At 42.5% G+C, this 72,089-nt stretch overlaps 2 protein-coding genes across 7 annotated transcripts; both read left to right on the top strand.

The window, feature by feature from the left end:
- Positions 1–11,223: 11,223 nt before the first annotated feature.
- On the top strand, positions 11,224–23,123 carry LOC135195532 (glyceraldehyde-3-phosphate dehydrogenase). Of its 3 annotated transcripts, none has more exons than XM_064221778.1 (3): positions 11,224–11,443; positions 20,226–20,362; positions 21,679–23,123. In XM_064221778.1, the coding sequence occupies exons 1-3, from the start codon at positions 11,239–11,241 to the stop codon at positions 22,600–22,602; spliced, it is 1,266 nt and encodes a 421-aa protein (XP_064077848.1). In that variant the 5' UTR covers positions 11,224–11,238; the 3' UTR covers positions 22,603–23,123. The 3 variants fall into 3 exon arrangements, with proteins under 3 accessions (XP_064077848.1, XP_064077850.1, XP_064077849.1); XM_064221780.1 differs by lacking the exon at positions 11,224–11,443 and adding an exon at positions 17,151–17,299; XM_064221779.1 differs by lacking the exon at positions 11,224–11,443 and adding an exon at positions 17,381–17,423.
- Positions 23,124–25,687: 2,564 nt separating this feature from the next.
- On the top strand, positions 25,688–39,855 carry LOC135195533 (acidic proline-rich protein PRP25-like). Of its 4 annotated transcripts, none has more exons than XM_064221782.1 (5): positions 25,688–26,435; positions 27,484–27,672; positions 33,364–33,455; positions 37,805–38,015; positions 38,693–39,855. In XM_064221782.1, exons 1-3 carry the CDS (start codon positions 25,842–25,844, stop codon positions 33,397–33,399), a joined length of 819 nt encoding a protein of 272 aa, XP_064077852.1. In that variant the 5' UTR covers positions 25,688–25,841; the 3' UTR covers positions 33,400–33,455; positions 37,805–38,015; positions 38,693–39,855. The 4 variants fall into 4 exon arrangements, with proteins under 4 accessions (XP_064077852.1, XP_064077853.1, XP_064077854.1 ...); XM_064221781.1 differs by lacking the exon at positions 33,364–33,455 and adding an exon at positions 35,953–37,483 and having other exon boundaries at positions 25,690–26,435; XM_064221783.1 differs by lacking the exons at positions 37,805–38,015; positions 38,693–39,855 and adding an exon at positions 34,524–36,008.
- The last annotated feature ends 32,234 nt before the right edge of the window (positions 39,856–72,089 follow it).

Here is a 72,089-nt window from a genome sequence, read left to right on the forward strand (position 1 = left end):
GATAGGAGAATAGTCCAGTCCTTGTGATTTCTACATATATCATCCAATTTTTCTATTGTTAAGTCAAACTCTTTAGTATTAGGAGGTCTATATATTACTATGTTCATTAATTTTTCAGATTCAAATTCTACCGCATATTAGTTCACATTCTGAGTTTACTATATTTCTCATATATTTTTCCTTGTTTTTTGTACTTTCCCATATATTGCGGTTCCCCTTGATTCCTATTTTTCTATCTGATCTATAAGTTTGGAACCCTTTTATTTGATCATCATTCCCAGTCTCTTGGGAATACCAGGTTTCACTTATATTCATTATATCTATTTTCTTTTCAATTTGGGTTAGTTCTTCTAAGTACTCTATTTTTCTTTTTGAGTTACTCGTAACTAAACACTGCGCATTCATCACTATGATGGTTTGCGTGTTTTCTCCTTCATTTAATATGGGTAATAATAAGGATTTTTCCGTGTCTCTTTCCTGTTCTGGTATGTTGTTCTTTTTTTCATTTCCAGAAATTCTGACATTATCCAACTTTTCCATAATATTTGATCTTCCTTCATCAATAATTATTCATGTCTGAATCTGCAATTTTCTCCGTATCTGTAATATCCTCTTGCATAATAAATACAGTTATTATCTCTTGAGTAGTATCTTGGAGCTGAGGCTTTGAAATTTTTTGCTGACATCTCTGCATATCTCGTTGATGGCTTGCTTTTTCTTTACCTGATATCCTTTGTTCCTCTCTTTATTTGTTTCTTTCTTATTTGGATTTATTACTTGATTGATTATTTATTGATTATGATTCATGACTACAGGGTGCATATATTTACATTTTTTGTCGAACTTACATCCTTTTCCTTCTTTTAGGTTTTTGCATATTTTTGGATGCAGATCTCTGCAAATCATCCTCATAGCCATCTAGGTATGCACATTTACCATATATTTCATAGTTGTGGACATACCTTAGGATGTTTGTAGTAAACATCTTTCTCCAAATCTGCAATTCCCTCTTTTCAAAAGGTTGCAGACTTTGTTTTTTTTTGTTTTTTTTTTGCTTATTTTTTTCCTCTTTCCCGTCATTGTGTAGATCTGGTAGAGCCTCTTCGGGATTTTCTTTGTGTTGTCATATCGTAATTTATTCTCGTAAGTATGCTGCTTTATTGCCTCATATTTAGTATCAATGAGTATCTCTGCATCCATACTTATATCTTGTTCTTTGTTTTCCTTATTTTTATCTGTCATTTCAGTTTTGTTTACTTCTCTTCCGTTTCCTCTTCTTCTTCTTCTTCCTCTTCTTCATCCTCAACTATTTGTACATTCAATCTTGATTTTAATAACATTGTCTATCCATGATAGACATGTTGAGACAAAATATTCTGGTATCTTTCTCATATCTTGCATTACTCAGCACATTGTGGATGTGTCGGAATGTTGCATGCAGCACATTTTCTGATTAGGTTTTGTGGATTAACTATGCTATACCACACCTTACACAGTTTGCATGCTTTTGGCATTCTTTTTCCTAATGCATCAATTAGGATATTCACAATGTTCACCTTATTCATTTTCTTTGTCGGAATATGTTGGTTTATGTATATTTTCTTTATGAGTCTCTTGACCACTTGGATTTTATTTGGAACTTCTTCAATTATTTTCAAGATGTGTTCTGTTGATTTGTTCCAGTTTGAAGGAATTATATCCTTCTTAATATATCTATGAATGCTTTTGTATCTTTTTGGTTAGGACTGTTGCTGATCTCATAGATGAGAAATGCCAGTTCCCTTCCTGCTACCTCATCGTATTGCGAATCTGCCAAACAAGCTAAATTTCGCCATTTTTTTCCACAGTTGGAACTTACTGCCATCTTGCTCTGATTTACAGTATTTCTCTTGATAAACTAACTTAGTAAACGCTTTATCCTACTATTTTCACACTAATCTTATCACCGATAGTTCACGAACACTTCTAGATATTTCTCAAATTCTAGGCGTAAGTTAAACTTGTGATATCTGTTGATTAATCTGACTGCACGCGGGAACGCCTCACCAAGCAAGAGAGAGAGAGAGAGAGAGAGAGAGAGAGAGAGAGAGAGAGAGAGAGAGAGCTAGAAAAGACAACAAAACAATATTTTAAGAATCCCTAAATCACAAAAAATAAATAAATAAATAAACAGTCGAAAGCAAAGAGGTAAAAGTGAGACACAACAAATTATCAAATGAAAATTTCCATTGCTGGTTTCTTACGATAACGAGAGAGAGAGAGAGAGAGAGAGAGAGATAAGAACTCACTCCCCAATGTTCCTGTGAGAGGAGAAGATAAAATATAAAGACAGATAAGATACCACGTCAGCGATACATTTCCTATCACAGACTTCAGAGATGAAAACCAAGTTCATGAAGATAAATATATTGTGTCTATGAATATTTTCTTAAATCATTTACGTTTCTATCTCTTTTTTTTTATTAATTCCTGTTATAATATCTAAGCTGTCTTCTTTCTGTGTTTTCTATTGCCCTCTGCGTTCCATATGAATAGAAGGTTTACCTTCTTGATAATAATAATAATAATAATAATAATAATAATAATAATAATAATAATAATAATAATAATAATAATAAACTTAATGGATGTGAGTTCAATGGTACAACATCAGCCTACAGATCGGTCAGCCACTTGTGTGAGATATCTAGGCTTGTGGGAAGGGGGTTGTTTTAGGGGGTTAAGGAGTGGAAGAGGGAGGAGGAAGTGCTAATAATAATAATAATAATAATAATAATACGATTTATCAATGAACTAAGTTGGCGCAAGTTATCCATGGTACTAGCATCAGTCTACAGATAGCCAGCCACTTATGTGAGATATCTAGGCTTATGGGAAGTGGGCAGGGGTGGTAGGTGTAGTTGGTGGGCAAGGGGGAGGGAAGGGGGGGGAGGGGGGGAAGGGGAGGGGTTATTGCCGGTAAGATATTTGGTCCCTAACCTTGACTCTCCAAAAAAGGAACGACAAAAGCAGGTTTTGGTGGCGGACTTGTCTAGTTACTGTCCGAACACGATGCAAAAGTTACTTGACTGGCTGCATTATATCTCTTATTCTTTCCATTTCTTTTTTATTTCTTTTATCTTTTAAATCTTTGGACGATAATAAAATCATTCACAGATCATAGAGTGGTTGATTGACTGATAGCAAACAGTAAGTTTCCTGGCGCCACAGGTCCTGTGACAACCTAGCTAAGCTTCGTGTTACTTCAAATGTTAGTACGATAAAGTTTATATATATATATATATATATATATATATATATATAATATATATAGAGAGAGAGAGAGAGAGAGAGAGAGAGAGAGAGAGAGAGAGAGAGAGAGAGAGAGAGAATCACTGATCACTGACACCGAAGTTTCTCTCTTATTTCGTGAGCTAGTACGGAAAAGTTTATATATATATTATATATATATATATATATATAATATATATAGAGAGAGAGAGAGAGAGAGAGAGAGAGAGAGAGAGAGAGAGAGAGAGAGAGAGAGAGAGAGAGAGAGAGGCCCTGAAGTCATAGAAAGGTTCTTTATATGTGATGTATAATAACCAATGATTGTATGCACAAACAGCAAATATAATTGTGCCTGTGCGTGTGCCTGTGTCTAAGAGAGAGAGAGAGAGAGTCGTCGCCATATGACTGAAGCAGTGCTCCTTGTAAGCAAAATAGATCGATAGGCTTGTCGAGGATTGACCTACAGTAGCTTTTAGCTTCACTTCCCCTCCCGGTTGGCGAGCCTTGTGTAGTCTAGACCAGGTGGAGACCAGGGGGGAGGAGGCCAAGGGGGTCCAGAAACCAGCGAGGGAGGGGACCGGTAGGAGACCAGGAATAGACTGCTGGTATTGGTAATACAACATGGGTGTTGGCTAATGACGTCACGACCGTAGGAGTTTGATTATTATAGGTCTAGGGATACCTACAACCTGACTGTCGTGTCGTGTGTGGTGTGTGTGTGTGTATGTGTGTTACTTTGCTTTGCTTCTAGAACAAGTTTCGTCAAACAACTTTCATTTCTTTAGGAAATAAGACACTTATTTTGGAATAAAACTCTCATTCTACTTGTATACTTTACTAGAAATTCAAGCTGCAACTATATAATGCGCAATAGTGTGCTCTGAAATTACGTATAACTAATAAATTTTAGTTTTTAGAAACTTTCTCGCGAACAGTTCAACTGAAACTACTTAATATTACCAATAAAGTGTGATTTAATTATTAAAAAGTACATAATTCTTTTATTACTTACAAGGTAAAGTTAACGTCGATTTACGAAAATATATTCATTTATATAATAAAAAGATATTTGTGATATGTAGTCTTTCAGTACTTATATAAGTAATAAATGAATATAGATTTCATTAGTCCTATAATTCCACATATTGTCCGCATGAATGAATAAAATGCTTATGGTAAAAAAATAGGCATTTGTATGTGTATGTTGATAATACATACCATACATAGACAACACTCATGCGAATGACAAGTGCATCTGTCCTATGGACAAACTATAAACCTATGAACACCTGTTTTCTAAGCAAGTGTCTGTGTCGTACCCAGAGACCGTTATCGCGCTTATATCCGCCACATGGCCTAAGCCTCCATAATCTTACCAGGACAATAGATACTTTTATCATTTATCTTATACTTCATCTCATACTTTTTATCTTATTGCGTAGTGCTCGTTACATCATGCAGTGAGAACTTTACTTTCGTTATCTGTGTTGACGGGAAAGTGGCAGAGATAGCGCACACCTGACGGAATTCACTACAATATGATCAGACGTAGTACAGTATGCAGCAAAACTCGTGCGACTTTTTTATTTTTGTACTGGACAAGCGTTGTTCTTAAGTTGCCAATTAGTATTAAATCTCATTATTTTATAAATGTGGTATGTATGAAGAAAAGTTGGTCACTTGTCATATAGAATCTTATCATTGAAATATATTGGAACCTGGAAAACAAAAATATTTCACGCTACAATATTTCTGAACGAAAACTAAATATGTTTACTGTAGCATGAAAAACCCTCTGCTCACCGTGACTTCCATGAGTCGTGGAATCGTCAGTCTGGACACAGTGGAAGAGGACATCGCGGTGGAGTGAAGAGAAGAGTTGAGCAGAGCATAGTCTAATGATAACATTTGATGCATTTGGGATATGAATTCATAGTTATTACTTTTCGCTTTTGTAGTTTTGTGTATAAAGCAAATGTTAGTCAGGATCATGATTTCGATACTTGCAATAAATTATGGCTTAGGCTTAGGTTATAGCCAGTGCTACATAAGTCTAGTCTCCGAGGGGTTTCTTCAGTTTGAAGAAAAGTAAATAATAAATAAGTGAATAAATAAGCAAGGTGAAGAGTAATCTTCGATATTAGAAATACAATTAATTTTTTATTATTTTGCTTTTAATTACGAATGGAAGACTAATCAGGTGTGATATTATCAGCTACAACTGTCGAGTGCAGATTCTACAGAAGGACAACTGTAACGTATTATAAACAATAATGTCGAGGCCAATGCTATTGACTTTATATTACAGACTGCAACAAGTTGCATCAAATCTTTGCAACTTATGAAGGGTGTCTAAAAGACCATAAAGCAGGATTTGTGAAATTCTTCCACAGTCTTGGTGGTGATATACTTCGTCATTTTTTTATTTTTTTTCTTAGGCCTATATGATATAATCGAGAAGCGCGAAGTGCACTTGGCCCTACGGATAAGGCGAAGCGAAGGCAGCACTAAGCCATTGGCGGGCACTATGCATTCCCTTCACCAGTTGGGGTCTAACAAACGAAATCCTAGGTAAATCTCAAGAAAGTAACTTAGTAAAGGCATCAATAAACCAAGTAGCAAATAATGAATATAATTGATAATAAAAACGGTATAGGTTAAGTAAATAGTATACCACTATAATTATTTAAAAAATACGTATAATTCTTGAAATACATAGGTCCCTGTGAAAAATAAAATACAAATTCCAGCAAAACAAATAGAGTAAACACAACTTCGTCTTTTAAAACACGTCATATATATATAGCTACACACACACACACACACACACACACACACACAGAGCGAGAGAGAGAATTGATTGATATTTAGTATGTGAGCGTTAGGTTAATACAAATTTTGTACAAAATTTTCCCCACAGCATAGACTCCCATACTGACAAGCAATGGCTTATGATGGCTTGTTTACTGTTCAGAACGGAGCCATCCCATTCCTTTGTCATAATGGCCCACAAATTTTTCCATGCGATTGAGATCCGGAGATTTTGCAGGCCAGTTGATCCGAATAACTTTGGATGCTGTTGTAACCATTTCTCACTGGCATGCTATTATAAACAGAGGAGTTGTCCATTGCAAGAACATGGGCAACGGTTCCGGAATCTGTTGCATCCTAACAGATGGAATCAGCACCTCGTCAAGAATGTCAACATATATACTGCCTGCCATTTAATCGCTCATGGATTGGCACTAAAGCACCTGGTCCGCAAGACGCCATCCAACCCAAAGGCCCGCGGTTATCCTCCCACCTCGTCGATTTGGTTCGATATATTTTATCCTCAAACCTGAAAAAATAGAGAGAAGGATTTAGAGAAAATATAAATTTACAGATATTCGGAGAGAAACAATGACAGTGGGCTTACTTTTAAATATAAAAGAAACTTTTAACTGCAGTTCTTCCTCTCATCAATAAATCTTATGGATTAAGAAAAAAAAGGACTGGCGCTTTTATTAAGCCATCCTTTCGATAATATTGCTATAACACAGAACTTTTAACTTTTAAGACTTGAAGTGCAATGTTAAGAAAATACTATAAGGTTATTCTATAAAACTATATTATATTATATATATATATATATATATATATATATATATATATATATTATATATATATAATATATATATATATTATATATATACTTGTGGAGCTTTATTATATATATATATATATATATATATATATATATATATATATATATATATCTATATATATATATATATATATATATAGATATATATATATATAGATATATATATATATATATATATATATATATATATATATATATATAAACTCCACAAGTATGTATAGGCCTATTTGAATTTTTTCTCCGAGAAACAGTTCTCTAATATGCATTTAATCAAAACTTATAAAGACACAAAATTATACTTTTTCGCCGCCTTTCCTCTATTAAATGATATACAATTACAAACCATTTTAAATAGAAACAGCTACGTCAGTTGTATTTTCTGCCAGACTAGTTTTACAGTAAAATAATTACAAGAAAACTTTGGTTATATAGGCCTAATAGTATATATTATGAATTCGGAAAAGAGGCATAAGAAAAGTTGTCATAGCATAGTAACCTTAAACGTCTTTTAAGTCAGTGCAATGTGTATTCAAACATTCACGAGACTCAGGAAAGCTAGCACGAACTTCCTCTGCAACTGGTTTTCCCGCCCAAGCAACACTGCGAAGCGAAGGCGGGATTTCACAGAAATTTAAACTGCTTCTTCAGTAATGACAATTCCCAACTCCCACCCTAGCTCAAATTAATTTATATCTTCTCTTGTATATTTCTCCGTGATTACATCCTAAAAACTTCCATTAAAGATATTTGTCAGCAGGTTTAAAAACCAGTGAAAGAGGAATATCATCATTAAAACTCTTTAGATATATACAGACAGGCCTATAACAAAGTATATCACACCTAGGCTACCACGTAAAAATATATAAAGCAAAATAAGTAAATGTTCATTACCTGGTTTTTCCTGGACGCCAGCAGTGCAGTCTTCTTCTTGTTGGTCGTTGCAAAATGTCTTCTCGTCACAAAATATAAGTTTCCCAAAACTGCTCGCTCTTGGACAGATATTCGAGCAAAAAACCCGAGACGATGGCGTCCATATGCGTCGTCTGTGTAAGTAGAGGCTTGAGCGCAGGTTCCTACATGAAAAAAATTGCTTCTCGAAAACTGACGTCTTACAATGTCAACTGATGTTTGTATTCTTGTTTCTCGTTTCACTGAAAATGATGACGAAAATGGGTGTTCGGTTATAAAGTTAATCAACACTTCGTCTTCTTCTGCGGTTGTGCCGCGGGGTCTCCCAAGATCGGATGCTATTCAATCCTTCCTCGTTGTATCGTTTTAGCTATCTAACACAGTTGTCTTGTGATATTAAGACTATTAGCTATGCCTTTTTTTTTGAAATCTGTCGAGATGGAGCTCAACTATAGCTCTCCTTGTTGTGTGGGTGACGTTTCCGGTCGCTGTCGGGTTGCTCCAACCATGTTTGGCAAATGACCACAGTTGACGTCTTGTTAGACCACGCCCACAACTGCATCTCCGATACGTTCATTACATTAAATAAACTACTATTGATGGCTTAAAAGTAAAATTCGTTAAGTATTTACGTCTTTTCATATTTACCATAATTAAGATTAAGGTGTTAATGTTTTTCTAATGATCTAGCTGATATTTGATACAAAAAATATAGCTTTTTACTATAAAACCATGTTAAGTGAACTGTATCTTTTTTTGAGCGAAGTTTTCAAAATGTTTCGCCGTTGCAATTTAGTGTCATTAGAAATGTGAAGAAGGTAAGAGTTGCCAGTTAGTCCCTTTTTGAACGAAAATCACTGAAATCAGGTCACTCGAGTTTTGCTGCATACTGTACTATAGTACTAGAATCTAAGGGCTCTTAAATATGATGAGACGTACGTAGTACTATAGGATTCTAAAATACGACTAGACGTAGTACTAAACTTAAAGCTTCTCTCTGAAAGATGAATTAGACGTAGTACTATAGCTCAAGGGAGCTTTCTAAAACAAGGTTAGATGTAGTACTACAGCCTAAGGGAACTCTCTCAATAGGGTTAGACGTGGTACTATAGTTTAAAGGAATTGTAAAATATCAGACGTAGTACTATAACCTAAGGGAGCTCATTGAAACATGATCCGACGTAGTACTATAGTTTATTGAGTTCTTAAACACGATTAGACGTTCTAATATAGCCTAAATGAGCTCCTTCTAAATATGATTAGACATAGAACCATAGGACTATAGTCTAAGGGAGCTCTGTAGAATATGATTAGACATAGAACTATAGCGCTATAGCCTAAGGGAACTCTCTCAAACACGATTAGACGTAGTACACTGAAGGATTACTTTAGTGATTCATTTTAAATTTCTAAGACTTCCTAATAGTAATAAAGCTTGACTGACACTACTATAGTCCTTTATTACAAGCAATATTGCGTTACTGAGTAAATGGAGAACAAAAAAAGCCAAAATGTTAGACTTATCCTGAAAGGTTTCTCATTCAAGGTCACACGATGCTGCTTTGAGCCACCAACACCAACGTGCAGAGGTTTACTTAGAAGTAACTGTAAACTTACTGATGTAATTCCTCTCGCTCTGATTACTCTGTAGTGATACACTTTAGTACTTCAACACCCTTTTCTTTAGTACTATAATTTCCGAATCGTCACGTCTTTGTAGGTTACTGGGAAAAGTATACTTACCTCTTAGACTCATATGTAGAATTTTCTGTGCTTAAGTATCGATATTGATAAATATCTCATGAACTATCGATACTTTACAATTTAAGTAGCAAACACTTTACGTTTTCCTACTTGTAATACTTAATATTAATGTTTTTATATATGCTTTCCTAGAAATGTAACCCTTTCGTCAGCTGGGTATTGCATGTTTCCTCTACGTCTAAACAACATGACTTACATCACGTAACTCTCTCTCTCTCTCTCTCTCTCTCTCTCTCTCTCTCTCTCTCTCTCTCTCTCTCCCCACGAGCTACTGTAAGATGACACACTTCAGACAATGCACTGTTATCAATTCATAATTCTTCAAACATAATATTACGTAATTTCAGTGTGATGTCCAAAGTAAAAGTGTATTGTAAGTTGGCTTGTCATGATAAGAACAGGTTTGCCTGAGCTGTTAAGCTATTATTATTATTATATTATTTGTTCCACAAAAACAGAATACCTAAGTTCTTTAAAAGTAAAATTGGTACATAATTCAATGCAAATGTATAGATATGACTACAGGTGTGGTATAGTACTAATGCCACCTGTCCTTACGATAAAGGTATACTCTTGATACATCAGCTCACAGTCGATGTTTCTTGTTATGCCTATGACGTAATTCCATTCTAAGCTAAATTTATATATAGATATCGTTTAAATAACGTTATTAGATAGTAAATAATTACATGAATTACGCTGGTCCTGTAAATAACGCTATTCGTGGCGTAGGTATACGGGAAAGGTGTGACCAAAAGTATTCGACAAATCTAGGCCTATCGGAGCTACAGTAAATATTATTTATTAGTTGCATGGTTTAATTCCATTCTAAAATATATTTATTTATGTATATATATATATATAAATTATATAAATAAAGGATTTAAACAACCTGGCCCAGTAAATAATAATGCTTTTGTGGCTTGCTTAGGTACGGGAAAGTTTATGTTACCAAGGCGTCCCCAAGAAAATACCTGACGGCTTAGGCCTATCAGAGGCCATGATCTAACAGCTTTCTCCGAGCTTACTGGATGCCTAAACCAGTTTTCCCGTCTCTCAGCTACTTCCCAGCTGTAGGCCTATGAATGTATATATCCTAGAGATGATAGTCATAGTCGTCCTTGTTCTGAATTGGTCTAAAATACCATATTCTTCAACTAGTGAATTTTGTCTCTGCCATCAATGGAGTTTTTAGTTTCTGTCAAAGATATTAGACTAAAATTAGCTACAGATTTAGGATAAAGTCCTAAAATCCTTTTGGAAAATAGTATGTGGAGGGTTTTCAACCATCCCCCTCCCACATAACCCCCCACCCCCCCTCCATTCCATCAAGGAGTTTTCAGTTTCTGGCAAAGATATTATACCCTAAAATTAGCTACAGATTTATGATAAGGGTCCAAAAACGTTTTAAAAATGTTATGTATACGATTTTCAACCATCCCCCTCCTACCTAACCCGCACCCCCCACCCATTATATACCGCTTAGAACCCGTTCCCGCCCCGTCTATATATCGACATTCATATCGAACCATATATACTACACACCAACCACCCTAGTACCATGTTTAAGTCGACAGCCCTTGCTGACGTGACAAACACTCCGGTTCGTGTGAGTATGTGGGTCACGCCGCCCTTCCTCTGACACGCCCATGGGAGTTATTGCTTCCAAGCTGAGGAAGGCTGACATTCCGAGTCCCAGTCCGCACTCCAGCTCCAAAACTCCCTCTCCATCGACGCCCAGGAGGGCTACTCCTAGTGACAACGCTTCGTCCTCGGGAAGGAATTCGGAGTCTTCGGACGAAGTTGAAGAAGAAGAAGAGGAGGAGCCTAGGCCTACTTCACCAGAATCTGACAGTAAACCTTTATTATTATTATCATTATTATTTTATTTTTGGGGGCTTTCCATATAACCAGATGTAATGTATTATGTTTTTTTATGTATCAGAACCAGTTTCCAATCACCAATGACGTTCAAAAAACTATATAACTCGAACTGAAAGTGTTGCCATATGGCTTGGCTCCAAGACGGGAGAGTTCTTCGCTAAAATCTATAATAAATTAAATAATTTTTGCATGCAGGAATTCTTTCCTATCGTTCAGTTTCCACATTAAAATTTTTTCCACATTAAAGATTTACTCGTGTTTGTGCGATAAATAACGTGAATTTTACTTATCACAAAAGTACTTTGGCCTTTACGTAAATAACAGAATAGTGGCGTGGGATAAAAGATTAGTAAAGTGTGTCAGTGTGTGTTTGTGTAGGCCTATAAGGAACAATTGCATAATTTTTATGATTTAATATTCATTTCTATTTATTTATCTACTTATTTATTTTTCAGGTTTTCTTTTCAACATTTTTACAATTCTAAGTGTCTTTTTTCATTATAATTTAAAATCGTTAACTGCTGAACTACTATAGCAAAAAAGTGACCGTTTATAGATGCAACTCATACCAAGGTCACCAGGTTTTAATAAGTAGTCTGAACCTGCTTAGCAGATACATGTCCGCACTTTTATAAGTAGTTAGCAATGCATTGCACACTTAATGAGTAGTTGTCAAATAAGCTACGTACAAAACTTAACTCTGTCTCTAAAGAGAAAGAAAGAAATTAAATTATCAGTTAGACTTATATACTACAGGGTGTCCATAAAGTCCCAGTACCATTAAAAGTATCTATTGCCTAGAAAATGGTACTGGGACTTTATGGACACCACCCTGTACATCACTGGGAAAATAGACCCATTCATTTGCAACGCCGTATACTTATGTCCTGTAAACTACATTAGGTTGATTTATTGGCCTAATGTTTTGACACTACGTACATGCATACTCATGTGTTTACAACATTACTTTGTACTTAAGAAAGTCAATAAAGTAAATGAAGAATTATTGAAGGTTTTGGCCAGTCCTTATGACCTGTACACAAACATTTTTATTTATCGGCCTAATGTTTTGACGCTACATACATAAATATTCAAGTGTTTGCAACATTACTTTATATGTCAGAAAGGCAGTAAAGTAAATAATAAAGTAAATGATGAATTACTGAATGTTTTGGTAAGATTTGCACATTCAACTGACCTTTATAATTAAATGAAAAAAATTGAAAACCAGGTTTTTGTACTTCCTCTGTGTTAACAGTTAGACCTATGTGACGTTTAGACATCTTAGCTGAAATAAAATCTCACAAGTAAAGTAAAGTAAAAAATAAATAAATAAATAAATAACTTATTTTTAAGTCCCGAGTGAATTATATAGATAAAGAACATGACAAAACTTACATAATACCAAGATAGGACTAATACGCTAGACAAAACTTACTTTAATATCAAGATAGTTCTAATAAGTTAGGATTCCGCCACTTTTTTGCAGTTCCTGTGTGCTAGCGTTAGACCTATAAGTGACATTTAGACAACTTAGCAGGAAGTAGACCTATAAGTGACATTTAGACAACTTAGCAGAAAGAAAATATTAAAAGAGGGTGAAATACTTAGTTCTAAGTCCCTGGTAAACTTGATTGATAACAAACACGAAATAACTTAGATTCCAATACTTATTTTTTGCAGTTCCTATGTATTACCGTTAGACCTACCGGTATGTATACACCGTTAGACCTACGTATGTGGCTTTTAGACAACTTTACAGGGAGAAAACATAACAGAGTGGAAAAAAAAATCTTCTAAGTCCGAAGTGTCGTAGAGTTTGACTATAAGCTACAGGTACTACCCACCTCATTGCAGTCTTACCTGTATGATAATTCCGATAATTCCTCAACATCATCTCCAGAACTGCGTATCGGCCTTGGGGTGGCGCCATGCCTTCCTTACGCAAGTAAACTCTCTCTCTCTCTCTCGTGTAAATAAATGTGTATTGGCCAATGGTATCTTTTAGGAATCTGTGACGTTTGTTGTGTTAACACCACTGAATAATCTCTCTCTCTCTCTCTCTCTCTCTCTCTCTCTCTCTCTCTCTCTCTCTCTCTCTCTCTCTCAAGATAGTTTTAACAAAAAGTCGTAATTATCAAAATAATGGATGTAAAATTCTAGAGTATTTTAGATGGATCATTGATAATATAAATTATACTTTTGACAAAATAATCATAATTATTATTAAAATAACGAAAGTAAAATTATAGATGATTCCAGATGGATGATTTATAATTTTAACAAAAACTCGTAATTATCAGAATAATAAATATAAAATTATCGATTATTCCAGATGGATAATTGATAATTTAAACAAAACATGATTATCTAAATAATCGATGTAAAATTGGAGTATTCCAGATGAATAATTGATAATTTCAACAAAACATCATAATTATCAAATTAATGAATGTAAAATTATTGAGTATTTCTGATGGATAATCGATAATTCTGACTAAATAACCATAAATGTCAAAATAACGGATGTAAAATCAGAGTATTCCAGATGAATAATTGATAATTTTAAAAAATCCCAATTATCAAAATAAATAATGCAAAATTATTGAGTATTCCAGATGGATAATTGACCATTTAAAAAATCAAAATTATCAAAATAGTTTATGTTAAATTATTGAGTATTTCAGATGAGTAATTGATGATTTTAACAAAAATTCACAATGATCAAATCATGAAAATAATGAATATATTAATTATATAATACTTCAAGTAAATAATTGATAATTATCGCAAAAATTCATAGTTACCAGGATAATTCAATTGGTAAGATTAAGTTGGCTTTGTACAATTATTCAAGTTACGTTTTGACGTAAAAATTAATTAATAATTTTTGTAAATCATTAAGTTGCAATGAATTATATCGACAAGTTGTGGGAATTCGACTAAGTTACATCAAGTTGCTTGGAACTTAAGTATTAAGTTACGTCAAGTTTTTTTTGGAGGAACTTAAGTAAAGTTACGTCCAGTTGCTCGGAAGAACTGTGAATAAGTTATGTCAAGTTGCTCTAAAAAAAACTTAAGTACAGTTACGTTAAGAACTTGAGGAAACTTACATCATGTTGCTCAGAAGAATTTAAGTTACGTCGAGAACTTAAGTAAAGTTACGTCAAAGTTGCTCAGAAGAAGATGAGTTACACCAAAAACTAAGTGAATTTGCTCATAACTTAAGTACAGTAACGCCAAGAACTTAAGTAAAGTTGCTCAGAACTTAATTACAGTTACGTCAAGAACTTAAGTAAAGATACGTCAAGAACATAAGTAAAGTTGCTCAGAACTTAAGTACAGCTACGTCAAGAACTTAAGTAAAGTTACATCTAGACGTCAAAATTAATATCAACTGTATTTACTAAATTCGTCAGGTCAAGAGGTCACGCAAATGTGACCTCCCTACCTACCCTTCTCCCGGTCCCATTCCCCCAGGGTGGCACTGATGGTCACCTTCTGTGACCTTGGCTCGCGTCCACGCATGGCACTTATCCATGGGGAGGATGGGGGGAGGGGAGGGCGGAGGAGCCAAGACGATAGGGAAGGGGGAGATGGGGTTTGGAAGGGTGAGGGAGGGGGCCACGCCCCCTATTTTCGGGACCTGCAGATCTGCAGTACCGCTGGCCTGTTACCAAAGTCAACTTTATTTATTTATTTATATATTTATTTTAGTCCTTTATTATCTAGTCTTCCCAGTGGCTGACAATTTATTCTAATATTTATGTTTAATTTCTTTCTTTTTATTTGTTTATTAAACTTTTGTCGTAATTCCTTTTTTTTCAAGAAAACAGATTCTCTGTAATTATCACAATGTTGTATGCTTACATAAATAAATCACTATGTTTAGAAAAAACTGAACCAATTCCCCTTGTATATTTTAATAATTTACATATATTTTTTATGAATTTACTTATGAATTTATTAATTTATTTTCACTTTTGTAATGACTGATCAATTATTTCTGTATTTCCTGTTATCGTCTGTAATTTCTTTCAAATGAACATTGTAATATTCTTAGAAAGTTTGAATATAAAGCCAGTGGCCCTTTTGCTGGGCTTGTTCAATATGAATAGGGTTCATCTTCTGAATAATAATAATAATAATAATAATAATAATAATAATAATAATAACCAGGGCCATTGACCTAAAATTCAAGCTTCCAAAGAATATGAGTTTTCATTTGAAAGAAATAAACAGAATATAACAAGAAATACAGAAAGAAGAGGATCACGTGTTAGAAACGAAATAAAAGGTTAAATTATTAAATTAGGAGTTAGATAAAAATATAAATAAACTATTAAAATACAGTGTAAATTGATATATAAATATTTACACAAATTGCAAAGAATATATCAAACTGGTCGACTCTCAAGTTCACAATCTCCCCACTGTTATGACCACAGTCTAGATATACCTATATAAAGATATATATATATAATATATATATATATATATATATATATATATATATATAATATATTATATATATATATATGTGTGTGTGTGTGTGTGTGTGTGTGTGTGTATGTATAAATGAAAACCAGGAGTTCCCAGTGTAGGCTAGCACGTAGCATTGGGTTGTGGATACCTTGGGAGAGGAAAAACTCTCCAAATATCAAATACATCTCCCCATTTACAGCTGAAAATTCATAAAAATAATAATACAAAAATTTGCATATAGAAGGCTACCAGTTTTCAAAATCAATCAAATATCTGCAAGCACATATTTGGCAGCTATTGAAGGATTGATTTGATGACGTAAATAAATTGGGGGGCGCCTCTCCCACGCCTTCCCCCTACCCCCTATAAAAGAGTCGAAGTCAATCTGTATAATTTTAAGAGGATATTTCCCTCTGCTTTCAGGATCGCGCACAACAATCAATCTTAATATTCAGATCATGAACCTTGCGCAATCTAGAAATCCTTAATCCACCTAGCAACACTTCGGCACAAGATGTCTGCGCACGATTAACCTATTCAATTGGTGGAATAATCGTGCATAAGTCTACATTGATTGATAGGTTTCCTCGTCAACCATCGCTACGGGAAATTAATTCCATAAGGACGAACAAAGGTGAAATTTGCCTTTTGCGCAGTTCCCATGTTCCGAGTTATGTCATTGCAGTAGGAGTTTTGTTGCTATGGTTATTTATTTAAATGATTCATTGACGAACACCTTTATTTTAACATTTGTTTTATAGTTAATTCAACCGATAAATTACATAATTATGTAACGAATATAAACAAATGTTACAAAGTTATCTTATGACATTTGTGTGTCCTCGGAGATATTCTGAAGGTCGAAGCAGAAGGTTACAACGAGAACCGACGTCTGGGCATGCGCACACCAACACCCCTGGCGACAGTTGCTAGTTCCTCATTAATGTTTTAAAAAAATATGAACGAAATTCGTCATTGATTCAGACGTTCGTTGTACTCATCGTAAAGATTGTTTAATGTTGATCGTTAAATTTAGTTAAAAGGTTCGTGGAATATCGTACATTTTCGTAATGGTCGCCGAAGCCGGTTGGAGATGTAGTTGCCATTTTGTGATTAAATAATTTGATATTAGAAGGTTAAAGACGTTGATTTATTGCGTGACATCTGTCGAATTTGCATTCGCTCTCTCACCTGTACCTGTAGGAATCGGTATCCCGGCATAACGGCGCCGTTTAACCGTAATTCCACCCTGATTGGTCTAGCGTGATCACGTGACAAGGAGCACTGAATAAAAAAGACCCAACGGCGCTGTGCCGGCGTCAGTCTAGTCAGACCAGAGTGGTGAGCGCTAGTTCCTTAAGTCTGCTATAGTATTATTTAATCGTGAATATATTAGTGGTTTTTGATATATTGAAAAATATGATATTTCTGTGCCCTATGTATCGTAGGTTACTAAGTGAACAGCGTAGGTCTAGTGTCGTCGAATTATTTTAAAATCCGCTAGCTTCTATCCAACCGGCTTCAGCGACAGTCACGTATCAATCTACATTTTCGCAATATTTCCTTATTTATTTTTTATACTTAGCGTCTGCGTCTTCTTTTGCACGTACCGCCTTTTCGTTAACGTGGTAGTTGACGGTATAACGAGGGAATGGAAGTATATTCAGCCGGTCGAGGAATGTTTACTTTTTACATAATATCGATTTGATCGACGGACCCGTAGGAGGGGTTGGTAACGCCGATAATGGTGTCTGCTGTGAGGCTGTGTTGCTCGCTTTATTTTGGGAGAAAGCGTTATTTACCATGAAAACACTTTATTTTAGCCTTGTTTACAATGTTACTCATTTAGATAAATGCTAGGTACCTTGACAACTCGTTTGTTCGTTAAAAGTTGTGCGAAGGTTGGTAGCACCGGTCAATTATGGTAGAGCCTGTAGATGTGGCAATGAATGTATAGTTTTTTTCTTTGGGGGGTGTAAATGGAAACCAACCTTGTTTGCATTCTATTTACTTTTACTTAAATAAATGCTAGCAACCTTAACAGCTAGTTTGTTCATTTAACATAGCTGTTCGAAGGTTGGTATCGCCGGTGAGTTATGGTCGAGCCTGTAGATGTGGCAAGCATTTTCTCCTGTTGTGGGGATTAAACTTATATATTTTAGCATGACAGTGGCCTTACAGTGTCTTTATATTTATTATGACACTTAGAGAATCGCTAGCTTTTGTGGCGGCTTGTTTATTCGGTTAAATAACCCTCGATCGAGTGTCTGCAGCTCTAGATGCCTGCTCGGACTCTGTGGAGTGATGCCATGTAATATCTCGCCATTTTTATTTTAAGAGTAACTATTTAGCACAAATGTATTTCACTATTGCACTATTTTATATCACTATTGCTCTATTTAATTGCAAGCAATTAGTATGAAAGCTAGTTTATTTAAAAAGCGCTGCAAATGCTGTTTTGTTTTTTATGCACTTGTCAATGCAAGAATGGTTGAGGTGCCAGTTTTCATTATTGGTTTATATTAATTCGACAAATCTTTACTTTCGTAATTATATTTCTAGATAATTATTATTAATATTAGCAATTATGACAGCTCGATTATCTTTTAAAATTACGCAGCAAATGCTTAGTTTATTTTTTACGCAATTTGCCAATGCAAGAATGGAAGTATTGACGTATGAATAGATTATGCAAAGCTGGTCATTTGATATTTCTATATATTTTGGTTATTTGAGACTATTCTCAAATTTGAAACTGAAATTGGTTGAAACTGGTTATATTGAACTACTTTTCCTTTAATGTTGGCTATTTTAGCCATAAAATTGTTATATACTATGAAAATTAACTTTTTGTTATTGAATAAATGAATTTGGTTAAATTTTAACCATTCCTGGTGTTAACGAAGAAGGTACTAGGTTGATAATGTGTATCTAAGTAGATTAATAATACGTATCTTTCCAAGTAGATAGTATGTCTATAACATACTATGTCAGTGTCGTGTAAACGTTAATATATTTATAGACGGCTTTGCGAAATAGCTGTAGGTTTAACACTTCTCGAGTAGGTGTAATATTAAACCGGCTGGTATTAAACCAATACATAGTCCGTGTTAAACTAGAGTAGCTTTTTTCTATATTAAAATATTGAATATTAAACCATTTTGAAGATCTGGCTGTTTAAATTTACGTACAGAAACTTTAATCGTATACATAGACCTAAGGGAAAATGGCTCCTGTCTAGAACCGGAGCAAGATGGTGGGGGGGCCGGCCAGGGGAACTCGCGCCCGCCGGAGGTTAATGAACCTAGCAAGGTCGAACAAGGTCATGAGGACATCTCGCTTTTGCCTTGATGCAAGGTTACGTAAACGCGTCGTTCGCCATCTTTGGTAGATGTTTGCTCCATATTAGTCGTTACTTTTAACCTTTTATTTTTTTAGATGTTTAAAAGCCTAACTGGCAACAATTTTGAAAGTCTGGCTACGGAGCAATCGATTCTTTCATGGTCTCTTGACAACAGCGGTTGAAGTTGAGTGTTGTCACTTTTATATATTTATAATGGCTGTTACCTGGTTAAATTTACATCGCTATATTGATTTTAACACTTCGTTCATTCAAGAATAATGTAACCGGTTGTTCTTTTACTCGGTTGAATTTAAACTTATTGATTTTAATTTATATTATTTTATCATTTCGTTACCGGGTTAAATTCGAAGATAAATTGACTTTTGCGTTAGTTGCAGTGTTAATATATTTAGAGAATCTGTTAAGGTTAAATTTAAACATTGGATTTTCATTTATATTCATTTAACACTTCGTTGTTTACAGTTCTTTAACCGGGTTAAATTCGAAGTTGAATTTAATAGAGCGAAAGTTGCAGAGATCTGTTAAATTATAAGACACTATAGTGAGACATGGAGCGTAATATTACTATAAATTAAGACCTGGAGTTCCTATATAATATATAGGAACAATTTGATAGTATGCACGTATACACAACCACATTCCATTTGGGCAAGTCTGTGTAAGGTCCTGAAAGCTCCGCCTACAGTCATTATACGGAAGACATCTGTCAGAAGAGATCGTAACACTCTCTCTCTCTCTCTCTCTCTCTCTCTCTCTCTCTCTCTCTCTCTCTCTCTCTCTCTCTCTCGTCTAGACTTATTTAATTCTCGAGATACTTTGTTTTTTCTCTAAGTCGCGATGCTCTCTCTCTCTCTCAATAATAAAAATGATAAACTAATTCCAGCGTTCCTTTGTTTTTTGCAGAAGTTCTCTCTCGACACCTCACCCCTACTAAATCTTCCACCACCAACTCAACCACCGCCATGTCTAAGATCGGAATCAACGGTTTTGGCCGCATCGGTCGCCTCGTACTCCGCGCTGCCCTCATGAAGGGCGCCGAGGTGAGTCGCCGCCCTTACTCCTTCGTCAGGTGGTACTTCTTCTCCCCCCCCCCCCCCCTTTCCAGGTTCTCTTCCCCCTTTAATCTTTGCACCTATATGCCCATATCAAGGTCTTGTATATAGTACTCCCACTCGGTACTACGTATATGGTCCCCCAACCATAGTACCGTAACCCCCCCCACCCCCCCCCACGAATTACTAGTACCCTACCGTAACCCCCCCCCCCACGAATTACTAGTACCCTAACCAACAAGGACCATATCCCCTCCCTCACAAAGTACCTTGTCCCCCCCTTGCTACTAATCCCCCCACCCACACCTAGGTACCGTTATCCACCAGCCTAGTACCTTGCCCTCCCACGTATTTCCGTATCCCTTCCCCCACCTAGTAGCATATCTCCCATCTTAGTACTATACACCCCCACCCCCCCACATACATTGGTCCATATCCTCCCAACTTGGACATAATCACTTCCCTCCCCACTACTGATCCCGTTACTTCGGATGTCAGCTGTTGAGAGTCCATACAACACTCTCTCTCTCTCTCTCTCTCTCTCTCTCTCTCTCTCTCTCTCTCTTTAAACCCGTTGCTTTTGAGTATTGTAAATATCGATACTTTTGGTTTTAAACATATTGGTTGTTAAGTTTAGCTTATTGATAGTTTTCAATAGTTTGCAAATATATTAAAAGATATATACTTCCTGTGGTTGAGTTTTGCCAGGCAGGTCAAGAAGACTTGAATTGGTAGTTTCTTTGATCAACATTTGTGTAATGGTTCTCATTTCATGTTTTCTGATTTTTGTTATTTCTATTTTTGTTTGCAATTACTTTGTGGATAATTAATAAATATTAAAAGATACTTCCTTGTGGTTGAGTTTTTGCCGGGCAGGTCAAGAAGACTTGAATTGGTTAGTTTCTTTGATCAACATTTGTGTACTGGTTCTCATTTCATGTTTTCTGATTTTTGTTATTTCTATTTTTTGTTTGCAATTACTTTGTGGATAATTATAAATATAAGTGGGATTAACTCAACTGGTTTAACTTGAATGACGTTCACATTACATTTAAAATATTGCTAAAACTGACTGGTTAAGCTAATGCAGTGTAGCATTTTTAGGCTAATGCAGTGTAGAATTTTTAGGCTAATGCTGTGTTACACAGCATAGCCTGTGTAGCATTTTTTTAGGCAAATGCCGTGTAACATTTTTAGACTAATGCAGTGTAGAATTGTTAGATAACTAGGCGGTACGACTTGCAAACGCAGTCATTCGTCTCTAATCGCATTTGTGCTAAATAATCCTCAATTTAAATCTGCAGGTCGTCGCTGTGAACGACCCCTTCATCGCTCTAGACTACATGGTCTACATGTTCAAGTACGACTCGACCCACGGTGTCTTCAAGGGTGAGGTGAAGGCCGAGGACGGCGCTCTGGTGGTCAACGGCCACAAGATCCAGGTCTTCAACGAAATGAAGCCCGAGAACATTCCATGGAGCAAGGCTGGCGCCGAGTACATCGTAGAGTCCACCGGCGTCTTCACCACCATCGAGAAGGCCTCCGCCCACTTCCAGGGCGGCGCCAAGAAGGTCGTCATCTCCGCCCCCTCCGCCGACGCTCCCATGTTCGTCTGCGGCGTCAACCTGGAGAAGTACTCCAAGGACATGAAGGTAGTCTCCAACGCCTCATGCACTACCAACTGCCTCGCCCCCGTGGCCAAGGTCCTCCACGAGAACTTCGAGATCGTCGAGGGCCTCATGACCACAGTCCACGCCGTCACCGCCACCCAGAAGACCGTCGACGGACCCTCCGCCAAGGACTGGCGCGGAGGCCGTGGCGCCGCCCAGAACATCATTCCCTCCTCCACCGGCGCCGCTAAGGCCGTCGGTAAGGTCATTCCAGAGCTGAACGGCAAGCTCACCGGTATGGCCTTCCGTGTCCCCACTCCCGACGTGTCCGTCGTCGATCTCACAGTCCGCCTCGGCAAGGAGTGCTCCTACGACGACATCAAGGCCGCCATGAAGGCTGCCTCCGAGGGGCCTCTGAGCGGCGTGCTTGGTTACACCGAGGATGACGTCGTCTCCTGCGACTTCACCGGCGACGAGAGGTCGTCCATCTTCGACGCTAAGGCCGGTATCCAGCTCAGCAAAACTTTCGTGAAGGTCGTGTCCTGGTACGACAACGAGTTCGGCTACTCCCACCGCGTCGTCGACTTGTTGAAGCACATGCAGAAAGTAGATGCCTAAGAAGGAGTCTTTGAGGAGGGGAGAATGATGACCTTTGCTTACAGTATTCCTTTGGTGGAAGTGGACGAAGGTTTATTTTTTTCGTTTAAGGGGGAGGGGTGGGAGAAGTTTGAAGTCGTTAGTAGAAGTCGTTCAGGCATCAAAGAGATGCTGATAACGACGAAGATGATGAAAGTACACACGAAGGAAGAAGTATATGTGAACCACTTGTAAATTTAGAAAAGAGTAAATTTTTATATTTTATTAGCAGTTATGACCAAGTTTCGTGTGATTTTCTTTTCCCAGTTCTAGCAGAAGTATGATGGAAAGCTTGCTAGCTAGGATTTAGTTTCTTTTATTTTATTTAAATGGTCAGAAAGGAAAGCGGAACAAACCTTGTCATTGTTATCACTTTATATATTTTCAAGGTACAGTAATGTTCTCTTTGTGCTAGTCCTACAAACCCTATTGTCTTTGTTGTCTTTAAGAAGTATGTAATGTATAAGTTGACCGACTGGATGGCCAATAAAAAGATTTATTTCGTTTGAGTTTTCTGTTGTCCCGCAAGGTTGGAGTTGTGCCTCTTAGACAAGTCCTGTACTGCAGGCTCTTAATCTCTGGATCTTTGGGTTTAGACTTTGAAGTTTCCTATTATACCGCAAGGCGCGAGTCTAGTGCCGCCTTAGAAAAAAGTAAAGTAAGAATTCTCATACCAGAGTTTGATCTGGAGCTTGATGTCTTATCAATCTTTTGGTTTAGACATTGAGTCACGGTTATGGTATCCCACAAGGCTGGTGTTGAGTGCCGCCTTTGAAATTGTAGGAAAGGCTACAAAATCAAATGTAAGAAGGGTTTATTTGAGGCTTGAAATGTCTATTGATCATGATTTAGTCCATTATGGTTGACGGTACTAACTGGAATTGCTCTACGTTACATTATTCCAAGACTCATAAATACCAGGTCTCGGAAGTGTTTTGCAAACATTTTCAATCTGAGTGAGTGAGTCGAGGATATTCAACCATCACGTCTGCCCATGAATAATGTGATCATGTTCCATGGTTTCAGCTAAAATCAATTCTGGAGTGTTCCCTTTACATACGAACTTACCTTAGCATATGCTGAATTTTGTTAAAGAGTTCTGAAAGTAACTTTGACTTTTTAAGATACCCTCAACCTGCAAACAAAAATAGAAACCCCTTCTCATATCCAACTGTATTCTTCAGTTGCAAGGGCAATTAATTGGTTACTAAGAACGGTTAACCAATAATTTGATAAACTTCTTGTAAAACAGAAAATGTTTGTAAGTTATATATGTAAGACTTGCACCACTACCGAAGCTCAAAATATGTATCTATAATAATTCCATTAAATGGTCATTTCACTATCTGTTTAGATACGTGAACCACTAATATATTTTTATATATAAACAAAATAAGTCTTAAGATAGTATTTCAATATGATAAGACTTTGAATGACAGGCTAATGAATAAATTTGCTTCTAAATCTTGAGTTACTGATATGAAAGCCATATCCTGACCATTCGCAACAAAAGTCATCCTGGGGAAGTGAGTCAAGGTTTTGACACAAGGCCACTACTCTTACCAAGCTTTTGAGAGCTAAGAGTGTCTTCCTGCCTTCAAGGACAAAGCCACTTGTACGAGGAATGAAAAAATCTTTGTTTTGACGAAACTTAGAACGATAAAGAGCCCACTTTTGACAGAGCGGTAGTGAAAACACTGTTTTTCTAACTTTTTCACAAGCAATACAAGTATCCAAGCAGGCAAGCACTAAGATGTGTGTAGACCGATTGACAGAATGGGGGGTACACCCTTCGTGATCTTGGCTGCTTGAAAAAGTCAACCAGTTATGTAAAGTACAACAAATAGTTGTTAATAATATAACATTTATTACAAATTACTAAAAATCAGTACATAGAGATGTACTACATCATCATAAAGAAATATAATCTTATATGACGTTAAAGGTGCCTTTATCAGCACAGGCTCTTGCTTCAAAAGATGACACCCAGGAGATAGACAGATGACAAACTGTGCTTTGATTGTTTTAATGGAGTCCACTGACCTTGTCACAAAAATAGCCGAAAAAAAGCTGTTGACCTTCATAAAGGTTAGGTGGAATTTGAGCCAAATGTGACCCTGACCAAGAGCACACTGTACACAAGTGAGAGGTCAGTGTTTAAACGAATTTTAGGTTGTGTGTGTGTGTGTGTAGAGAGAGAGAGAGAGAGAGAACTATTTGGAAGAAGATGAGATTTTGAGTTACTGTGATCAAGGATAAAGTTTTGAGGGCAATTGGAATTAAGGAAGATGAAGCAATGAATTTAAATATGGATATCGGGGAACTGCAAGATGTATATTTGCGTAAATATTTGACGGTGAACATAACAACCAATGGTAGGACGAGGAAAGGAAGTGTCTTAATATCCAGGAAGCGCGAGATTGCAAGCAAGATACGGGTGTTTGGTTGTGCAGGAGGGCTCAATACACTAATACTGTGCCTTCTGCGTAAGCCCTGAAGATACTAATGTCGTGGAATTTATGCTGCGCAAGGGATTATCCCCGACTCAGTATTTAAAGGACCTTGGTAGGGGTGACCATTGTGTTGTGTTTACTACTGGAGCCGTGTTTTTGGGAAACGACTCCATGATCAAAATAGATTTATATGAGATGATAGCCAATGTTTAGCATTAATATTTTAAGTTTATTTAATAAAAATGAATTACGTTCATTGTCCGTCATTAGGCGTTTTCTTTGCGACAACTTTAGGGTATGGACCTAAGCTTAGAAATGCAGACGCCAAGATATTTTCGGCTGCTCTGAGATTTTTATATTAGTAATCCCTTTTATGTAGAATTTCAGGATTTTATTAGATTATGGGAAGAAAATAATAATAATAAGATTTTAAGTATAGAGACCATTATTTGATAATATTTTATTGGTTTTATACTATTCTTTACAAATTAGGAAAATCACAAAACAATAACAAAAGGTTACACGAACGATCCCTCAAACGTCTCCTGTAGAAGACGTTTTTTGATTGGCTTGTGAGCGCCTAAGCCTTATGAGACCTCGCCTCCCATTGGCCGGATCGATCGGCTTGGTGTGCGAGAGCGAGGCCCGAAGAGGAGGAGGAAGAAGAAGAGAAGAGTGCGGTTTGGTTATGTGTACGACGGTGCCCTTTGGGTGAACTTCGTGGGTGGATTTTTTAGGCTGTACGTAGGAAATTAAGTTACCGTCGCGATGGGGAGACAGACGAACGGCCGGGGCGGCATCCGGGGCCGAGGGGCGTCGGGCAGAGGCCGTGGAATGATGGGAGGAGGCCCTGGCTCTCGAGGCGGCATTCAGAAACCTCCTCCTCTGATGTCGCGTCCGATGCCTCCTCCGCCGGGCATGCGTCGCCCTCCTCCGCCGCCGCTAGGTCATCCTCGAGGCCCCATGGGACCTCCTCCGCCTCGTATGATGCCTCCACAGATGGCTCCGGGCCGTCGACCTCCTCCTCCCCCTCCCCCTCCGATGGGCCCGCCAGGGCGAATGGGAGGGCGTCCGATGCCTCCTCCTCCGGGTAGACTCGGTCCTCCGGGTCCCCCCGGCGGCCCTATGGGCATGGGACGGGGGATGGGTCCCATGCCTCCCAGAGGAGGGTTAGGACCCAGAGGCAGGGGTGGGTTGATGCCCCCGCCGCCCATGGGTCCACCTTTTCGACCTGGGCCTCCTGGTCCTATGATGGGGCCTCCCATGAGGGGCAGAGGCCGTGGGCGGGGTATGCCGAGAGGTCGGGGCGCCGTAAGGGGACGTGGTGGAGGCATTTCAACCATAAAGCAAAAAGACAAGCAGGTGATGCCCCACTTCTCCAGGTTGTGTTTGGTATCCTAAACTACGTAGGGCACATAGGCTACTTTAGGTCAGGCTACGTAGGGCACATACTACTTTAGGTCAGGCTACATAGGGCACATAGGTACTTTAGGTCAGGTTACGTAGGGCACATAGACTTTAGGTCAGGCTTCGTAGGCCACATACTTTAGGTCGGCTACATAGGGCACATACTTTAGGTCAGGCTACGTAGGGCACATTCTTTAAGCCAGGGCACATACTTTTAAGTCAGGCTATGTAGGGTACATACTTCACTTCAGGTATGTTAGGTTATTTATGAAGGTTTAACCAGCATGCCCTACCCAAAATAGATATGACTTTGTAGCCTATATCCTGTTACTATCTGTCGAATGTAAGGTGGGCTGTAATCTACTATGGCCAATTTAGCCTATCAATTTGTTAAAAACTATAGATGCTACCGTGGCCTGTTTCCCGCCAGTTGGAGATATAACACTCCGTCTTCCTTATGTTTATGCTTTTTTTATTTATATGTGCTGTCTTTTGTTTTTACTTTCATCCTCAAAGGGCTGATACTAAACAATGCCCTTATTTTGCATATAAATTGATAATTACTGAACTAGGTAGGTGCTATAATAATCTTCAGTTTTACCATCAATTTTCTATTTAAATGAACATTAGATTTGTTTACAACATACCCTAGTCTTTTATACTTTTCTTGGGTGCAGCTGTTGCATAGGCCAAAGCCCCAGATGAATTATATAGCAACAGGTTACATGTATTTTTACATTTTAGTAGTTACCAAAATGGGCTTATCTAGGCTATACTAGGTAACACATCCTTGTCAGGAGAAAACTATTTCTGTTTTCTAATATAGCATTGAATTCTTAAAGCAATATAACCATTATGCTTAATATGGTATATTATATTTGATTTTTAATTCTTAGCATCTGTTTTATTTTTTATGAAAAAGTTTTTGAATTAGTTAACAGATAATTTTGTTCTGATTACAGAAGATTATCCTATATTCACAATATTGTATTTTCCTTTCCAGGGAGAAATGAACAAACCGTGGGTAACAGAAGCGATGAAGAATGAAATTATGAAGAAGCACAAGTTACACCAAAAGGCAAAGAAAACCAAAAATAAGGATGATTGGGATGCGTTTAAAGAACAAAGAAATAAAGTAACGACGATGCTTCGTGAAGCCAAACTAGAGTATATTGGAGCACATCCGGAGGAGGTAGGTGTTTCCGTTTTATCAAACCAGGTAGCTCTCACCAGTTAGGAAAGGAAAGAATGGTGTGACAGATCCTCCTTGCCCCCTCATAATACATGCAAAATATTAGATGTGGTTAGCTTCCTACAAGGTTAAAGACAGCAGTTGTGGAGTGTGCAATGTTGGATTAATCATTGTTCTTCTTTACTGAGCAATCTGACAACTTGTTGCTTATATTTTACCGGGACAACTAGTTTGCATATTGCTGTATCAGTTCTCAGAAGCCAAACCAATGTTTGTAATGAAGTACTGAAGTTAATTGAAATGGCTTGGCTTGATTTGGGATAGGTGTTTCGTATTATGGAATGATGATTCATTTTGATGTTTTAGGTAAAATTAGTGGAAAATGTTTGATAATTGTTTGATAATTGTTTAGCTTCATGTCCATAAAAAAATTTCCTATTAGCTCAGTTAGCTCAATGAATGTGGTCAGTAAAACTGTAAGCATAATTCATATTCATCATGAATGACAGACATTATTCCTGAATAACAATTAGATCATAAGCAGGTTGGATGGCAACATTGCATTCAAGTGGCCTTGGCCCTAGGTTCTATGTGAATAACCTCAATTCTCATCTGTATATCCTTTTGGCAACAAGGTTCCCATTAGATAATCTTAGCTGATTTTAGTCTACTTTTCCTTACCCCTTACTTCACTCTAGTCTCTTTGCAGTGTCAGATTCTCTTCTGGTCATGTGCTTTGCTAGCACTGATTTGTGTTTTTACAAATTCGTTTTGCTTGGTTACCATGTTGGGTGTCAGTAATATGGGTTATTATTGTGATTATTTTGATCTGTTGGATGTAAATTTATTTTATGCATCAGTATTTTAATTTTTAGATATTTTGTTATCAGTATTTTACAATTTTATGACACTACATTCTTAGCTATGAAATTACTAGTACTACTGAGTTACTGACATGTTATCAGTGTCAGCATTGTTTCCAGTGGTTGACAGTTTCTGTAGCCTGGAATTCTTTGAACAACACAGCTGGATGCTTGGAGGAATGGTGTAGTTTTACTTGCTTTAGGTCAGAAGAATCATGGCCTAGGTCTCATTTTAACAGGTAGCTATCAGGAGCTTTGCAGACTTGGATAGGTGCCAACACCCATTGGATTAACTGCCACAATACAGCACTGTAGGTGTCAACCACTTAGAATATGCTGGCACAACTGGTTGGATACAGCTACAAGAGCAAGATATTTCCCTAGCCACTGCTATAGTACTTGATACTTGATGAACTGTTTGAGCAAGATTGAAAGTTGTTTACTTCACATGCAGATAGATGAAAGGTCTGTCTGTGGTGTTAATAATTGACAAAGTATAGGTTTATGTGGACCACACTTCTGGTGGGGAGTGACTAACAAGTTCTTTTCACAAACCAGGCATCAGAAGCTTGTTGGAAGTCCCTTAATGTTTATTCATAGTCAAACTAATTAGAAGGTTGAATATTGCCGATAGCTTTGGTATCAGCTTTTGTTTATCTCGCAACTTAATGCCCTTTGAGGCCTGTATTTTTGTTGAGTGGCTTTGCCTCAGACTTACCCATTCCCACTTGAGAGGGTAAGATCTCTGGATGGAGTGGAATTGCTGGATTGTATCGATTCTTGCTACTGAGGACAGGTTTGTCAAGACATTGTGTTATTGACAATGGAGGAGATGTTATCGCGTTGGACGAGCAATGCTATCGCTGAACCTATTTGTCTTTTATCTTCGGTTTTGCTAATAACAGAACCAGCACTTGCCTTTAGCAGTTTCCTGCACAGAATGTGGTGCTACCAAGGTGATCAAGCATGTGGTACAAATTCCTGCAGGCTGCCTTGTGTCCGTGGAAGGATTCTATAATAATCCTTTTCAACAAAGCTGGTTTGACCCAGGTATGGCTGGTTGTCAATTGTCTTGGCCATTCTCAATCTCTAAAGTTTCAGGAACACAAGAACACAATGGGGATAGCATTCTGATTATCAGGATGCTGTGTAGGACCTGGAATATGGTCTGGTGAGTCTTTGCAGCACAAGGAAAGATTCTGATTGAGGAGTTTCCCAGCAAAATAAACATCCACTGCACAACAGCCATCTTGAAGGGTTATGTTGCTTGCTTTGCCCATATTAAATGTAGATTCAAAGCCTTAGAAGCCTTCATTCGTCTACTACGGGGTCCTCCACAATTAGTAACATCCCATTGACAAAGAAATAGCAATTCATGGGCCAGTTTACAACTGCAGTCCTAAGATACATAGATCATTGTTGGCTGCAGTAGTCAGTGGCATATGTTATCTGTAAGATTTTGTTCAGCTTGGCTGCTCCCAACACGCTGAAAGCATACTGCCCAGAAGTGCATTTAAATTCTCGAAGTATTTGCATAGAACAAAATGTTCACAATATCATACGTAGGACTGAGCATACATAGTACAACAGGCAGAATTTACATGCAAAAGCAAAATAATATTTTTTTTTTTTATTTCTGTACAGACATCATAGGCAGTGATATCCTGCTTCTAAGCCTCATTTTTATTATAACCATATCTTGACTATGTAAGAAATGAATTCTTACTAGGAAGCTACAGTTCAGTGGCTCACATGTGCAATGCTGCCTTGCAGACAGCAGGTGTTTTCTAATTGTTCTTCAGAAATAGAATAGGTAGGCTCCATGAGGACCACCAGTTAGCCATTGGTGTACGTGATGGGTTTGCCTACAATTTTTTTTTTAATTAAACAGTCCTTTGATTTTAATTTTTTATTGCTTTTCACAATAATAATTAATATTACACATTATTTATGAATATTTTGCAGTACTGACCTGTGTGGTGCTCAGTAGGTATCACATGAGGTTGTTTGTTGCATCCCTTTGGCCCGTAGCTGCAACCCCTTTCATTCTTATTACTGTACCTCTGTTAAAATTTTCTTTCTTCCAACTCACTTTTCACCCTCTCCTAGCAGTTGTTTCATAGTGCAACTGCAAGATTTCAGTTTCCCTTTCAGCACTTTACGAATTTCTGGTGATAGAAGTTCACTCTCGACGTGGTTCGGAAGTCACGTAAAGCCGTTGGTCCCGTTGCTGAATAACCACTGGTTCCATGCAATGTAAAACCACTATACAAACAGACAAGCACTTGATGAACTCGTGGGTTCCCGCACTTAGCCTTTGGCATAAATTTTATATTTCATCCATTCTTTTTCATTAAAACCAGAAACCTTTGCTCATCAATTTCACCAGAACATTAGAGTGCTTTTTACCTCAGCCTACACTAAACCGTAATCCAGCCAAGGTTACTTGTACAATTACGCTATCATATATTGTATCACTTTACAAAATATATCGTCTGGATTGTTTTTCTTTTTTATTTTTCATACAATGATTATTTTGAGAAAAAATTTTTATAATATGAAAATTGGAATCTATTATCACAAGTAAAAAATAAAACTATATGGAAAGACCTTGTTTTATGCAGGTTTTTAGGTATATTTTGTCCAAATCATCAGGAAATATTTCTTTATGTTTAGATAGGAACAGGCCTACCAACCATGTCAACAGAGTATCATCTTTATAAAGATTGTTATTTTATGCAAATAATACATGAGTGAGTGGAGTTTGGCTTATCTAATGTTATCAGGTTATCATTTGTTTGAAGATCTGTTAAAAGAAAAGAAAATGTTATTTAAAGATAGCACATGAAATATATAAAAAATATTATATAATTTATAACTTCCTTAAACTAATATAAATACATTTTGCTCGACTGTAGGATGGTGAAATGCATTTGAAGTGTGTGGTTCGGTTGGCACACTGGGAACACCGAATGTTGAAGACGCCAATTTTCTATTTAATACCATATAAAACAGCAAATTTACACAATATTTTTTATTATAAATATGAAGGAGAATTCAGATATACCAGAGAAGCAAATTGGAAATATTGTTTTTTCAATTTTTTTAAAAGAATGGTTTAGTGTGAGTCACATAGGCCTAGAATGATCGAAACTGGTAATGGTGAACGAAGTGATCGGTGCTTTTGGAAGTTACACTAAATATCAGGATGTGAATAGCATTCATAAATTGAAACTTGCTTTAACCGCACTCTTGCTAATTTTATGGGATGAACATAATTTACTGTTGTTTTTCTTTAATTGTTTTCGAAAGAACATATTGTCTTTAGATGATGATGTTCCTTAATTATATTCCAAAGCATTTATTGAACTTTTATTAGGTGATATTTTCTACTAAATGAAATTTTGTAATGTTACGTTTTAACTACTTGCTCACTATCAATATTTTCTACCACCCATTACCGTTGCTAATAGTATATGGAAATACATTCTTGTTTTTCTGTTTTTCTCTCAAGAAGCGACTAATTCAGTCCCCAACCATACGGTTTCAGAATTAGGCCATTCAACACTGGAGTGATCAATTATATATTTGCATAACGACTGTAAAAGAACATATTATTGGTTATAAAAAGTTGAGTACCACACAAATACCTATAAACAAAATCATACTACATATTATAGGATTCTCCTCCTTTCACAGACCAGGCAAGGACCATCAGGCCTAGCCAAACATTTGTTTTACTTTTTAAAAAATATATTATGATAAATAAACAAAATATATAGTGGTGTATACGCAAAATATATAGGCCTACAATTTTGAGCGGAAAAATAAAACCCTCTTCAGACCAAAAAAAATGGTTAGGTCAACTTATAAGAAAACAAATAATACCACAATTATTAACCCTCTCAGCCCGTGCATCGTATATATATGATCACATAGCTTCGGGGCAATGTCCGGGTATCCTTCATATATGAACCTGATTTGGCGCCATACATTTTATATAAATTTTGTGGGAAAAATGTTCCTAGTTCCATATATCACTATTGGCAACTCTTCAGATCACCATATAAGAGTCCAAGGTTGCATTGTAAATGTTTCACAATAAATATACTAGGAATTTGTTCCCGGTTTTATTTCTTATTAGGAAGAACGCTAATAACTTTGTAAAATTAGCGTATTTTTTATGACTGTCATCAGGAAAAAAAAGAGACCCACAAGGGTTGAGAAATATTCACTTACAACTTCCCGTGGAAAGTACATACATTTTTTTAGAATTGGGTTCCGTTCTTGAGACGTGTCGTAAGCCGGAACATCGTCAAAAATCCTGAGAAAACCTTACTTTTAATGCTTTGGGTGCATTGAAAACTATGTAAACTGCATTCTTATGGCATTTTTCATCAAAATAACCTTCAAATATTGATTATTTTGCATTTTTGGTGTCATATTTTATCTCCCAGATGAGCGTTGTAGGCTTCGTAACCCTGGAACATGCGTCGTAACCCTGGAACATGCGTTGTAACCCTGGAAATAACGTCTATTGACAAGCGTCGTAACCTCGGAACGTCGTAAGCCGACACCGTCGTAACCCGGGGACTGCTTGTATCTTCCTCTTTCCATTGATTTGTTTTATTTTTTTTTATTTATGTATTTTTTTTAAATTGGGTACCCTTAAATTTAGCTCAGTCATGGGTATATACATTAGCATGTATTATCTCAGACTGTGAAGGTTAAAGAAGAGACGCTGGAAAGAACGAAAATAATTTTGATTTCCTTTAAACAATGTTTTTTTTTTTATCTTGCTTGCCATAATATACATTTTTTGTTTTAGAGTAAGCCAGTCGTGAGCAGGAAAACGATCTTCTAGGACAACCTGTAACCAATTAACAGCAGTGTTGCCACGCGTAAGTGGATTCCCCTACGGTAGGTGAAATCTGGTGTCCATAGGGGGTAGGGGAAAATGACCTTTGCGTAGGGGAATTTCACTTATTTCCCTTCTAAGTATGATTTTTCTTCTATAATACTCGAGAAAAAATTAAATCTTATTAGTATCGTTGAAAAATATTAAACAGCACAGCATAAGAATATTAGTAAAAACTCAGCACTTGTAATTCTAAAGGACACGGTGTTCCAGGTTCAGATGCGAATCGGTTTTGTTTCATTCCAGCCAGTTCCTGATAAGGGATGCGAGAGGAGCTTTATTATTACTAATTACATAGACATTTTTGGGTTTTTGTAGTTGTGCCTTCTGTGCCCAAAGATATAAGAAGGAATTTGAAAAGGAGAGCTGGGTATTGGGTTGGTTTTTAAATGTTCCACCAATGCTTTTTTGTAATAGATTCCTAAGACAAATGGTAATACAAATGTATTACCATTTGTCTTAGGAATGTATTTTCGAAGGTTAATGAGTAGAATAGGCAACACTATTATTACGTTCATGAATTTTACAATAAAACAATAAAAAAGAATTTGTACGTTTATACTATGTTTATGATTTTTCTTGTAAAATCTAAGTTTATCTCTAAAGTGAACAAAGTTTTGCGACTAATTCTTAGTGCTGAATCAATATTTTTGTAGTAAGACAATTTACCTTTATTCAAATTTACTATAAATGAATTAAATTTTCATACATATTTTCTTAAACCGAGTATCTCTGTACCTAAAATTTGGAATGTTTATTTTTGGTAGGAATTGAAACAACAAATGTAATCCTTCATTTTCATTTATTCTGTTGTTATATTTGGTGCGTAGGGGAAATTCACCTCTGATGTAGGGGAAAACGATCTTAGTGGTGTGGCAACACTGCTACAGAAACTTAGTCCGTCACCATAGCATGTCATAGACCTGCGCGGCCAGGCAAATGGATGCCAGATACCACGTGTTGAATACGTACTTCCATATATATATACGTATATATCTATTGTCCGAAACATTAGGACAACTGATGCAATATTTTGTAACGTGACTGCACCTTCTCATTTGCTCTCTTAGGTTCCAATTTGTGGAATTGTCTCGTGATATTCTGCTAAAGAACCAAGATGATGCCTTGGATCATTCTGACAAACCCAACACAAGCCACAGTTCCAGCTAGATCTTTCATCTTGTATTCAATTCCAGAGTCAGTTCTTAATTTTCTTTTAATAGCTGTAACAAACAATTTCCAAGTCATTTAAGGAAGGGCATTAGAGAGTTATCTCCCACAGGCAAATGGGTGGAACTGAGCCAGAGGTTTCTCTCTCTCTCTCTCTCTCTCTCTCTCTCTCTCTCTCTCCTCTCTCTCGTGAACATTACAAAATTTATCCCAAAAGTAGCGTTGTTTGTTGATCTGGTGAGTGTTCTTGTGGTAAGCAGATTGTGGGAATTAGTGAACTAGTTATGGTTGGTAAATTATGTTTAAGAAGCATTCTGAATATGTCTATGTGCAGTTAGCTGTGGTTGTATGATTTTGTTAAAAATCAGCAGTCTGAAAGTGTGTTTTTCGTTTTATTGATTTTCATAGGACTTACGTGTTCAAAATTGTAAGAGTATCAGTTTTAAGTTAGAATTTTATTTGTTGCAGCTTTCCAGCTGCTTTCTAACCATGTTTGGAAGCTTTCCCATTAGCTTATATGTCCTTGTCCATATACTACTATATTGGATGGTTACGAACAGTCTCACAAACTTTACATAAACATTTAAGATCACATATATTTGGATTCATCCCCCATTCTTTCCTCATGACTCGGTCCTGTGAAGTTGGGTGAAAAAGAGACCTCTGGAACACGGGGTGATGTCGTCATGAATGGGCATGTGGTTACTTAGCTTCCTGAAAAACACGAAAGTTTATGATGCTTTGTGAGTTGTTCTTGACAGAGAAATATGAAAAACACTTCTTATCATTTGATGACATCACCTTTTTAACCTGACAGCGGAAACCGGTCCAGGACGACTCTTAGTTCACATTTTGTATCCAAACCATTGATGCATGAGCTAAGGTGCTCTCTCTCTCTCTCTCGGGGTCATGGGCTCAGAAAGTTAAATTTTAACGTCAACACAGTGCCTAATTTTTTTTGTTAATATGAAGTCAAGTGGGGCCTTTTTTCAAGTAAATTGTGATTGGTCCTTGGTAGAATTTGTTTAAGTGGTTTTTTCAAAATTTATCGTAGCAGTCTTTGTGGAAAGTCCTCAGTTTCTCAGTAGATGTCATTACAAGAATTTTTGATACTAGAGAATATGTACACAATCCTCAAATTATCAGTTTCAAGCTGTTTTGCACCTTGATACTATTTCTGTGTGAGTGCATTCAATCCAAAATTTTGCCTTTGCCTTTGAGGATTTGTCGTAGCGAGGGTGGTCCCTCTCCTATTGCTTACTTGTCATTAGTGGACAGGGCCCGGCCCACCCCACACCATATTAACATTATATTTCACACAATTTACAGGACGTGGATAAAATATTAGCGGAAGCAGCCATGCAAGGAAACAATAAAGAGGAAAATAGTGAAGCTAATGAGGACAGTTCGGACGCCCCCGAGGGGGACGGGGCAAATCCCCAATCCATGGACCAGACAGAGGAGAACGGGGTGGCTATAAAAGAGGAGATTAGCACCGATGATCCTATGACTCCCCAAGCCCCTTAAATAGTTTGGGGGACTAGAATTGGAAGTGAAATGGGGTCCACCCCATGGAAGTTTCAACTGAGGGTCCATAGGCATATTGCCATGACCACTGCCACCCACCCACCTGTGCCACCCACTTCTTATTGCTCTACTTTAGATGAATGAAATACTTGACAATGATGATGATCAGATTGTATTTGAATCTAGTGTAATCATTCTACGTACTTTTAGAGTTAGATGGAGAGTACAGTACAGTACAGTATTTGTTCTTTTAAGCTTCTATAAAGTCCAAATCAATTTATTTTATACTTATGACAGTGTTCATAAAGCTTTTGTAAATTTTCCAGATAATAAGTCATTCTTTTTAAGGTTACAATGAGATCTTGTATCAATATCTCTTTGTTCTTAGTTTAATACATATATATATATATACATATATATATTGTGCAATCGAGGCAGTTCACTCATTTTTAATTATATGTTCTCACATAGTTTAAGGAAATAAATTTATAGTAAATGAAATGGGTGTTTAGATTTTAAATAGCATGCTTAAAGCTATCATTTGCCTGATTTATGGCGCTCAACTTTTTTACCTATCATGAAGGTTGCATGATCTCAAATTTTATATGGAGGAAGATGAGAACATAAGTAAATTTTAACTTCTAGCATTATGAAAAATCATAGACACACACACACTGTCCTGTTCATGCAACCTTAGTGGCAATCAGCGAGTTCACATTACCAGGGAAGAGAGTTTTGTGTCTCAATGTCTAAATTCCAGACACAAGTTTCCCTTCCAATTCATCCCAAATTCATATATAACAGAACTTGTCTTATCCCCAAACCTTAATGCTTGGTGTCTCCCATCTCCCCTTGGCCATGGGTTCATAGGTTTTTTTATTGTGTGGGCGCAACACGGGGCTGTGTCCGTTTGTGGTCAGTCCGGTTTCCTCCAGCCTGGGAATATTTTGGGAATTTTTTATTATTTGTCGTCTGAAGGGAATCTCATTGAAATGATATGGCATAATTTTTTGTTTCGACTTATCACCTTTTAATTTCCATCATTCATTTTTGTTTTAGTTTATTATCAATATACTTAGTAAGCACTGATTCACATCACCATGTCACCTATGTGTTCATTGTCAGTTTTTAGTCATTTCTTTTCAAATTTAAAAGTCACATCTCACAAGTCAATTTTTAAATGCGCAGTGTACAATGCTGCTGCTTTCCACAACGGTGACATGGCTTGATTACCAATTCTTATAATAATAAATTAGAGGCATAGCAAAAACATGCCTCAAAAATATCGAAGAATGTTTGCTGCCGGAATCAGCATCGGTCTGTGGCTCAGCAGGTAAAGTTACCCCATCAGCTCTGGCTGACTTGTTTCACCAGCTGTACGCTGAATTGTTGTTCTCTCACTGCCTTGTCGTAAATCTTTGTCAGTAAATTTTGATATGATGCTTTAGTAACAAACAGTGCTGATTGATCACAAAAATTGTTTTGCTGAAATTTACTCGTAGTGTTTAATTACCATACTTTGCAATGTCATTTCAAAATTGTGATGTAGCCTATCCAGTGTCGAATGACATGTTGATTTTACAGTATTTGGTATGGTAAGTTGGTCATGATCTTTTAGGAGGATTTTTGCTAATTCTTATTTTTATCTCTGCAGTGATCCTCAAGTGGTCGAGTGTATGCCTTCCATGCATGACCAGGATACCTTGTCTGCGAGTACTGCTTCAAGTTTAGCTGTTTGAGCCGTAACGGTGTAAACATTCTGAAGTTTGGCTGTGGTAGCGTCGCTTCTAATCCATGAAGTCCAAATGAATCGAGGATTGATAGGACAGAAGCAGGATTGATCCATTTATAACCTTAATGAAAAGGTGGGTGAATTTGAACAAGTTTTCATGTTAATTTTTAAAGTTTATCATATGTTTGTTAATTTCAAGTAAGTCTCACTTTTGAGATGCATTAGTTTGTACATTTTTGTTTGTTATTTGATGCTTTTCTTTTGAAACAATAGCTCTAGAGAAAAGAAGACAGCAAACACTTGCTGTTTCATATGTTTAACGACCAAATTAAGGTTGACTCCATGTAAAAAGAAACTACATCATCATCAGCCAATTCATAGTTGACAAACTTGTCAGTCATACATACCAGGAATCACATTTGGAAGGAAGGTTGAACGTTGCGAGTCCCAGCTTCTGTAGTTGTCAGGGTAGATCTTGACAGTGATTGAAGAAATGAATAAGAGAGGTGCATTTTTTAAATGTGAATGATGGTAATAATTTCACATGCTCCAGGTCTTTTGTTTCTTATTGCTGGAATTGTTTAATTGTAGTCTCCATGAAGAGTATTTGATTTTCCTTTTCACAACAATTATTAGACAGAATTATTTATTTGCGTGTGGTGCTGGCATTGGTTGTTTTCATGAGCTGGAAAGTTTATTTGCTGTCTGTAGGTGTGGTACATATTTATTTTGAGACTCAAATTAAGTTTAAGGAATAGATGTTAATGTTAGTGATTAAGGCTTTTTAACAATAGTTTTTTTCTTTTTCAGGTCAGTTCCCACTGTGATCCTGCTGCTGACTGGGGGATACCAAGGTTACACCTGAAATCTTCATGATTGAAAAGAATTGGAGGAGCAATTCGCATCAGTATAACTGGGATTTATTCAAACAAAACATTGAAAATCAATTTCATTCCAATAGATTTCTTAGAGAAAAATTATGCTTTTGCATTCAGAGGCAATTGCTGATAACCCTTGCCTCCAGTATCCTGAACGTTAATAAATGCTGAAATTCACCGAATGGTGATAAGGTAGACGGTTAAACATTCAGTCCATCCTTTTAATGCAAGGATTATAACCTGTTTGCGCATAACCTTAAGAGAATTGGCAATAATATCATTATCATGTGAGGAACATGAAATTCTAGATTACAGAAGTGAGGAGACCTTTAAAATTCTTGCATAGTTCATGCTGACGATCCATGAATCAATATGAGTTTGATTTATAGATCTGAGGAGTGAGTAGTATATTTTGTGTTCCATTTTATTGGGTTTATTAGGTTTTTGTGCAGTCCCCATGATTTTTGGTATTTTATTTTTTTCATTAGCTTTTCCATAAAATTAGTTTACATGAAGTAAAATTTTGTATATTTCTTTTCTACTTGTATAAAATATATTAATGAAAAATGAAGTTGGTTATACGACTTGCAAAAGCAAAGCAGATTTATAGAACAGAATTTTAAGGTGCCAAATTGACAAACGTACTGTGAATAAATGACAACCAGAATTTAGTGCTAGCAAATAGTTTCGTGCCATTATACAACTACCTTCACCAACCCGTACAATCACAACAGCTGTGTGGTTATACGTAAAAGATGGGGGGAGGGGAGAATAGAGAACTAAGCATGCATAAGGAGAGTTATGCATACACCAGTACCAAAATGAGAAATCTCTGGAAGTGTTCAACTTTGTGTATGCAAACCATGCATCAAGACTCCAGATAACTTTTGAGTTTGTCTGCAAACCTAACGAGCATCTCAAAAACTATCTGTTGTGTCGAGAATCTCATTGAAATGAACTTTCAGTTTTATCAAGCTTTATTATTGTTAGTTTCATCAGTTGTAACTTTCATTACTGATGCGAGGGTAGATAAGTTTATGGACTGATACTCTGTTTTTGTAATTATGAGGTTTCATAATATACGTACATTTTGTACATGAACTTCCCTGACAGATATATACTTAGCTATAGTCTCCGACGTTCCCGACAGAATTTCAAATCTCGCGGCACACGCGACAGGTAGGTCAGGTGGTCTACCTTACCCGCCGCTGGGTGGCGGATGTACGAACCACTCCCGTAAACTTGTCAGATTTTTCTCTGTCGCATGGGAACGATAACAACTGTTTGTCGGTTCCTCTCGATAGTTTTTCGATTCTCGCTTGCCTGGAGTTAATTTGGACTTCTTTTGGTGACGTATTCGCTTTGTTTGGCTTGGCATACGCTGATTGTGGACCGGTTTGATTTTGAGTTTGATTTTCTTTAACGATGTCTGATCTAGAATCGGTAGTTAAAACTTCGGTTGTTGTTTAGGGTTTGCGTGAATGAAGGATGTAAGGTGAGGTTGCCGAAAGCTTCGGTAGACCCCCACACGGTTTGCATGAAATGCAGGGGGAATGATTGTGCGTTTGCTAACCCTTGTAGTGAATGTAAGGGATTGAATGAAGAAGAATATATAAGGCTCTCTCTTCTTATGTTAGGAAGTTGGAACGTGATAGAGTGCGTAAGGCTTCCTCTAGAAGTTCTAGCAGATCTAGAATGAGTGGAGTTGGATGTGGATCCTAATAGTACTAACGTAGAAGTTAAACGAACCTTCTTTCCCAAGTTGCAGCCCCGGCTCCCCGCACCGAAGCCGGAGATTCGCCTTCGGAGGCGGCAGCTCTGAAGCCAAGGAATCGTTCTGTGGATCAGAAGATCGTCAGTTGGAAGGTAAGGAGAGTGTTAGTGATCAGTGCAGTGTCCCCAGTGTTGTGGAGGGTGCGTCTGACCGGCTCCTTAGTGCCTCTAGGCCTAGACCTCTTCCAGACTCCCAGTTCAGTGGGAGTAGGAAAGTCGAAAGCCGCAGGAGGGCTAGGGAGAGCCCCCACCGGTCAGGCGTCCCCATCGGCAGATCCTGAAGTACGCTCCAGGCTGCCTCGGATCGCATACAAGAAGGAGCTCCTACGCCAATGCTTCTCCTCTTCGTCGTCTCCCTCTGCCGAAGAGAGGTTGGAACTCCCCGGATGCGTCGCGCCCGTTGAAGAGGGCTTGGAAGGCTGTCCCTGCAGTCCTTTGGCTTCTAGTCCGGAGGTTTTCCCGGAAGAATCGTCGGTGGAGGCGAAGAAACACAAGAAATCCTGTGATCGTTCTTCTTCTCGCGCTCCGCGCTCGGCGCCTGCTTCGAGGAAGAATTAGAAGATTCTCCTACGAGAGTACTCGCGGGACTTCAAGCTCAGATCACGGCGCTAGCAGACTCTCTAGCAGTTAGATCACGTAGGAAGAAGGACGTTTCTCTTCCGATCAAGAGATCTAGGCGCCGCTCTTCAGAGGATCGTTCTCCTTCATATGGGGAGGTTTCGTATGAAGGTGGGGGCTCGCGTGAGCGCCCTCGCTCGCGGGAGCGCCCTCACTCGCGTGAGCGCCCTCGCTCGCCTGGCTCTCTTTCAATTTCAAGGCGCCAAACATCGGTAGGACGCTCTATGTCGGAGAAAGAAGTTTTTTCTCCAGGATTGGATTCCCGCTTCCGGTAAGCGCACTGCACCTGCTCATCACGCGATTTCTTCAACTCCCTCGCGTGAGACTTCTCCCTCAGCATCCTCAAGATTATAGAAGGCGCCCTTATACAAGTAGGCGTTCTTCTTCCAGATGTCACTCTCTCGAGTATCGGATCGTGGGACTTCTCTCCTGACAGGCATCTAGAGTCTGGTAGGAGTCGTGTGCATGATAGACGGCCTACTGTTAGCCGCTCCCCGCAAGGTAGGCGCCAAGAGCCTACTGCACATAGCTCTCCTAGTAGGCGCTCGTCTCTTTTAAGGCGTCATACTCCTGATTATTCTCCTAAGGGCAGACAACAAGAGTCTTTCAAGCGCCCTTCTCCGTGTAGGCGCTCTCCCGCTTCTAGGCGCACTTCTCCTGACCGTTTGTCTCTTGGTAGGCACCAGGAATCCCGGAAGCGCCCTTCTCCAAGTAGGCGCTCGTTAGTTTTGAAGCGCCCTTCTCCTGATGTTACCCTCTGTTAGACTCAAGAGTCTCGCAAGCAGCCTTCTCCTAGTAGGCGCATTTCGCCTTCCAGTCGAACTTCCGTTGATCGTACGCAACTGGACAGGTATGGAGAGCCGCGCAAGCGTCTGCTCAGATAGGCGCTCTTATCCTGGCAGCCGCTCGCCCCACAGGATAGGTGCATAGAGTATAGTAGGCGCTCGCCTCCTCGTAAGCGCCCTGCGGATGTTTCCGAGAATTCTCGAGTAGGAGCCCTACCTCTCCTTAGGGGGCTGAGATCCCGTATACCTTGAAGAGGGAGTCTCATCGTATACTTCCCAGATCTTCTCATCGTTCTCCAGTGGATGTGAACTCTTCTAAGAGAGGGCGTTCTCCAACCTCTCGCTCAACTCCTGCTAGGATCCTTCGTCCACTAAGGATCTTCCGCGCTCCGCCTCGACAAGACGTCCTAGAAGGTTCGGATGAGGAACCGAACACTTCGGCTGCTGTCTCTTCTTACAAGAAGCTTACAGAGCTACTTTTACAAGTTTTTGGGGATTCCCTTACGCCTACGGCTCCTCCTTCTCCTCACTCACTTTTTTCAACGGCGAAGACAGCGAAGAGTTCTCTTGTGTGAGGATGAAGCAACTCTTCTATGAAGAAGGCACTGAGGAGTTTTGGTTCCTGGATGGCTTCCAAAGAAGAAGCGGGAAAACGATGTTCGCTTTTCCTCCTTCGAAGTTATCAGGACGCGCTGGTTTCTGGTACGAAACAGGAGAGCCCTTAGGATTGGGTCTACCGTCTTCGGCTGATTCGGATTTTTTCGGCACTGGTAGATTCGACAAGGAGAACTGCCCTTAACTCTGCTAGACGACTTGGGCAATGAACGAATTGGATCATTTGCTCAAAGGTATGATTTAGTGCTAGAAGTATTTCAACTTCCTTGATTGGTCGTTGGGAGTCTAGCCAAGAAAATTGAAGTGCCCAGAGTCAATTTCACCAGATGATCTTATGTGTGTTTTGTCTTGTATGGACAAGTCAGTAAGAGACGGAGCGAGTGAAATCGCCTCCCTTTATGGGGTGGGGCCGGCATCGTGAAGAAGAGGTCGGTTTTACTGTTCCTTCTTAACGAAGTCGGTCTCCCATGCTCAGAGGTCTTCTTTGCTGTTTGCTCCTCTGTCTACTCAGTTGTTCCCGAAACATCGAGTGCAGGGACATTTTCGAGGTCACTTTCGGCCAAAGCCACCCAGGACCTTTTGGCACAGTCGGCAAGAAAACCTCGCCCTTCCTTCCCTACCAAGGCTAAGAAGGAAAAGGCAAGTGTTCGAGAACCCTTTCCGAGGGGCATCTTCATCAAGAACCTCTACGTTTAGAGGTCGTAGACCTTCAAGAAGGGGTAAGACTTTCGCCAAGTCTGTTAAAGCCCCCAAATAACTTGCAAGTCCTTCAAACAACGGTGGGCGCCCAGACTCTTAGAGTTTGCAGAAGTCTGGGCCCAAAAAGGGGCGGATCCTTGGACCCTTTCTATTTTGAGGAGAGGTTACCTCATCCCTTTCGTCGAAAGACCTCCCTTGACGACCATCCAAGGGAACTGACGGCCAGGTACAGAGACCCCATCATGAATCAAGCTCTCCATCTAGCAGTAGATCAGATGCTGGAGAAGGGGGCTATCGAACTAGTGACAGACCATCATTCATCGGGCTTCTACAACCGCCTTTTCCTAGTTCCGAAGTCCTCAGGGGGATGGAGACCGGTGTTGGATGTAAGCGCCCTGAACTTCTTCGTAGAAAAGAAGAAGTTCACGATGGAAACGCCTTCATCAGTGCTGGCAGCGCTTCGTCCAGGGGACTGGATGGTTTCCTTGGATTTTTCAGGACGCTTACTTCCACGTACCGATCCATCCTTCCTCGAGGAAGTTTTCTCAGATTCATGATGGGGGGGAAAATTTTCAGTTCAGGGCTCTGTGTTTCGGCCTCTCGACGGCCCCATCAAGTGTTTCACGGGGATTTTGAGGAATGTGGCTCAATGGCTTCATTTGAAAGGGGTGAGGATATCCATGTACCTCGACGATTGGCTAATAAGGGCCAATTCAGAAGATCGTTGTTTGAAGGACTTACAAGTAACTTTAGAATTGACGAAGGCTTTGGGACTTCTCGTCAATTTCAAGAAGTCATCACTATTCCGAGCAAGAGTGTGTGTATCTTCGGGATACAGATGAACTCTCTGAGTTTTCGGGCTTTTCCCTCGCAGGAAAGGATAGCCCGAGGATTCGAGAGAGTAACAACCTTCTTAGGGAAAGAAGTATGCACAGTGAGGGAGTGGATGAGTCTGCTGGGGACACTCTCTCTCTGGAGCAATTCGTTTCCCTAGGAAGGTTGCACCTGAGACCGCTCCAATTCTTTATTCATCGGAATTGGAGTCGTCGTTCTCAGGATTTGACGTCTCCCGTCGTCATCCCAGGACATCAAGAAACATCTCTTATGGTGGACAGATCCCAACCTCTTTGCGAAGGGACTGTCTCTTCAATCACAGACCCCCAACCTGGTGTTGTTCTCCGACGCGTCGGACATGGGGTGGGGTGGGGTGCAACTCTGGGAACCAACGAAGTGTCAGGTACCTGGGTGGGGGACCAGGTAGCCTGGCACATCAACAGAAAGGAGTTGATGGCTGTGTGGTTGGCTCTGAAGGCTTTCGAGCCAAAGTCAGAAGATCGGTAGTGCAGGTCAACGCGGACAACACTACAGCTCTGGCATACATCAGGAAACAGGGGGGACGCATTCCTTCTCCCTGTACGAGACAGCAAGAGACCTTCTTCTGTGGGCAGAAGAAAGAGGAATCAAGCTTCTCACCAGGTTTCGTGCAGGGAGAAAGGAATGTAAGAGCAGAATCTCCTCATGCAGGAAAGATCAGGTCCTTCCCACAGAGTGGACCCTTCATCTGGATGTATGCCAGAGCCTGTGGAAGTTATGGGGCAGGCCACACATAGACCTCTTTGCCACGTCAAGAACAAGAGGCTGGATCCTTACTGCTCTACCGATATCGGATCCAGAGGCAGTAGCAATAGATGCTCTTCTTCTAGACTGGAACGGACTCGACGTCTACGCGTTTCCCCCCTTCAAGATCCTGGGGCTAACTATCAAGAAGTTCGTAGGAGGTCCGATCAACGAGAATGACCTTAATCGCTCCCTTTTGGCCGGCCCAAGAATGGTTCACAGAGGTACTGGAATGGTTGGTGGACCCTTCCAAGATCGCTCCCGCTAAGGAGCGATCTACTCAGACAACCCACTTCGACAGGTACCACAAAAATCCTCGCTCTCAGTCTGACTGGTTTCAGACTGTCCAAAGTTTGGTCAGAGCGAAAGGCTTTTCAGCAGCAGCTGCTAAAGCAATCGCAAGAGCGAGGGAGACCTTCCACCTTGCGTGTATACCAGGTCAAAAGTGGGATGTCTTCAGACGTTGGTGCAAGAGGAAGAACATTTCCTCTTCCAGTACCTCTGTGACCCAAATTGCGGATTTCCTTATTTTTCCTCAAAGAAGAATGTCATCTGGTTGTGTCAACTATTAAGGATACCGCAGTATGTTGGCGGCGGTATTTCGGCATAGAGGCTTAAATTATATTCCGATGATATAAGGACCTGCATGATCTTATTAGATCTCATTTGAAACCATTAAGCGTCCTCATGTAGTACCGAACTGGAATCTAGACGTAGTCCTACAATTCCTTGGATCGTCTAGATTCGAACCTCCTGGCTTAGCCTCTTTCAAGGACTTGACGAAGAAGGCTATCTTCCTTTTGGCCCTAGCTACAGCTAAAGAGTGAGTGAGCTCCAAAGCTATTGAGGCAATGTAGGGTTTAAGGAAGATTTTATGGTATGTTCGTTTCTTCCAAGTTTCCTTGCAAAGAATGAAAACCCATCACGCCCTTGGCCCAGGAGCTTTGAAGTTCGTAGTTTATCTTTTTCTAGTAGGGAAGAGCCTGAAAGACTCTTTCCCTATGAGAATTATGAAGTATTTTCCTTAAGAGAAGGAACAACTTAGGCTAATCAAGATGTACTTTGGTGCTCCGTAAAGGACCCCAATCGGCCCATGTCCGAAGAATGCTCTTTCCTTTTTTCTGAGAAGCCTTATTACAGAGGCACATGTTGCCTGTGGAGAGATCAGTTTAGACTACTGAAAGTGAAAGCTCACGAGGTGAGAGCCATAGCAACTTCGCTTGCATTCAGAAAAAATATGTCTGTGCGGAACTTGATGGAGGCGACTTTTTGGAGATGCCAATCGGTTTTCGCAAACCACTACCTACGTGATGTAAAAATCACATATGATAAATGCTGCTTCGCCTTGGGTCCTTTCGTATCGGCGGATTCGGTGCTGGGGCAGGGAGCTGAAACTTATCCTGTGTAAATTTTTTATATGTTACCCTATATTTTATATTGTTGTTTTTGGTTGCTGAAAGAGGTTGCAGGAGGCACCTCTTTTTGTCGTAATATTAACCCTTTGTATTTTGGTTAGGTGGTCTGGTGGGTTTTGGCTCCTTGCAGAAGGTAGTGGTAAGGATCTGTTAGGTAAGCGGACAAGGTCCCTCTAACAGCATCCGACTTGGATCCTACAACATAGTTGTTTCCCGTCTTACTGTATTATTGAGCTGTCTCTTACCCTCCACCAAGGGTGCCAATCAGCTAAGTATATATCTGTCAGGGAAGTTCATGTACAAAAATGATATTGTTAAACTACAATAAAGTTTTGTACAATACTTACCTGGCCAGATATATACGATTAATGGCCCACCCAGCCTCCCCTCAGGAGACAGGTGGAAGAGAAAAATCTGACAAGCTTACGGAGTGGTTCGTACATCCGCCCACCCAGCGGCGGGTAAGTAGAACACCTGACCTACCTGTCGCGTGTGCCGCGAGATTTGAAAGTTCATTGTCGGGAACGTCGGAGACTATAGCTAAGTATATATCTGCCAGGTAAGTATGTACAAAACTTTATTGTAGTTTAACAATATCATTTTTATTTATGTGTGTGTCATACTTATTCCATCTGATTGAATGAGCTGTCATGAATCTGATTTGCGTCTACTATCCGATAATGAATTTTAGAGATTAAATATTTTTATACCTGATCATATACACTACTGATATTGAGAAAATGCTTTGTGTCGGCGTTTGCATGAAAGAATGAATAACTGCTAGTTTTTATTTTTTTTATTTATTTATTTATTTTTTGATGGAGGCAGTACTTCAAAAATCTAATGAATGGATAGTATGAAGATGAATCAGAGGATACTGATTTGTGGTAGAAAGACCAGTTGACAATATAATGACTGAAGAGGTTAAGTAAGCTCTGAAAAAAAAAAAAAACTAATACAACTGGAAATGAAGTATTTTACTAGAAGCTGCTGGAGAACTCGTCATTCCTTATTCTGATATCTCATAGTATATGGAAACATGAAGGAAGAATGGAAATTAAGAAGATTTTGTAAAGAATACTACTACAACAAAACTAAATAAAATGTGCTAAATGTATGCAGAGAAAAATTTACTTTCAAGACTCAGAATTAAAAAGTTTTAACAGAGCATTGCAGTATCATAATGACCTGCTTTACAGTTTTAACAAATGTAAAGTTTTACTCTATCTATATGGATTGTGATATGCGTGAACCAGTTTTTGGGCTCTAGACCAGTATTGTTTCTGTAACTGCAGATTCAGACGAAACAAAGTGAAAGATACTCTTTCCGAGTGTGACCCACTAGGAGAACCCTTGCAACTGCTTTTCAACTCCTTTGTTGTCTTTCATCATTCAATCGTTCATCATGACCCATATAATTTTACATTGTTATTGTGAATGATTGAATTGTTTATTTTTATAATGTTTTCCAGGTTTGTCAGGTAGTATCAAACTGGTTACCGATCAGATGCTGTTGATAATGATAACTAACGCTATACAGTACTTTGAGATCCATTTATTGGACTTAGTCTAGTAGAATAATGTCAAAAAGTATATAATACTACTGTAATTTCTGATAGAGGCCAGTACTGTAAATAGGTGACCAAAATTTTTACTGTATAACATGGAAAAGACTCATAAAAATGATTACAAGTTAGCTTAATTTATTTTAGCTAGCTGATGGTTAATCATAACAAAATGAAAAGGTAATTTAGATGATAAAAAGGTGGAAAGACATTTATAGAGCCTGAGGAAAAGCAAAGCACAATATATACTTGGGAGCTTGTGGTCAGGAGAGAAGAGGCTTGGTTCAACGGTTTATTGCATATTGTTCAAAGGTTTTCAGACTATTACCTAGAATGATAACCCAAACCACCTGCTAATGTGTCAGTGCCTAAACTAAATGAAATTGGAATTTATTTTTCTTTTTTTTTTTTTGCCTGAACTGCAATACTAACATGGTCAAGTTCACATTAATGGTAATTGAATACTGCATAAATGCGAAGACAAACAAAGGAATTATGGAAATGTCTATGATGTCACAAAGTTAACATTTTAATGATGTTAAGAAACAAACAGGACTGTACTTTAGGGTCGGCTTCAAATCCAAAACTGACAGTCCTACGCTGTTTATTGTGATAACTTAAATATATTGGGAAAGACATCCCTTTCCCCCTTCTAGTATTGCATCAGTGTACCTCATACTGTGCACTGTAGGCATTATGTAAGGTTCTTTGCAGTTGTGCCCATGGCCTCTAGTTACCTGTCTTTCCTTTTATACTGTAAATCCTTTCATATTCTCTCTCTTCCATCTTCCTTTCCACCCTCCTAACAATTGAATCACAGTGAAACTGCAATTTTTTTTACTCTTATTTTCCATTTAAGCACTGAATGACCTCATAGGCCTTTGGCCTAAATTCTATATTCAATTCAATTCAAAGTTCTCAATGTACCCAGTTCAGAGGAATGACAGAACGGTGACCTTTTACCCTCAAAGTAAGTGAACTTTGTTTTCTCATAAAGTGAATGAGATTTCCTTTGGAATTTAAACCATTGTTTTCTCATTTACATAACATTTGTTTATAGGATAAAATTGCCTTCAAAAGTTCAACTGTCTCATCTGCAGGGTCGAAATGATTTCGTAGACATAGAACAGAACATGACATTTTCAGTGAATGATCAGGCATTTTCAAGGAAACTATAATGAGAGTTTCTGAAGTAGTTGAGTAATGTGACTTGTAAGAGCAAAAAATATATAAGTCGTTATGACAACAACGTTCAAAAATTATTTAAATTTTGTTAAAGTAGCCCGAAGGTGAAGTGTGTTCCAGTCATACTCCTACTATAGAGTGTTGGCCAATTAAGAATGAAGTTAGCGTGTGCCAGCACATTTGAAAGGAACATAAACCAAACAACATACTTTTGAATAAAACCATGTTAAAACACTGGGCTTCAGAAACCGTAAGATGGATCATTCGGTCCCCCACAAGGACGTCGTCTCTTCCATAAGTTATGTACTATAAAAAAAAATAAATAAATGGAAAACCAAAAAAAAAAAATCATGGCTAAAACATTAGGCTTCAAAAGCTCTTACATAATTAAGGCGCTACATAATCCCGGAGGACATCGTCTCCTTCAACTATTACATAAAGAATTACAATGAACGAAAGACCATTGGAAGTAGTTGTCAAAAAATAATTTTATAGAAAAAATAAAGTGTGAAAACTAATGAATTAAACTACCATTGAAACATTGGTCTTCAAAAACCGCAAGATAAGACCATCCGTCCCCTTCGGAGGACGTCGTCTGTTCCATAAACTATATTACATAAAAGAAGTAACAGTGAACGAAAGACAATACAAAATAGTTGCCAAAGAGCAATTAGAAAAAATAAAAAACTAATGAATAACACCACCATTGAAACACCAGTCTCCAAAAACCGTAAGATAAGACCATTCGTCCCCTCAACAGGACGTCGTCTGCTCCATAAACAATTACATAACCGAACAAATAAAACAAAAGAGCATCGCAATTACCTATAAAACAATCTATAAACCTTCTAATACAGCTACTGAATTTATATAAACCCCAAGTCGTCTATAAATTAGGGGATTTATTGAGGACTCAGTTCATTTGTATTTCATTCAGATGTAAACATTACCCCACTAATGGCGTACGGACCGCCAGCATGGCTCCGGTTTTCTGCCTCTGCAAGGTGCTGCTGCCCAATTCCCGATTCGGAATCCGTCTGTTCCAGTTAGACCCCGTCTTCTTGAACCTGAGGAATGGCGGAGCTGGGTTTTATAAGCACAGTTAGTTTTTTTATTATGGGTTTTTAATAAGATTAAAATTTTTTTTTAAAGTAGCCCTAGGTCTGCCGATGTGATGTAGTATTTTACGATACTTTTAATTTAGTCTATCCAGGTTTTTAGATTTATTATCGTAGAATTAATTACAATGGACGAATTAATTCTGTTTAGTCTTAAGGTTGTCATAGGAATCTACCGAAAACGTAATTCATAGGCTTTAGGCCATTAGGCTGTTTTTGAAATTTGATCTTAGGGTAAAACACCACGGCAGGCCCAAACAGGCCATCTACAATCAACGCTTGCCACCCTCCGAAAAAGTACATTATAACGCGTCCTGACACTGGAGATGGGCATCAGTCGCGACTTGTTGTTGGTGAGAAAACGGAGCTAAAGACCTCTACTCTCTTTTCGAAGTAAGTATTTTCTCCAAAGTTAGAAATTAAGGCCAAATTTTAAAGATTTAAACAGAGGGTACTGAAAAGGGCGTCCACGGCAGTGGAAATCTCACCAAAACGCTTTAGAAATTTTTACTTACAACTAAAAATGTTTCGAAGATTGACGCCATCTCGATGTTTACGGAGTCGCTTGTGTCAACAAACTTTCCATTTCCTGTGGTAAATCCGCCACACCACTTGTACCCACAGACGCTGGGGCACTTTTCATCACAACAATCGAAACACGGTTTCTCACCAGCAAACAAGTTAGGAGTAAACAACGGTTTTGGTAGAAGATGACGAGAAGCGTGGGCTCTTAGCTAATTTTTAAATAAATAGTAAAACATCAAATATTTTACCATACTTAGGCTATGATGATTAATTTTGGAAAATAGATTCGTTATTGGAAAAAGTAACTCCGACTGATTCAAATTAAGTAATTATTTTTCTGAATTAGAACGTTCTTTTAAGTTTGTATTAGGGTAGAACATCACAGCAGGCCAAGCAGGCCACCTACAATCAATGCAAGCCACCCTCCGAAAAAGTACATTATAACGCGTCCTGACACCCGAGATGGGCATCAGTCGCGACTTGTTGTTGGTGAGAAACGGAGCTAAAGACCTCTACTCTCCTTTCGAAGTAAGTATTTTCTCCAAGTTAGAAATTAAGGCCAAATTTTAAGATTTAAACAGAGGGTACTGAAAATGGCGCCCACGGCAGTGGAAATCTACAAAACGCCTTTAGAAATTTTTACTTACAACTAAACTGTTCGAAGATTGACGCCATCTCGATGTTTACGACTCTGCTTGTGTCAACAAACTTTCCATTTCCTGTGATAAATCCGCACACCACTTGTACCCACAGACGCTGGAGCACTTTTATCACAACAATCGAAACACGATTTGTTCCGATACGTAATACAAACCATCGGTCCTTTAACAATAGGAAGTAGCTAGCGGCAGCTGGAACGGTCGTAAGCTTCGAACAAGGGGAGAACGGTAGTTAACTGCTTGTCCGACAGTCGCGCGCCGCGCGACTGGGAGGTAAACAAATCACTTTTGCTTTCGGCCGCGGGTGTGAAGGACGTGTTCGTCATCGCTCTCTGCCCGCTTCATCGTCGTATGCTTTGTTTATATTGTGTTTTTCTACTAATGGTTTGTTTGACTTGAAAAAATGAAACTGTAGTACACTGTTTTCATTTTCATTACTTAATTATGATCAACATGGAGCTATTGCCGTAGAGACGGCGATTTCCGCTCTTTTCATGTATTGAACCCTTGAATTATGTCTCGGTGCCGAGGGCGGGCGCGCTCAGCGCCGAGTCATGTATTTGGGCGAAAGGAGGGTGTAATTGAAAAATGTAAGTACTTTTTTTCATTATATTTTTGCCCTGTGCGTTCGTTACCGAGAGTGTGAGTGCGCTCGGCACGAACTTTTAATTTTGTATATAGAATGCAATGAAAGTGGATTCGCAATTGCAATATTCTTTTCATTTTCATTTATTGGTTGCATGATTTAATCTGGATCAATTTTCGTTCTTACCCGGGAATTGATCCTTACGATTTTTTATGTGAAATGAAATCGCAAGTGCAGTATTCTGTTTCATTTTTCATTTTCTCATTACTTTTCACTGCTGTGCGGGGGTGGGGGAAGCGAAGGTCTGCCAGGAAGTTGGTAGCCGATTCTTCGTCTTCCTTTCCTGCCCCCCGCTCAGCTTCTTCATTGTATTTTGTATGTGGGGGCTTCCTTGCGTTCTGGGGTGGGGCATGTCTTCCCCCCGTGCGTGAGGGAACCCCTCTTACTAATCTATCTATGTTACCGCAGGTGCTACATCCGTGGAGACGACCTTGAATGTAGATGTAGATCCTCACGAGGTTTGTACTCGTTGTCCGGGGGCGAGAGTGCTCCCGCAACGAGCCCTGTGTAAACGTGTATGCATTCGTCAGAGGCGCAGTGGGTGCTGTACGAGGACACAAGAAGTCATCGGAAGTCCAGTGACTCCTTTGGTAACGGACGTCCCAGTTGGTACTCGGGGTCTTCCGTCCGCTCTGGGTGGGGTTCTCTCCCCCCAGGCGCGAGGAAGCCCCTCTAATTAACCCGACTTGTTGCTTCCGCAGGTTTTGCCATCAGCGAGGACGACCTGGGACAGGTGTGAGAGTCGCTGGGACTGCAGGGGTTGATTCAGCCGGTTTGGCGGGGTCGGCAGTGGTCACACATGATAACGGTAACCACTACAACAACCAAATCTCGACACCAGCATATGAGATGTCACCGCACCTGGTGTACACACCACATGTCATGTCGGGTACACCCACGGCTGCCAATCCAGAACCAATTCCTGCCGTGCCAATCAGGACGGTGCACCGCCACCTGGGTTCTTTGTATTGCCGACCCCGGACTGCCGCTGCCCAAAGAGTACCCCCCCTGGACCTGCCGCCAGTGCCGAGGATGACGGTAGCTGCCGACAGGACGCCTGTCTCTCCTGTGGTACCTGCCGTGCCTGCCGTACCTGTTGCTGTCCCAGCCGCTCATTCCCTTTCAGATCAGGTGCCTGCTGCTCATTCACTTTCAGATGTTCCTGCGGTTCCTGGACCTGTTCCTGTTGTTCCTGCTGTTGGTGATGCTGTCACAGTCTCAGGTCTTTCCGGACAGGTGCAGTCGGGCCCTGTTGCTTCGGCAACTGCCCGCCCCGGCTCCCTCCTGGATGGAAGACCTGACGTCTGTCCTGCGAGCCTGGCGAAGAAGACCTTCCCCTTCGACTTCTAAGGCCAAACAGCCAGAAGAAGAAGAAGGTTGCCTCCTTCCCCCCTAAGAAGACTCCTTCGGGAACTTCTTCTAAGGGCCCGGCTCGCTCAGGCGAGCTGGGAAAGCTTCTTCTGTATGGTCCTCCTGTTACCCTCGGGATAACGGGGCCCGTCGCTTCTTCTGTGCAAAGAAGGAAGTCGACGGGGACCAGAGGGCACCAGCGGCTGGTGCGTCCCACTTCGGACTGGTGCGTCCTCACCTGGGTGCTAGCGGGTCTGCCGCGTTCTAAACCAGGTTCCGTCTCGGCCGCTTCTCGTTCGCGAGATAAGCACCGAGTGGACGCTCTTCCAAGAAGACCGTCCAGCCAAAGTTTTGACGCCCGAGCTCGCTCGCCGTCAAGACAGCGGCGCGGAGCAGAAGACTGGCGAGAGTCGTGCACACGACTCTCGCCAGGCCAGTGGACGCTCTCGCAGCGATCAACTGGCTGCTCGGCTAACGTGACGGTCGCTGATCAGCCACGCGTTCTCAGCCGAGCCAATCGCCCCAGGCGAGCGGTAAGGCTAGGCCTGCTGCTCGACCGTCACCGCGGGTTGACGATCAGCAGCAGCCCTCCACGCACGCTGGTCCTGCCAGCGAGCGAGGGGGGGAGCGTCAGGTCTGCCTCTCCCATAACGGGTTGAGGCGAGGAAGGGGTCCCCGCGGCCGTCGGTACCAGCCACGGCTGGTACCAGCGGCTCGACGCGACCGAGAGGACGCTCGCCGGTCTCACCGTGACAGCGAGCCTAGCAGGTCACCTGACGCCGCTCCCATCGGGACCGGGCGGAGACGGTAACCAGCAACAGCTCGCCTGACGCTAGAGATCAGCGTCGACGTTCTCAGCCAAGCCTCTCGCCTCAGGCGAGCGGCAAGGCTAGGCATGCTGCTCGATCGCCACCGCGGGTTGACGATCAGCAGCAGCCCTCCAAGCACGCTGGTCCTGCCAGCGAGCTAGGGGGGAGCGTCAGGTCTGCCTCCTGTACCTTCAACCCTCCTCGGCTACGCCGGGAGGAGCGAGGTACTATGAGTGATCGCGAGAGGTGCGCCGCTCGCGACCCCGCTATGCGCCGTATGGACCAGGCACGGTTCTAGGACCGACCAGGACATACGCGCAATTAGCTGGAGGCGACCGTCAGGGGTCTGCCGCTCTTCCTCCTTCTGAAGGAGGAGTATCTAGGAATCTGTTCTTGTTGGAGGGACTGGACGGTCCTACTCCGCAAGACGCGTTACGGTTACTCCCCGAGATACAGAGGAATTTGCAGAAGTCATTAAGCTGATTCGTCAGCATAATGACCCTGCGGAAGGAATTGCCGCTCCCACCAGCAGAGCCCACGTCCTCTGCTCGAGTCGTTTTGGGGCCCGAGAGGAACCCAAACCGACGGTGGGTCTGCCGCGATCGGAGCTTGCCGATTCTGTCTCGAACCAGTGTCTCGTCTCCGGACAAGAAGGCTCTCTCAGTTCTGGCCGGTCGATCATGCTACTTCACCTCCTCTACTGCGACAGCGGCGTTTCTACGTGTCTTCGGACACCGTATTTCAAAATACTCCTTCGGTCCTCCTGAGAGGTTTCGACCTCGACGAGGACTGGAATGAGTCGGAGGACGGTATCGGCTCTCTCCTGTCAGGTGTCGATCAGCCCCACCCAGACGACGTTCACAGTGGCGGCAGACCCTTACCTACAGTGAGAGTTCGTAACCCTCCGCGGGAAACAAAACGTTTTCTCCTGACGATACGTTTTCCCAGACTCTGAGAGGCCATCGCCGCAAGGCGATGGCTGCTCCTACTCTTCTCCAACTGCTAGTTCCACTGGGAAGGCGAGCGAGTATCCATTCCTTCCCCCCATTCCTCTCTCCTTACGGCTACGAGGGAAAGGGGAAGGATCCTACAGAGATTTCTTTGTAGGATCCCACGTTCGGGACTGCGCTACACCGGGGGGACCTTCGGGTCCTACCTGACGTAAGCCCCGGTCGTTGAGGAGGAATCCTGCTCCATTCTCGATTTCTACGGGAATCGAGAGGACCACCAGCCGATATCGTTTGACGAATTCGGTGGGGGTTTCGCAGACTGCTTAGAATTCTACGGAATTTCTAGCGCATTCAGAGTGTTCGAGTTTTTACGATCTTCAAACACTTACGCGAGACCACGGTCCAAAGTGAGCGAGACGAGAATCCCCGATATGTTACACGATAATCGGGAACCTCGCCTATGCTCGAATTCCTGGAATTTCTAGCATTGTGAAGAAGACTGCTGCTGAAAGAAACTATCTCACAGTAGGCGACCAACCTGGAATAGAGGAGATCGGACGGAATATCCAGTTTGGCTGAACTATCGTCTTAGTATTCTGTTCACCATTGAAGTCTTTCCTTCTTCAGGAAGATTCTTCTCCCTCACTAACTCTTTGATAGAGAACGAAGGTGGTCGATCTCCAATCTTATTTTTGTTTCTTGAAGGAAAGAATTTAGGATGGAGATCGTTGTTCAGAATCCATACAAATATACTACGTATATTAACCTCGCGACCTGATTCTGCTAAGCAGTTTGAATTGTACCGAGGGTAGGCGCATATCCTAGTTATTCTACGGATTGCGACTTAGACGAGAAGTATTATAATTGAACTGCAACTCGGGGTTGCCTGCAATCCTCCCAGGAGTTTTCAGTTTCAATTTTATATACTTATGGTTTTGTCACACACACCATTTCAACTTTTATATTTACCGAAATTCGTTTCGCCTAATATAATTGCCCGAGCATATCTTTTATGCTCGGTAGTTCTAGCCGAACGCATTCCTTCGTGGAATAATGGATTGACCTGGGCAACTCAGGATGACGAGTCAGCAGGCTCAACCACTGCGTATTGAACTGCCTGATATAAGCAGCTCAGTATCAGCTGGGGCCTCCGAGATTCACGGTCATGTATGTCTCTCTCTCCCCTGCTTGATTGACTACCGAACCGTATCTCTGCCTAACAATCATGGACTTAGGTCTCTGATTAACGGGGATTCTCGCAATAATGGAGGGACCATCTACTGCGGTGACGCTAGATTTCCATCGCCTTCGACATTGCTGAGAATTTTTCAACAGAGATATCTCTTGGACTCTTGCATCTTTCTGTTTACCGCACGGTAACAGAAGTCTGTACAAGTCTCCCGCTGCATCGCACTGCGATATGCGAATGATTTTGCAGACACTGAGTTTGTCTTCAAAATATCTCTTATTCGTAGGTGTACAATTGTTCATTGTTCAACCCGAAATTAACAGATGTGTCAGAAGACATCGCCTACTCTCCGACCTGTACAGCTCTACTCCAAATGTTCAGCCCATGAGAACAGTTCTTTCAGGCGGCTTTCACATCCTGTGTTTTCATTACCGAAGAACGCCCCGCTTTCATTGCACTACGAACTTCTCACCGGACAGCAATGAAATAGCGGGTAGCGTTTTCAGTCATTGAAGCACAGGTTATGAATCTTGAGATCCTTCTCTCGATTCATATGTGAAGACGTAGGTTGCATTCAATATCTACCTTCGTCTTCAACGGTAACATAGTGTTGTTTCTCCTTAGCTGAGATTCAACAAACATGAGATGTTTTACCTTCAGGGACCTAGGTCTCTAGAAGGCAATTGACTTTCGCCTTTTGTGGGGACATGCCTTAAGAGAATCATCACCTCGCTGTCCGGCAATGGTGACAAACAAATACATCATTGGTTGGTTTGGTCTCTCGGCATACCCTTTAAAGGCGAAGGTCACGTGACTTACTCGGATGCTTTGGACAACTTGCCTCCTACCGAACGCAGTCTGTCGGCAGCTGTCAGAGCGCCCGAGTCAGTTACGAATTACGCTGTTGACTTAGTTCGGTTGTTACACAGCAACCATTACTTCGTTTTAATAGCTTTGCACAGTACCCATACCATTGACACCCACCGCATGGAGTGTCATGTCCTATCCACTACCACCGAGAACTTCGCTGCATGGGGATAGGAGGATGCGAGAGACTTCGTTGCTAACGGACAGACCAGTAATGGGTACTGGACATCACCGAAGTAGAGAAGAGGGATAGGTCATGCGGACTATTTCCTTCTTTTTTCCTCTTGAGGAACTGCATGACTTCTCCTGCGAAGTCAGGCACCCAGGGGATGGGGATCCGTGACGCTCGATTTCGTACCGAACTTCGTTAGCGAAGACTCAGAACCCTTCGGTCCCTGACGATTGGTTTCGAGTCGTTCACAATCCCCTCCCCCTCCCTAATGGACTTCAACCGCCTTCGATGCGAAGGAGATGCTGCCTTGTCCACAAGAACTTCTCCTTGGCGTAGGTACTGAAGGCAGGGGTCTGGTCCAACCAGACCACATGCCCATTCCTTCTACCTTCGGATATTGCCCACAGGTCCTGGATCTTTTCCTTGGGACCCGTGGTGGCTGCTCAACACGTTGTGTAGCGAACCCAGACCCTCGCAGGCTGAACAGCATCGAGTCCTGGTGTGACCGTAAAGAATGGATGGTGAATGAGAGTGTGACTGGATCCTCTTCCCATCTTTTTCTTCCCCTCTACCTGTGGTTAGAGGGACACGGTCCGTCACCCTGCTGGATAAGGACAAGATGCAGGTGGGAGCTACTCAACAGAGCCCCAATCCTATCCCTTTCACTAGGGATTAGGAGCGTATATCCGACCACTTCCTCCAACAAGGGGAGGAAGTGGATGCCAGCTCGAGACAACCCATACTTTATGTTGCCTCTTGCAAACAGGAACAAGTTCTTTGCTTGCTGGTACGAAGAGATACGCTTGCCTCTCTCTTAGTACTCGGCCCAGAGGTCTGACCATTGATCCTGCGGTGCACACCCCGATCAATCGGACAGAGGCTTGGATCCCTCCCTCGCTCTTACGACCAGGAGGCATTCCAGGGATGGACGAACACCAGTCTGTTCATCAAAAAGACTCAGATTCCTCCCACCAAGAAGTGAGTCTTCCTATTGTAAGGACCGATGGTTGTATTACGTATCGGAACAAATGACAATTTGTCGAAAATTGCATTTTTTCCTAACTATACAAACCTGAGGTCCTTTACATATAGTCCCTCCTCATGCCACCCCTCACTCTGCGTTATTTTGCATGGGCCAAAAGCAAAAGTTGATTTGTTTACCTCCCAGTCGCGCGGCGCGCGACTGTCGGACAAGCAGTTTAACTACCGTTCTCCCCTTGTTCGAAGCTTACGACCGTTCCAGCTGCCGCTTAGCTACTTCCTATTGTTAAAGACCTCAGGTTTTGTATAGTTAGGAAAAATGGCAATTTTCGACAAATTGTCATTTCTCACCAACAACAAGCCAGCTACAGCTGTTTGGGTAGAAGATGACGAGAAGCGTGCTCTTGGCTAATTTTTAAATAAGAAGTAAAACATCAATATTTTACATATTTATGATGATTCAATTTGAAAATATTCGTTATTGAAAAGTAACTCGACTCTGACTCAAATTTAAGTAATTATTTTTCTGAATTAGAAACGTTCTTTCAAGTTCTGTATTATGACGTCACGACATCTTGACTTTCGTACCTATTGTAAATAATTGCTTATACTCAACTGTCATTGCAGAACAGTTTACCAGTTATTCATGCAAGATTGTTTTATCAGCTATACATGTAATTGTTATAATCGTAATGCGCATATATATCTTTATTATTTACTTTTTGGTATATGAAGATGTTTTTACTGCTGGATTATCGCCGTAGTGTGGACGCAATCGTTTTTCGGTCCATGGGGCCTCTGTCTGTTTTCGCACCATAAGAAATTATGGGGCCCCCGAATTTGCAATGACCAGAAAGTCGTTTTTTTTAAAAGAGGAAAGTTAGCATTGAGGGCATATGTTTTTGACTGAGAAAAATACAAATTTATTCAATAGCTAGCTTGTAAAAAATACTTGGTTATAAAAACTTGATTGACAACTAAGCAGCATGTACTACTAGGGTTTCGAGACAGTGCAAGCAGGTTTTTGGCAATACCTATTTCTGTAACGAACACTCTAACAGAACGAGATTTTGCTATAGTGCATTACACCCAGTGCCGTAACCGTAATTTATAAGGGTATCGTGAATCACTAATCGTAAAGAATAACGACACTTGTCCTTGTACCAAGAGACAAAAACTCCATTATGCAGAAACGGATACGAAAAAACACGCGTATAAAGCTCCACCTACCCTCTCCCCCCCCCCCCAACCCCCCCCCCTCCACCGCCATCCCTTTTCTTCTTCGTTCCTCCGCCTTCCTTTCTCTCTCATCCTCTCTCTCTCTCCTCTCTCTCTCTCTCTCTCTCTCTCTCTCTCTCTCTCTCTCCTCTGTTGCATTCGGTATGTTGTTGACTCCTCCAAAACTGGGTATAAGACTACACACAAAACGTTGAAATTGGTGAAATAGGCTATGTATGGTTTAAGTATATATACATAAATATTAAAGCAATTTTATCATTATTGCATTACTATTGACAACTAGAATTCATGGAAACAGTTTATAACCTGTTAAGCGTCACACGTAATAAAATACGTTTACCGCGATCTACTCGGTAGCGCCGTTCAAACGGGATATTACGTTCAAGACTTTAACTGTGCTTGTCAAGCCGTCAGCCCCGTAATAATACGTTTACTCGTATAGAAAGTGTAGGAACATCATTTGGTAACACTCTCAGCACATGGGAAACTTATTTCCAGCCTGGCAACTCTTTCCTGGTGGTCCGCTTATGCTAGAAAACTGCCTGTCCTGTGGTTTTCTTCAATACGCTTCGGGCGTTTATCGAGACAAATTGGATTTCGCGTCTTTCACAATGAATGTCCCAAAGAGGAGGCATATTTCTTTCTTTAGGTGAGATCAATCAAGATACTAGATGAGGAGTGTGATATTGATAACCTATTTGATGATGAGAGCTCTAGTTCTGAATCCTTCAGTGATGATACAAACTTTTCTTCCAATTGCGGGAAGGGGAGTGAAGATGACTTTTCTTTGCCGAGTGACTGGACTCCGAGAGAGAGAGAGAGAGAGAGAGAGAGAGAGAGAGAGACTGAGAGATGAGAGAGAAGTAGGAGAGAAGAGAGAGAGAGAGAATTCCTACAGTTTAATTACAGTAGAATAACAAGCATAAAAATCAATATTAACTTTGAAAAACTATCATCAGTGCTATGATCGCTGATTACAAAAAAAGCGTGACGGTACGTTAGCAGCGAGCTCATCAGGGGCGGACGCTTAACAGGATAATAATGGAACGGCGTATGTTGTGAAGCCTCCACTAATGTGGCAACGATGATTTTGCCATTCTTAGCATGCAAACATTAAAGGTTACATTTATTTCTGGCATACGATTATTAAAGAAATTCAAAATACTAATAAAGACTGAAATCAATGAAAAGTGCTAGCAAAAACAAAAAGCAAAAAAAAAAAAAAAAAAAACGTAGTCGTTCCTCTGCACTTTTCCGTATTCGTTCCTCTATGGTGTTTTCGGCAGCCAGATGTACGAAAACAGTTAGAAACATTTGATTTTATCTACTTTAGAAATATCTGTAATTTTTCGGGGTAATTTGGTTGCAAAAAAGGGATAATATACATGAATTAAATCAAAATTTTTAATTAACAAAAGTAAATTTAAACTAAATAACAGAGTAAAGTAAACAGTTTAGGGAATAAAACTTTGCAGTTTCGTCGTCTGTTCGTCGTCTGCTGTTCGAAATTGTGTTTATGGCTGCGCGCGCTTAGAAACCAGGAACAGCAACGGGTTTTAAAGTGCAATGTGGAGTGAACTGAGACCAAAATGTGGTATAATCAACAATCAAATAAGCACTGTGGAGTTTCAGTTGTGGATGGCCAGTAAGGATAAAAACCGCCGATTACAAGGTAAGATGAATTCAGTTCCAACCATAACCCCGGAATAACAAGTTTCATAACTTTCACTAATATAGGCAACAAAATGTTGTTTTATTGTGCTGATTACAACTGCAATCTTGAGTAAAGATCAATAACGTTACATACATACGCTAACATGTTCAAATGAGTGCTGGGAAGGCTGGGGAAAGATGGTGGCCCGTCACTGATTGAGAACCCGTCCATGCAAAACGTAGCCGCCATATTGGATTTCAAAAACTGTCCTTTATTGAAAACATGACAATTTGCGAAAAATTGCATTTTTCCTAACTATACAAACCTGAGGTCCTTTAACAATAGGAAGTAGCTAGCGGCAGCTGGAACGGAACGGTCGTAAGCTTCGACAAGGGGAGAACGGTAGTTAACTGCTTGTCCGATCGTCGCGCGTCCGCGCAGACTGGGAGGTAAACAATCACGTTTTGGCTTTTTGGCCCATGCAAAATACGCAGAGTGAGGGGTGGCATGAGGAGGGACTTTATGTTAAAGGACCCTCAGGTTTGTATAGTTAGGAAAAATGCAATTTTCGACAAATGTCATTTGTTCCGATACGTAATACAAACCATCGAGTCCTTTAAACAATAGGAAGGACTCAACTTCTAGGTGGGTGGAATCTGAGTCTTTTGATGAACAGACTGGTGTTCGTCCATCCCTGGAATGCCTCCCTGGTCGTAAGAGCGAGGGAGGGATCCAAGCCTCTGTCCGATTGATGGGGCGGGGTGTGCACCGCAGATCAATGGTCAGAACCTCTGGGCCGAGTACTAAGAGAGAGGCAAAGCGTATCTACTTCGTACCAGCATTGTAAGAACTTTTTCCTTTACAAATGGAGCAAATGTAAAGTAATGGGTTTGTCTCATGTTGGCATCCACTTCCTCCCCCTTGGTTGGAGAAGTGGTGGATATTTACTCCTATCTCTAGTTAAAGAGATAGGATGGAGCTCTGTTGAATAGCTTACCTGCATCTGACTCCTTTCCAGCAAGGTAACGACCGTATCCCTCTGCCCACAGGTAGAGGTAGAAAAAGATGGTGAAGAGAAGCCAGTCACTCTCTCATTCACGCATTCATTCTCCCAGTCATACCAGGAATCGATGCCTGTTCTGCCTGCTCGGGTGCTGGGTAAGCTTACACAACGTGTTGAGCAGCCACCACAGGTCCCAAGGAAAACGTATCCAAGGACTTGTTGGGCAATATCCCGAAGGTAGAAGGACGTGAAGGTGGTCTGGTTGGCCCAGACACCTGCCTTCAGGACCTGCGCCACGGAGAAGTTCTTACGGAACGTAAGGAGGGTCCGATACTCTGACTTCGTGGGCTCTCGGACGGAGCGTACGGATGTCGTCGCTACCATCAGCTTCGTACGCTCTCCTGATCTACTCACGTAGCCAGAAAGAAAGCGTGTTCTTGGAGACTTCTTTCTTGGTGACCCAGTGCTAACGAAGAGGCGTCGACAACTCAGGCCTGAGATTGTCGAGTTCTCTTCAGATAGCGCCGTAGCGCCCTCACAGGACAAAGCAGCATCTCCATCCGTCATCCGTTATCTGTAAAGTCCAGCAGGGAGGGGATCGTCGAAGACTCGAACCTGTCGTCAGGGATCGACGGATTCTGAGTCTTAGCTACGAAGTTCGGGACGAAATCGAGCGTCACAGATCCCCAGCCTCTGGTATGTTTAACATCATAAGAAAGGCCATGTAGTTCCCCATACTCTCTTCGCCGATGCCAGGGCCAGCAGAAGAGGGTCTTGAGGGTCAGATCCCTGTACTGACGACTCTCGGAGTGGCTCGAACCGGTGCTCGAGTCAGACTCCCTAAGGACGAGAGTCACGTCCCACGCAGGGGGCCTGAGTTCCTGGGTGGGCAAGACCTTTCGAAGCTCCTCATTAGCAAGGATAATCTCGAACGAATTCGTGATGTCCAACCCCCTCAGTTTCAGGACGAGCGGCCAAGGCGGCTCTGTATCCTTTGACTGTGGGGGACTGAGAGGAGCTTCTCTCGGCGAAGAACACGAGGAAATCCGCTACCTGCTGCAAGAGTGGCTCTGAGAGGAGACAAAACCCAAATGTCTACGACACCAACCACAGAAGACGGCCCACTTCCCCTCCCGGTACACCAGCTGCAGAGGACTGTCTGACGTGTCCAGCCATCTCTGTTGCTGCGCTACGAGAAAAGCCTCTCGTTCGCAGAGATGGTGGATAACAGCCAGCCGTGAAGTTGAAGGGACTGGACTGCGCGGTGGTACCGTTCTACGTGTGGCTGGCCTAGAAGGTTGTGCCAGTTTGGGTAGCTCTCTCGGTTGGGCGTCTGCAAGAAGAGCCAACAGGTCCGGATACCAAACGGCTTGAGGGCCGTTTGGGAGCCACCAGGATCATTCTGAGATTGGGAGTGACCAGCGCTCGACTGATCACTTTCCGAATCAGACAGAAGGGAGGAAAGGCGTAAGCGAAGAGGTTGTCCCAGGGGTGTTGGAGAGCGTCCTTCTGCAGCTGCCCATGGGTCCGCACGGCCGAGAAGAAACACCTGGATCTTCCTGTTGTGCCGGGTGGCGAACAGGTCTACGATTCCGGTCGCCCCCACAGGTTTGAAGAGGCCTTTCCGCCACATCTTGGTGTAGAAGGACCATTCGGTCCCTATCACCCCTGATCCCGACGGCCTGAGCTTGTCCGCTAACTACATTCCTCTTGCCTGGAAGTGTTTAGCGTGCTGACAGCTCTATCGAGTGGAGCCGTGGCCCACTCGTGCCACCTGCACCGTCAACTGATGGAGCGGAAGAGGACACTAGCCCCCCCGCTGCCTTGTTGACATATGCCACTACTGTGGTGTTTGTCGCACATCAACACCACTGAGTGTCCCACCAAGCGGTCCCGAAATCTCTTGGAGAGCGTTGAACGCTGTCCTTGAGTTCCAGGACATTGATGTGAAGGTGCTCTCGTGATGGTCCCCCACACACCTGCAGTCAGCAACTCCCTCCAGGTGTGCACCCCCATCCCTCGGTCGATGCGTCTGAGAACAGAAGCATCCTCCGGGGGGGGAGTGCGTATGGGCACTCCTCTTAAGAGGTTCTTGTCGTCGAGCCACCAGGCTAGGTCCTGCCTCACCTTGTCCGTGATAGCCACGGGAAAGTAAGGAGGATCCTTGGCCTGGGACCAACTCTCCCTTCCAGCCTCCACTGGAGAGACCCGCAGGTGAAGACACGCCCGTGAGGGACTAACTTCTCGAGTGACGGACAGATGGCCCGATCACGACTTGCCATTGCTGTGCTGCCTGTTTCCTGCCGCCGACAGGAACCGGCCGGCTGCCTCCCTGAATTTGCTGATTACGCAAGTCTGCGGGAAAGACTTGCCCTGCTACCGTATCTATCAAGGGCATACCCAGGTACTTCATCTTCTGCTTGGGTTCGAGATCGAACTTCTCGTAGTTTATCACGATCCCCACCCCAGGATCGCGACAAAACTTGAGGAGTCGATCTCTGTCCCTGTAGCAACTGTGAGCGGGAGCTCGCCAGGACCAGCCAATCGTCGAGATACCTCAGAAGACGTATCCCGTTCGAATGGGCCCAAGCCGACACCAGAGTGAACACTCGCGCGTGAACACCTGTGGGGCGGTTGAGAGACCAAGAAACAAAGTGCCCTGAATTGGTACACCGTCCCGTCGAAGATGAAGCTGGAGGTACTTTCTGGAGGACTGATGGATGGTATTTGAAAATACGCGTCCTTCAGGTCCACCGAAAGCATGAAATCGTTCCCCCTGATCGAGTCGAGCACTGAGCGTGCCGACTCCATCGTGAACCGCGTCGTCCCCGCGAACGAAGCGGTTCAGGGGAGAGAGGTTCTATCACCGGGCGCCAGCCCCCCGATGCCTTCTCCACTAGGAAGAGGCGGCTGTAAAAGCCTGGTGACCTGGTCCTCACGATTTCTACAGCTCGTTTCGACCAGCAGGTCTTATCTCCTGTCGAAGAGCGTTGTCCTTTGCTGATCCCCGGACATAGGTCTGTAGATGGACCGGTTTTGGAGATGAGGGGGGCGAGACTCGAAGGGTAGTAGATATCCCTCCCGAAGGACGTCTACTATCCAGTTCTCGGCGCCGTAGCGCTGCCAAGTCGCCCAATGGCTCGCCAGGCACCCCCCCACTTCCGGCCAGCAGGTGAGGGGGAACGCCGTCCCTAGCGTTTCCCTCCTCGTTTCGACTTCTTCCCAACACCTCCTCGGGGAGGAAGGAGGGCTGGGGAGGAGGGCTGGTTGCGGCCTCCTCTCAGCAGAAGTCGAAACAACTGGAGTCTTCACACGGGGTTTGTGGACGGTGCAACCGTCTTCGCCGCCGTGGAAGCGCTAGCCAAGCTCTTTTGGTTTGGCCGCAGTTATCTCGAGGTTGCCCAGAAAACCTTCGAGACTGCCTGGTGGACTAAGCGGTCACTCTCCGTCAGTGCGCCGCCGTTCCACCGCAGCGTCCACCATCTCTCCAGGAAAGAGAGCTGGGGAACTCCTAAGAGGTCCATTTCTTAGCCCGAGTGCCGCCTCACGCCCAGCCCCCTTGGTCACTCGGGTAAGGACTGCGTCCTACGCCGAAGAACCAAGGTTGGCCCACAGGTTAGCAGTATGATGGGCGAGGTAAGAAAGATTGCTCTTCCTCCAGACTGGCACAGTCTCCTAAAAGAAAGCGTCGTCTTCGAGAGCAGAACTCCCGGAGGCCGGCCGCTACTTTGGATATTGTGAGGGACCCACAATCCAACCAGAGAAACTGCCTGGAATGCTGCCACCTAGCGGTAGATTCCAGGGCAAGTGCCTCCTGCTGCGAGAACCATAGGTTCTCCGACAGGAGCTGCTGCAGGTGGGACACACCTGGAGTCAGCCTCGCTAAACTCCGGGTTAACCTGTTTCGGCAGTATCGGGTCTTCTGATGGCACGTAAAACGCCTCTGCCGCTGTAGGAGGAGGAGGAAGCAGCTTAGAGGACCGTCCGGATTTCAGCGAGTCCTCCCGTCCTGAGAACGAGATTCTCCACCTGATCCAGGACTGAGTCCGCAAGCTCTGATCGTGGCAACCCCATCGTCATGATGGGCTCCCTCTTGGACCCCACAAAATGATCGAGCCGGGACGTGAGCTCTGCTGGTGGTAGCGGCGATCCTTCCGCGAGGTCATTATGCAGACGCATCAGCTTAATGACCTCTGCGAAGTTCCTCTGTATCTCGGGGCGTCAACAGCGTCTTGTGGAGTAGGACCGTCCAGTCCCTCCAGCAAGAGCATATCCCTCGATACTCCTCCCCTTCAGAGGAGGAACAGCGACAGACCCCTGACGGTCCGCCTCCAACTACTTGCGCGTACGTCCTGGTCGGTCCCTAAGACCGTACCTGAGCCGTACGGCGTCATAGCTGGGTCACAAAGAGTGGCGCACCTCTCGTGATCGCTCCGTTGGTACCTCGCTCCTCCCGGTGGATAAGCCCGAGGAGGTTGAAGGTACGGGAGAGGCAGACCTGACGCTCCCCCCACGCTCGCTGGCAGGACCAGCGTGCGTAGAGATGGGCTGCTGCCGATCGTTCAACCCGCGGTGACGGTCTAGCAGTAGGCCTAGCGTCGCCGCTCGCCTGGGGCGATTGGCTCGGCTGAGAACGTCGAGACCGCTCTCTAGCGTCAGGGGCGAGCTGGCCGCTGGTCACCGTCTCCGCCCGGTCCCATCGGGAGCGGCGGACGGGTTGACCTGCTAGGCTCCCTTCGCGTCGAGACCGGCCAGCGTCCTCTCGGCGCGTCAAACCGCTGGTACCAGCCGTGGCTGGTACCGGCGGCCGTGGGGACTCCTTGCTCGCCTCAACCCGTGGCCGGCCGGTCATGCGGCACCGTCACGTCAGCCCGAGCAGCCGGTTGGTCGCTGCGAGAGCGTCCACTGGCCTGGCGAGAGTCGTAGTGCACGACTCTCGCCAGTCTTCTGCTCCGTGCCGCTGTCTTGACGGCGAGCTAGATCGGACGTCGAAACTTTGGCTGGACGGTCCTCTTTAGAAGAGCGTCCACTCGGTTGTTCTCGCGAACGAGAAGCGGCCGAGACGGAACCTGGTTTAAGCGGCAGAACCACTAGCACCAGGTGAGGACACACCAGCCGAGGCTGATGCACCAATCTGGTCCCCGTCGACTTCTTCTTTGCAAGAAGAAGCGACGGCCCTGCACCCGAAGGAACAGGAGGACCAGCAAGAAGAGCTCCCCAGCTCGCCTGAGCGAGCCAGGGCCCTTAGAAGATCCCGAAGGAGTCTTCTTAGGGGGGGAGGAGGCAACCTTCTTCTCTTCGGTCTGTTTGGCCTTAGAAGTCGAAGGGGAAGGAGAGGCAGCAGACGACGAAGAAGACGATGAAGACGACGACGACACCTTCTTCCTCTTCCTCTTCTTCTTCGCCAGGCTCCGCAGGACAGACGTCAGGTCTTCCATCCAGGAGGGAGCCGGGGCAGTTGCCGAAGCAACAGGGCCCGACTGCACCTGTCCGGAAGGACCTGAGACTGTTACAGCAACACCAGCAGCGGGAACGACAGGAACAGGTCCGGGAACAGCAGGAACAGCAGGAACATCTGAAATGGAATGTGTACCTGAAAAGGAAAGAGTCGCTGGAGCGGCCACAGGTACGGCAGGCACGGCAGGTACCACGGGAGAGCCAGGCGTCCTGTCGACAGTCACCGTCATCCGTGGCACTGGCGGCAGGTCCCAGGGGGTACTCTTTGGGCAGCGGAAGTCGGGGTCGGCAAAGGAAAAATCCAGGTGGTGGTGGCATCGTCCTCTTTGGAACGGCGGCAATTGGTTTTTGTACTGCCACCGTGGGTGTCACCGACATTATATGTGGCGTATATACAAGATGTGGTGGCATCTCATACGCAGGGGTAGTTAATGTGGTAGTCGTGGTGGTCACCGCACCATGAGTGACCACGGCCAGACCCCGCCACCGCTGTAGCAACCCCTGGATGCTGGGCACTCCCTGCAGTCCCAGCGACTCCCACACCTGTCCCAAGTCATCCTTCGCTGATGGCACACCTGCGGAAGCAACAGTCGGGTTAATAGGAGGGGCTTCCCCGCGCCTGGGGGGCGAAATATCCCCCCAGAGCGGACAGAAGACCCCGAATACAGCTGTACATCCGGGTAGCGGGCGCCCCTCCTCCACACTCGACGGATCGAGAGAGGAAAAGGACTCCGCTAGCCCCCCCGCAGGGAAGGCGCAAACCGTGGGGGCTGGCCGGGAGGCAGGAAAGAGGACGAAGTGTCCGTCACCAAAGGAGTCACTGGACTTTCCGATGACTTCTTGGCCGGCCTAAGTCTCTTCCTGCCCTCGTACAGCACCCACTGCGCCTCGGACCAGTTCATACCAAACCACACATGGTTCGTTGCGGGAGCACTCTCGCCCTCGACAACGAGTACAAACCTCGTGGGGGTCCACCTCAACAAATGACCTGACCCCCCACATTTACGTCCCTCCAGCCGGGACACACTCTACGGGCGACTGAGGGCGCGGTGATATCTCCATTTCCTCTAATTCACTCATTGCAATTCAATTGAACTAGAGAAAGAGTACTTACAATCACTCCTGATATACAGAAAAAGAAAACAAATACTCAAGTTTGAAGCAAACGACAAGCGGGCAGAGCGATGGCGAACACGTCCTTCCCACACACGGCCGAAAGCAAAAGTGGTTTGTTTACCTCCCAGTCGCGCGGCGCGCGACGATCGAACAAGCAGTTAACTACCGTTCTCGCCTTGTTCGAAGCTTACGAACCGTTCCAGCTGCCGCTAGCTACTTCCTATTGTTAAAGGACCGATGGTTTGTATTACGTATCGGAACAAATATTTGTTCCGATACGTAATACAAACCATCGGTCCTTTAACAATAGGAAGTAGCTAGCGGCAGCTGGAACGGTCGTAAGCTTCGAACAAGGGAGAACGGTAGTTAACTGCTTGTCCGATCGTCGCGCGCGCGCGACGACGGGAGGTAAACAAATCACTTTTGCTTTCGGCCGCGGGTGTGAAGGACGTGTTCGTCATCGCTCTCTGCCCGCTTCATCGTCGTATGCTTTGTTTTTATTGTGTTTTCTACTAATGGTTTGTTTGACTTGAAAATGAAACTGTAAGTACACTGTTTTCATTTCATTACTTAATTATGAACCAACATGGAGTTATCGCCGTAGATGCGGCGATTTCCTCTCTTTCATGAATTGAACCCTTGAATTATGTCTCGGTGCCGAGGGCGGGCGCGCTCGCGCCGAGTCATGTATTTTGGGCGAAAGTGTGTAATTGAAAATGTAAGTACTCTTTTCATTATATTTTTTGCCCTGTGCGTTCGTTACCGAGAGTGTGATTGCGCTCGGCACGAGCCTTTTAATTTGTATAATAGAATGCAATGAAAGTGGATTCGCAATTGCAATATTCTTTTCATTTTCATTTATTTATTTGCATGAAATTTAATTTGGATCAATTTTCGTTCTTACCCCCCGGGAATTGATCCTTACGATTTTTTTTGATATGTGAAAATGAAATCGCAAGTGCAGTATTCTGTTTCATTTTCATATATATTTTTATGATAGCATCATATTATTGGATCAAGTTTCCGTTCTTACCGGGAATTGATCTTTTCCCCTTTAAAGTTCTATGAAGTGAATCGCAAGGGCAGTATTCTGTTTTTCATTTTCATATTACTTTTCACTGCTGTGCGGGGGTAGGGGAAGCGAAGGTCTGCCAGGAAGTCGTCGGAAAGCTCTCCCGCGACTCCCTTGGTATCCGATTCTTCGTCTTCCTTCCTGCCCCCCGCTCAGCTTCTTCGTTGTATTTTGTATTTGGGGTCTTCCTTGCGTTCGGGGTGGGCATGTCTTCCCCCGTGCGTGAGGGAACCCCTCTTACTAATCTATCTATGTTACCGCAGGTGCTACATCCTGTGGGAGACGACCTTGGACAGGTATGGACCACCGCGGAGGCAGGGCGTGCCTAGCATCCACGGGCTGCTGCAGCGTCTAGCGAGGTCTGGGGCGGTCTCCACTACTACCACGGCCGCTTATGCTGCTCCCCCCCCTCCTGGTCTACACTCCCCATGCTGTGTCGATGACGCCGTCTGCCGCTACTAGGGCCGCAGCCGTACCGAGGTGGGGTTGCCGCCGCCGCCTTGTTTTCTTCGTGTTGCCTGCCCCAGACCTTCCGCTGTTCCAGCAGCTCGCCCCTGGACCGGCCGCCAGGACCCAGGTTCCGCTGGCTGCCGATGATTCTACGAGGCGATCGCTGGGCCTGCCGTACCTGCCGCTGATTCCCGCTGTTGGCTTGGCTGTCCCTTCTGGTCTACCGCTGCCGCTGTTCCTGCCGCTCCTGAGCTGGTTGCTGTTCCTGTCGCTCCTGATTCCTGTGCCTGTCCATGCTGGTCCTGCCCACGGTGTGTCTTCCCCAGTCCCAGGTCCTTCCGGACAGGTGCAGTCGGGCCCTGTTGCTTCGGCAACTGCCCCGGCTCCCTCCTGGATGGAGGACCTGACGACTGTCCTGCGAGAGCTGACGAGGAAGAGGAGAAGAGGAAGCTGTCATCTTCGTCTTCATCGTCTGCGTTGCCTCTTCCCCTTCGACTTCTAAGGCCCATAAGCCGAAGAAGAAGAAGGCTGCCTTCCCCCCTAAGAAGTCTCCTTCGGGAACTTCTAAGGGCCCGTCCCCCCACCCACCCCGGTGGGACGGGGGGTCTTCTGCTGGTCCTCCTGCTCCTTCGGGAGCGGGGCCCGTCTCCCCTTCCGTAGGAAGAGATAGACGGGGACCAGAGGAGTATCGGTTAGCTCTGGTACTTCCTCGCCTGGTGCTAGCGGCGATGCCGCTACGCCAGGTTCCGGCTTGGTCTCTCGTTCGCGAGAGATCCCTCCCGAGTGTACGTTCTCCCTCGGGAGACCGTGCAGCCAAGTTTTCGCGCCAGAGTTCGCTTGGCGCCAAGACGCGGGCACGGAGCAGAAGGCTGGTGAGAGACGCTCAGGTGACTCTTGCCAGGCCAGCGGCCGCTCTTTGCAGCGACCAGCTGGTAACCCGGGTTTTCCCCCCCCCCCTAAGAAGGCTCCTTCGGGACCTTCTAAGGGCCCGTCTCGCTCCGGCGATTCGGGAGCTCTTCTGCTGGTCCTCCTGCTCCCTCGGGAACAGGGCCCATCTTTTCTTCTACCAAGGAGAAGAAGACGGGGACCAGAGGAGTACCAGCTTCGGCTGGCACTTCCTCGCCTGGTTCTAGCGGTTCTGCCGCTAAACCAGGATCCGCCTCGGCTTCTCGTTAGCAGAGAAGTACCGAGTGGACGGTCTCCCGCGGGAGACCGTCCAGCCAAAGTCTTGACACTCGAGCTCGCTCGCCGCCAAGACCGAAGCGCGGAGCAGAAGACTGGCGAGTGTCGTGCAGACGACTCTCGCTAGGCCAGTGGACGCTCTCGCAGCGACCAGCTGGCTGCTCGGGTTGACGTGACGGTCGCTGACCAGCCACGGGTTGAGGCGAGGAAGGGGTCCCCGCGGTCGTCGGTACCAGCCACGGCTGGTACCAGCGGCTCGACGCGCCGAGAGGACACTCGCCGGTCTCACCGCGACAACGAGCCTAGCAGGTCACCTGACGCCGCTCCCATCGGGACCGGGCGGAGACGGTAACCAGCAACCAGCTCGCCTGACGCTAGAGATCAGTGTCGACGTTCTCAGCCGAGGCCTCTCGCCCCAGGCGAGCGGCAAGGCTAGGCCTGCTGCTCGATCGCCACTGCGGGTGGACGATCAGCAGCAGCCTCCAAGCACGCTGGTCCTGCCAGCGAGCTAGGGGGGAGCGTCAGGTCTGCCTCTCCTGTACCTTCAACCTCCTCGGGCTACACCGGGAGGAGCGAGGTACCTATGAGTGATCGCGAGAGGTGCGCCGCTCGCGATCC

Source organism: Macrobrachium nipponense, chromosome 16 (assembly GCF_015104395.2).
Source record: "Macrobrachium nipponense isolate FS-2020 chromosome 16, ASM1510439v2, whole genome shotgun sequence".
NCBI classification, from domain to species: Eukaryota; Metazoa; Arthropoda; class Malacostraca; order Decapoda; family Palaemonidae; genus Macrobrachium; species Macrobrachium nipponense.

Bases quoted from the DNA above. Each gene is read 5' to 3' on its own strand.
- LOC135195532 (XM_064221778.1), top strand. From the start codon at position 11,239: ATGGGAGTTATTGCTTCCAAGCTGAGGAAGGCTGACATTCCGAGTCCC. The intron at 11,444-20,225 runs GTAAACCTTTAT...TGTTTTTTGCAG, and splicing joins TACTTCACCAGAATCTGACA to AAGTTCTCTCTCGACACCTC. The intron at 20,363-21,678 runs GTGAGTCGCCGC...TTAAATCTGCAG, and splicing joins CCCTCATGAAGGGCGCCGAG to GTCGTCGCTGTGAACGACCC.
- LOC135195533 (XM_064221781.1), top strand. From the start codon at position 25,842: ATGGGGAGACAGACGAACGGCCGGGGCGGCATCCGGGGCCGAGGGGCG. The intron at 26,436-27,483 runs GTGATGCCCCAC...TTTCCTTTCCAG, and splicing joins TAAAGCAAAAAGACAAGCAG to GGAGAAATGAACAAACCGTG. The intron at 27,673-35,952 runs GTAGGTGTTTCC...CACAATTTACAG, and splicing joins TTGGAGCACATCCGGAGGAG to GACGTGGATAAAATATTAGC.